At 39.3% G+C, this 72,089-nt stretch overlaps 3 protein-coding genes and 1 pseudogene across 3 annotated transcripts; 2 read left to right on the forward strand and 2 right to left on the reverse strand.

Annotated features, from left to right (window-relative positions):
* Positions 1-7,677: 7,677 nt before the first annotated feature.
* LOC136266621 (uncharacterized) lies at positions 7,678-11,127 on the forward strand (annotated as a pseudogene).
* Positions 11,128-16,132: 5,005 nt separating this feature from the next.
* LOC136266622 (caspase-7-like) lies at positions 16,133-16,975 on the forward strand. The gene has a single exon (XM_066061617.1). The coding sequence runs from the start codon at positions 16,133-16,135 to the stop codon at positions 16,973-16,975; it is 843 nt and encodes a 280-aa protein (XP_065917689.1).
* Positions 16,976-55,439: 38,464 nt separating this feature from the next.
* LOC136266624 (uncharacterized) lies at positions 55,440-56,237 on the reverse strand. Its single transcript, XM_066061618.1, has 2 exons — positions 55,787-56,237; positions 55,440-55,687 (listed from the first exon to the last, which is right to left on the reverse strand). Exons 1-2 carry the CDS (start codon positions 56,235-56,237, stop codon positions 55,440-55,442), a joined length of 699 nt encoding a protein of 232 aa, XP_065917690.1.
* A 12-nt stretch (positions 56,238-56,249) lies between these two features.
* Positions 56,250-59,837, reverse strand: LOC136266625 (uncharacterized). The gene has a single exon (XM_066061619.1). The coding sequence runs from the start codon at positions 59,835-59,837 to the stop codon at positions 56,250-56,252; it is 3,588 nt and encodes a 1,195-aa protein (XP_065917691.1).
* Between the last annotated feature and the right edge of the window lie 12,252 nt (positions 59,838-72,089).

Raw genomic sequence — 72,089 nt, forward strand, 5'->3', positions numbered from 1 at the left:
ATGTACAAGTTTCATATTGCCTTATGCAAGTTTCTACATGTATATACTGAAGCATTTACCTCGAGTTTACGTTTTTATCACTCTTCCAATTGAAACTATTATTGATTATTGGGTCTAATAAAGGTCATAGCATAAAATTTATGCCAGAATTGGAATCCTTGAGGTTTATCCTAAAAAGTGTCTTTGTGCACTATTGTATGCAGCATACCCTGATTTTAGGTTGCTAGCAGCAATTTTAAATTTCGTGCCATAGCTAAAAAAGCCAGGACTTTTGGGAGGGACCTGGGAGCTAAGTTTCAATAAATGACTCCAAGACGGGAAATCAATCATTAAACATGTTAACTGAAGTGTGGTCACAATCGTCAATTTTGACTGTACTATGTGTGAGTCACAAAGTTACCAGTACGGGATATCAGACAGTTTACTGGTTGTTTTGAGTGGTAACTGCTTAATAATCTGAAGTAATTTGTTAGAAATTTGACATGGAAAGATATGTGATTGCACGGTATTCCTGATGCTGTAACTTCATGATGCATTAACCAATTCACCAGTGGCTTTCTGTGATGGCTAAGCAGTACATGCTCCAGTATAAATGTTGTCAAATTTCTCAATCACTTTTATCAGTTATGATGTTTTTCTTAAGTAAACAACAACATGGACCCATTCTCTCCCAAGAGAATACAACATAATATTGACTTGCTCTGTTGTGAAAGCATTTTGAAGACCTACTGCCAGACTAAACTGCTTAATTCCTATAAAAACAATCATTTGTGCCCAGATCTGAAAAACCCAGCATAGTCTTGCAAGCCTAAATTTTCAGTATAAGCCATTGATTGCAATGGGTAAAATATTTGTGTTATTAAAAGATTCCATAAAAATATAAATGCTTCATTCTTTTTGAAGAAAGGCTCTATTGATGAAAACCTGGATATCATCATATTTACCTACTCAAATGAAATTCAAAAGTTTCCGTAGACTAAAGGATACATTGGCATTAGTTTACATCATGTACAAGCGAATGTATTCAATCAATCTTTAACACTGATTGGCAAACACCATGGTGCAAGTTGCAACTCTGTACTTTATTGTGTTCATAAGTTACAGCCATTTTATAAGCACCTGTAATTATTTTTCCAATACTTATTGTACAAATCAATATTTCTGTTGTTGCTACTTTATAGGGCTGTAACTCCAAAAGTTGTTAGATTGTCAGATTTTTACAGATCCGGTTACATTTTAATATTGAAAGAGTCAGGTTACAAATGGACGAATTACAAAAATACTATTACCATGTTTATATTATTAAAAACGTGTCAATTATACAATCACCCAAATTTCCCTATACCTAGTGTAGCTAAAGTCTTTGAGCAGGCTGTAGGACCAGGTGTCCTACAGACCTTCAGCACTTGTGCTGTAAAGCATTAATAAATAATAAGTGGTAGTATGAAAAATCAAATGAGTATGTGTGTAAGTGTTTAGTACTTTACATACCAGTTTATTTGCATGAAGGATTTTGTCCGTGCCATCTGCAGCCTCTGACCTGCAAAATTATGTAGAATGCTGGACAAACTGCATTAAACTCACAATATACTCTGTCCATCATTCTCATAGTTCGTCATCCCCGAGCGATAAACAGCAATGTAGCAGCCTTGGCTACCAAAATCAATCCCTAACATAGTTATAGTTAAAACAAAGACAAGTTGCTATTGTTCATTTAGTTAAAACTAAAGATACTGTGCATATGAGCTATAACTAGTGCAGGTATATTACTGGACCTGTTCTAGATTGCTAGATCTTCTTTATGCATGGAATAACATGCACCACACATGTCATTGTCTATCATCTCTATCACAATAATACTCTCCCCTACTGAATAGGTGGCAAGTACAAAAAGTGTGTGAGTGTTTCAGTACAATATTCATCTAAATCACATTTTCTTGAACATACAAGTAATTTTTAATGCACACTGTTAATGCAAAACTATCAATACACTTCATCATCCAAATTAGTTCACACACACGTATGAGAACGATTAGAGTTATGGAATAATTGTACTCATATCAGCCAAAATTGCACTCAAACCAAGTGTAATTTTGGATGCTAAGAGTACAATTATTCCTTAACATACACACGGTAGTGTGTCGTGCGGCCCAAGAAGCCGGCGCGCCACACCGTGAGTATATTTACAGGAAGAAAGTAAATACGATTTTCACACCTTTGTAGCTCTGTGATTCCTTATCCTATTAAAGCCAAAGTTGCTACAGAAATGTCGGCGAGGTAGGGGAGTCCACATACCAAATTGGAAGAAAATCGCTCCAGCCATTTCCGAGATACGAGCGGCCAAAGTTAGGGTTTTTTTTCTTTGTTTTTTTCTTCTTCTTTTCGCACACTTTGCAAAATCCGCAATAAAACACGAATTCGTGCTTGGATCGGGCTGAAATGTGGCACACTTAAAGGGCTCATTAAGGCGAATCCCAGTACCAAGTTTGGTAGGAATCCGATGAACATTCACGGAGTTATGACCGATTATTTGCGTAAAATAAGGTCGAAGGTCTGTCACGCCCACAGGGTGAACCGCTTGAAGGAATGAGCTGAAACTTGCTATGTAGATGGAGGAACTATCGTAGGAGTGCCTTTTTGTGGTTTGAAAGGAATCCAGTTAAAGGCCATCAAGATATGACACAAAACCCAACCTATGTCATAATTACGCGATCGACTTTTATGAATAAAAAAACTATTAGTTTTCACGCCTACCAGGCAAACCACTTAGAACAGTGAGATGAAAATCGGTGTGTAGCTGGAATAATTATCATAGAATGTCCTTGCAGTAGTACAGAAGAATCGGATTACAAACCACTAAGTTATGATTCCAAAGCCAACTACGTGTAGCATATGCGAGATCGAGATACTCTAATAGAACAGTCACCCTAATAAAGCATTCAGCTACGTTTATAACTTACTCCATTATAGAATTATATGGCATTGCAAGTTATTCTGTAGGGAGTTCAGCTACAAACAGTTAATCTTATAGACAATTCAGCTACAAGCAAGTCATCCTGTAGAGAGTTCAGCTACAAATATGTTGCTATAGAGATTCAGAACATTATAAGTCAGAATTCAACTATAAACAAGTCACCTTGTAGAGAGTTCAGCTACAACAAGTCACTCTGTAGAGAATTCAGCTACAAACAAGTCACTGCGTAAAGGGTTCAGCTACAAAAAAGCTACCTAGTAGAGAGTTCATCTAGATCAGCTACAAACAAGTTACTTTATGCAATGTTCAGCTACAAGTAAGTCACTCTGTAGAGAGTTCAGCTACAAACAAGTCACTCTGTAGTAGAAACAAGTCACCGTGGAGAGAGAGTTCAGCAACCAATCAAAAAACCACCATGTAAAAGAGTTCAGCTATACAAACAAGATATAACTCTATAGAGAGATCAGGTAGAAACTTAACAGATCACACTGTAGAGAGTTCAGCTAGAAACAAGTCATCCAGACTGAGTAGAGAGATCAACTAGAAAACATCACCTTGTAGAGAGTTCAAATCACCCTGCAGATAGTTCAGCTACAAACAAATCACCCTATAGAGAGATCAGCTAGAAGAAGTCACCTTGTAAAGAGTTTAGCTACAAAGAAACTACCATGTAGAGAATTCAGCTATGAACAGATCATCCTGTCGAGAGTTCAGCTAGAAACAAGTCATCCTGTAGAGAGATTAGCTAGAAGAAGTTACCTTGTAGAGAGTTCAGCTACAAAGAAACAACCATGTAGAAAGTTCAACTGCAAACAAATCAAACTATAGAGAGATCAGCTAGAAACAAGTCACCCTGTAGAGAAATCAACTAGAAGAAGTTACCTTGTAGAGAGTTCAGCTGCAAACAAACCATCATGTAGAGACTTCAGCTGCAAACAAATCACCCTGTAGAGAGTTCAGCTACGAAAGGATCACCCTGTAGAGAGTTCAGCTAGAAACGAGTCATCCTGTAGAGAGATCAGCTAGAAGAGGGAGAGTTCAGCTACAAAGAAACCACCATGTAGAGAGTTCAGCTGCAAACAAATCGAATTGTAGAGAGTTTAGCTATCAACAAATCACCATGTAGAGAGTTCAGCTAGAAACAAGTTATCCTGTACAGAGATCAGCTAGAAGAGGTTACCTTGTAGAGTGTTCAATTATGAACAAACCATCATGTAGAAAGTTCAGCTGCAAACAAATCACCCTGCAGAGAGTTCAGCTACGAGAAGATCACCCTATAGAGAGTTCAGCTAGAAGAAGTCACCTTGTAGAGAATTCAGCTGCAAAGAAACCACCATGTAGATAGTTCAGCTGTAAACAAATCATCTTGTAGAGAGTTCAGCTACGAACAGATCACCCGGTAGAGTTCAGCTAGAAACAAGTCACCCTGCAGAGAGAACAGCTAGAAACAAGTCATCCTGTAGAGAGACCAGCTAGAACAAGTCACTTTGTATGTAGAAAGTTCAACTACAAAAAAAATCACCCTGTAGAGAGGTCAGCTACAAACAAATCTCCCTGTAGAGAGATCAGCTAGAAGAAGTTACCTTGTAGAGAGTTCAGCTACAAAGAAACCATCATGTAGAGAGTTCAGCTGCAAACAAATCACCTGTAGAGAATTCAGCTACAAACAAATCACCCTCTAGAAAGATCAGCTAAAAGAAGTCACCCTGTAGAGAGTTCAGTTACAAAGAAACCACCATGTAAAGAGTTCAGCTACAAACTAGTGACCTTGTAGAGACATCAGTTACCTTGTAGAGAGTTCAGCTACAAAGAAACCATCATGTAGAGAGCTCAGCTGCAAACAAATCACCTGTAGAGAGTTCAGCTACAAACAAATCTCCCTGTAGAAAGGTCAGCTAGAAGAAGTCACCTTGTAGAGAGTTCAGCTACAAACAAATCTCCCTGTAGAAAGGTCAGCTAGAAGAAGTCACCTTGTAGAGAGTTCAGCTACAAAGAGCCATCATGTAGAGAGTTCAGCTGCAAACAAATCACCTGTAGAGAATTCAGCTACAAACAAATCTCCCTGTAGAGAGATCAGCTAGAAGACGTTTCGTTCAGCTAGAAGACGTTTCGTTCAGCTACAAACAAATCACCCTGTAGAAAGATCAGCTAGAAGAAGTTACCTTGTGGAGAGTTCAGCTACAAAGAAACCATCGTGTAGAGAGTTCAGCTTCAAACAAATCACCTGTAGAAAGGTCAGCTAGAAGAAGTCACCTTGTAGAGAGTTCACCTATAAAGAACCATCATGTAGAGAGTTCAGCTGCAAAGAAATCACCTGTAGAGAGTTCAGCTACAAACAAATCTCCCTGTAGAGAGATCAGCTAGAAGAAGTTACCTTATGGAGATTTCAGCTACAAAGAACCATCATGTAGAGAGTTCAGCTGCAAACAAATCACCTGTATAGAGTTCAGCTACAAGCAAATCTCCCTGTAGAGAGATCAGCTAGAAGAAGTTTCCTTGTAGAGAGTTCAGCTACCAACAAATCACCCTGTAGAAAGATCAGCTAGAAGAAGTTACCTTGTGGAGAGTTCAGTTACAAAGAAACCATCATGTAGAGAGTTCAGCTGGAAACAAATCACCTGTAGAGAGTTCAGCTACAAACAAATCTCCCTGTAGAGAGATTAGCTAGAAGAAGTTACCTTGTGGAGAGTTCAGCTACAAAGAAACCATCATGTATAGAGTTAAGGTGCAAACAAATCACCTGTAGAGAGTTCAGCTACAAACAAATCTCTCTGTACAGAGATCAGCTAGAAGAAGTTACCTTGTAGAGAGTTCAGCTACAAAGAAACCATCATGTAGAGAAAACAAATCACCTGTAGAGAGTTCAGCTACAAACAAATCTCCCTATAGAAAGGTCAGCTAGAAGAAGTCACCTTGTGGAGAGTTCAGCTACAAAGAAACCATCATGTAGAGAGTTCAGCTGCAAACAAATCATCTGTAGAGAGTTCAGCTACAAACAAATCTCCCTGTAGAGAGATCAGCTAGAAGAAATTACCTTGTAGAGAGTTCAGCTACAACAAATCATCCTGTAGAAAGATCAGCTAGAAGAAGTTACCTTGTGGAGAGTTCAGCTACAAAGAAGCCATCATGTAGAGAGTTCAGCTGCAAGCAAATCCCCTGTAGAAAGTTCAGCTACAAACAAATCTCCCTGTAGAGAGATCAGCTAGAAGAAATTACCTTGTAGAGAGTTCAGTTACAAAGAAACCACCATGTAGAGAGTTCAGCTGCAAAGAAATCACCCTGTAGAAAATTCAGCCACAAACAAATTGCCCTGTAGAAAGATCAGTTAGAAGAAGTTACCTTGTAGAGAGTTCAGCTACAAAGAACCATCATGTAGAGAGTTCAGCTGCAAACAAATCACCTGTAGAGAGTTCAGCTACAAACAAATCTCCCTGTAGAGAGATCAGCTAGAAGAAGTTACCTTGTGGAGAGTTCAGCTACAAAGAAACCATCATGTAGAGAGTTAATTATAAGGTGCAAACAAATCACCTGTAGAGAGTTCAGCTACAAACAAATCTCTCTGTAGAGAGATCAGCTAGAAGAAGTTACCTTGTAGAGAGTTCAGCTACAAAGAAACCGTCATGTAGAGAGTTCAGCTGCAAACAAATCACCTGTAGAGAGTTCAGCTACAAACAAATCTCCCTGTAGAAAGGTCAGCTAGAAGAAGTCACCTTGTAGAGAGTTCAGCTACAAAGAAGCCATCATGTAGAGAGTTCAGCTGCAAACAAATCACCTGTAGAAAGTTCAGCTACAAACAAATCTCCCTGTAGAGAGATCAGCTAGAAGAAATTACCTTGTAGAGAGTTCAGTTACAAAGAAACCACCATGTAGAGAGTTCAGCTGCAAAAAAATCACCCTGTAGAAAATTCAGCCACAAACAAATTGCCCTGTAGAAAGATCAGTTAGAAGAAGTTACCTTGTAGAGAGTTCAGCTACAAAGAAACCATTCTGTAAAGAGCTCAGCTGCAAAAAAATCACCTGCACAGAATTCAGCTACAAACAAACCACCCTGTAGAGAGATCAACTAGAAGAAGTTACTTGTATATTGTTCAGTTATACAAACAATTCACCCTGTAGAGAGAGCAGCAAGAAGAAGTCACTTTGTAGAGTGTTCAGTTACAAAGAAACCACCATGGAGAGTTCTGTAATAAATATATGTATTATATATATATATATAATTTGTACATTTACTGATAAAATCAGAAATATTTAAAGTGCATCTGCTTCATCTTTTCTTCTTCCTGTGGAAAAGAAAACAAGACAGGTTAAAAACGTCCCAAAGCCGGCCATATGGGGTATACAAATACAAAAAGAAGTGAAATCTAATCCAAAACAGCCAGCTGTAAAAAGTGTGCGACCCTCAAAAAGGCTATGGTGAAAAAAGATGTGAAATACAGAGACAGAATTGCAAGTGAAATATGCTAGCACAATATGTGAGTATGAGAAAAAGCTCCTAGAAGATCCTGAGTTTGCATGTTGCTCATGTGAGCGTTTACACTTGAAGAGAAATGTAACGACATTTAAATTTTATGATAAAAAGTTCAGCTCAGATATTTGGAATGATCTCAAAGATTATCTCATCCAGAATGATTCTACTGTTGTTTATAACCTATAAGTCATTGTATGTCTGTGAATATTGTCGCAAATCCCTAAACAGCCACAAAATGCCTTCTCGCTGTGTACTCAATGGGCTATACACTATTCCAGTTCCAGATGAATTAGCCAAGCTAAATAAACTGGAAACACAGTTAATTCAACGTGCTAAATGTTTCCAGACTGTGGTGAGGTTAGGGACTTATACTGGAAAAGTTCCCATTTACAATGCCCTCAAAGCTGCTAAAGGCACTATGTTTTTTCTGCCACTAGATTTACAAAATACTTTGGAAAGATTGGATGAAGCAGGTTATACAAGCGACTCCACTATTGATAAATTGGTTGGCTTACCTGATCCAGAATTGTACATCATCATTGATAGCCGTCCAACCAAAGACAAAATTGTCTAGCAGAGTTTAGTTGATCTACCACGTGTCAAACTTGCTGCACAAAAATTACAGGAAACTAACTGGCTATATGGATCAATTGACTTAGCATGTATTGATGATGCAGCAAAGAAAACTGTTGATGCAGCAAAGGTGGTGGATAGTGTTGATGCAGCTGAAAAGACTATGGGTATTGTCAATGATGCAACTAGTCATGTCATAGAAAAGGCTTCAGATGAAGATGTGGCTGGACTGCAAGCTTATACTGTACGATCAATGGACCAAGATCTACCTACAGGTAAAGACATTCAGCATTACAAGTTGCTTACAGTCCATGAACTTCCAATGGATAATCGTTTGCACTTTCTTGATGTACTGTGTTTTCCCACACTATTTCTTAATGGTCATTTTGGTGAAATTCACCCACGTGTTGAGAAACTAACATTTGCTGAATATGTGAAATCTAGGCTGTTGAATAAGGACTCAAGATACAGAAAAAATGCAGAATTCGTATTCTATTACCTCTGGCAAAAAGAGCTTCGAGAGCTTTCTGCTGGAATTTACAATGTCTTGAGTTCCTGTGGTAGAAGAGATCTAACTGTTAATTAATTAATTACTTTAATTAATTAACCCTTTGAGACCTGAAAAGTGTGTTTAAAATATTTGCAGTTTTGTGGTATTAATAGATTATTTGCTGTATGGTCTAATCTCTTCTTCCTAGACGCAAGGAAACTTTATGAAGGCGATCTATATACAATGGCTCACCTCTACAGCGACTATCAGGCGAATCATAGGAGTGGAACACGCCATACAACCCTTAGCCTTTCTTCCAGACGCTACATAGTGATTTTTGACAACGATTCGGCAAGCGTCCATATCTCGGTGATGGTAACTCCCATAATCAAAACCTCAGAACCATTTTATGCAGAATCACATGGCGAATCCCATGACGTTTATTCCAAATCCGTACACTGAAGTATGCGAAAGTTATGGCCGTGTTTATTTCGAAGAAGAAATTACGCGTGTTTATAAAACGGCGTCTTGTTATACACGATGTTCTTTACGACTTCCTCGTTGACTTTTGGCTTAAAACTATACATCACTGGAGTCCCCATTCATCAAGAAATCTGTTAAACATGACCCCATTGTAATAGCCTAAAGCACGCAGAAGTTACGGCACCGTGAAGTTTTCAAAATTTTCAAGGGTCGAATCGACCCCCCTACGGCCTCAAAGGGACAGTTTCTGGACAACATTAAAGGTGTGATGTTTCTACTGAAGCAAGCCTTTTAACTGTTTTCCAATCTGTTAGAGGTACGAAACAATTTTGGTACTTGAAGAAGTGATGTAATGGCAATGATTCGTGAATATGGGTCTCCAACTTTGTTTATGACTTTTTCATGTGCAGAGTATGATTCCCTGAAATTGCACGTTATCTGTACAAAGCAAATGAAGTTACACCTAAGTATCCAATACCAAAACTTTGCACTGAGGATCCGATTTCTGTATCACGAAAATTTAGCCAAAAGTTTCATGACTTCTTTTCAACCGTTATTGTGAAAGGGAAAGTACTAGGAAAGGTTTCACATTTCTTCTGGAAAAAGGAGTATCAAAGCAGAGGTGCTCCACACTACCATGTCATAGTGTGGATTGAAGATGCAAAGGTGATAGGCAGGGATGCACCTGAAGATGTGCTCAAATGGATTAAGAGCAGAATCTGTTGCAAGATTCCTGATGAAAAGGCAAACCCTGAACTTTATCGATTGGTGTCAAAATACCAGCTCCATAAATGCTCTGATTACTGCAAAAGGAAGCGTAAATATGGAACAGCTTACATCACTAAATGCAAGTTTGGTTTCCCACGAGAAGTTAGCGAGGAAGGAGAACTAAAATGTATAGATGATAGCTTGATATCAAAAAGCAAAATTTTTGTCCTCCCAAGATCTGAAAATGAAGTAAGGATAAATGATTATAATCCACTTCTGTTACTGTTGTGGAAGGCCAACATGGATATTCAGTTTATTTCAGAGTCATCTTTAGCTCTTGCACAATATGTGACTGGCTATATTACAAAGGCTGAGAAGAGTCACATGCAAGAAATATGGGAAGAAATTTCTGATGATGACTCGCTTTATAAAAGGTTGTACAAATTTGGTATTAAATCACTTCGTACTCGAGAATGTGGACTTTATGAAGCTTCTGATTTACTGCTAGGAGACCATTTATGTGAAAAGTCAGACACTGTTCAGTTTGTGTCTACTGACATGCCTCACAAAAGGAGAAGGAGAGTCAAAAAGCACAAAGAGCTTAAGGAGATGTTAGAGACAAATCCAGATAGTGATACACTTTTTGAACCAAACTTGCTGGATGACTTTTATCCTAAACGACCTGAAGCTCTCAAAGATGTGTGTCTGTATGACTTTGTAAAGTTCTATGTCAAAACTGATACAGATGCAAGTGGAAACAGGCAGTACAGAAAGTTAATGAAGCCAAAAATTGTAAATCACAAATTATTTGATCCAAACAAACCTGAGCAGCGAGAGGACTATTTCTATACTCTCTTGCTGTTGTTTGTCCCATTCACAGTTGAGTCTGATTTGATTGAAGAAGGCCAAACAGCTGAAGAGGCCTTTGATCAATTCTTAGAAACATGTGAAAGTTTGAAAGATCATCATGAAAGCCTGCAACAGATGCTAGAAGCACAATCAAAAATTAAGAAAATTGATGAAGCTAGAAAAGAACAAGAGGGTGAGCATGATGCTGAAGAAGGTGACAGTGAACATGAGGAAGGTGTGAAATTGGTTGGTAAAGCAGAAGCAGCTATGCATGATGTCCAGGATATGGAGAATAATTCTTCCAACCATTTACACTTGGAGCAACATATTGAAATGTTGAATGAAGACCAGAAACGTGTATTTGGCAAGATCTTAGAACACCTGAATCATCAACATGAGCAAGACACTGGAAAATGTATATGTGAGAAACTTAAACCATCGCAGATGTTTGTATCTGGTGTTGGTGGTACTGGTAAATCCTTTTTGATTGAAACTATCAGAAGCCAAGTTAAACAAATCTGGAAGGAAGATTTTGCCAATGATACAACTTCTGCCATGGCAGCTTCTACTGGCTTAAAATAATAGTGAGAAGAATCTATCTAGCATTTAAATGAAAGTTCACAATACCTCTCCCAACACAGCTCTCTGAAGTTACAGCAGCTAGCTAGCCCGGATTGCTTGAAACTGCACTAAGAAAATCTTCTTTCCAAGTGTTTGGAGAATCCACAAAGCATTTCTTACTTATTATTACTAGGCCCGGGGCAAATACAACCAAGTACAATTACCAACAGGATAACCTACTAATGGGGCAAGTACAAACAGTGCAAGGTGAACACAGTACGTGCAAGATGCACAGTAATACAATTCTAGAGGAATTGACTGGCACATATACATAAGGGATGTATTAACAGTTGGGATAAAAGCAGCAAGCACAACCATGCACATGGCAATTAACAGCCCCGGGGCACATTTTATGTATGTTGTTTGTTCTCTCCATCAGCATTCAGTATGTGGAATGCAATTTGGAAGTTTCTCAGTGCCCATAACAGTGATCAGTCTGGCACTAAAAAGCTTCAGGTGGAGAGCTATGCATCATCATACAAACTAACCAGCTGGAAACTGCACCTTCTTCGCACAATGGCCGGCCAGGTGAGGCCATCCCATATACGAGTGAAGGTAGCCTACTTACACGAGACTAAAGAAACAAGACTATCACAGTGTTTTAACCAATACAAACTAACCTCCAGTGATTAGTAGCAACTTTCAATCATGTTGTTCATTAAGCAAGAGTAGCAACCACTCGTCTTCCAATCGAAAGAGTCGCTGCCGCCCACTTCCAAACAAAAACAAACAGTTCGCTTGTCCAGAATCCACTTGATCTATTCATAGTGGGCGTCGCGTGCTAACTGTTTTGATCGGAATTAAATAGAATCATCGTACATTTCTATCAGCTCCATAATAACACCCGCCCATTATACGATTGTCTTCATACAACATGAATCCTATTCCTGGTGAGTGCGAAGCCTTAGGCCTTGTGGTTTTCTCAAACATAATTTATTTATTTATTAATTCATTATTCATTCATTATTAATGACATAATTTTAACCGCATTTCATATTATCTTTAGTACTTGGTTGTGTAATTAGCACTTTACAGTAATCAGCACTTCCTCATGGCGTGTATATAACAGCACAACAACTGGAAGGCATTCTGAATACACATTCACTTTTTGCCCTACAAAAATGGTGGACGTATAATTCACGTCATTTTGTAGGTTATGTTAGGTGGCCAGGCCTTCCTGATCAAGACACACGGTAGTGTGTTGTGCAGCCCAAGAAGTCAGCGTGCCATACCGTGAGTATATTAACAGGAAGAAAGAAAACGCAATTTTCACACCTATGTAGCTCTGTGATCCCTAATCCGATTGGAACCAAATTTGCTAGAGACGTATGCCCAGTTAGGGGAGTCTATGTGCCACATTTGAAGAAAATCGCTTCAGCCATTTCCGAGATACGAGCGAACAAAATTTCGTTTTAATTTCTTCGTTTTTTCTTCATCTTCGTTTCGCACACTTCGCAAAATTCGCCATAAAACACAAATGCGTCCTTGAATTGGGTTGAAAATTGGCACACTTAAAGGGCTCATTAAAGAAGATCTCCGTACCATCTTTGGTAGGAATCCGAAGAACATTCACAGAGTTAATACCGATTATTTGCGTAAAATAAGGTCAAAGGTCTGTCATGCCTACAGGGTAAACCCCATAGAGGAATCAGTTGAAAATTGATATGTAGATGGAGCAACCATCGTAGGAGTGCCTTTTTGTGGTTTGAAAGGAATCGGGATAAAAACCATGGAGATATGACACAAAACCCAACTTGTGTCAAAATTACGTGATCGATTTTTATGAAGAAACAAAACTATTAGTTTTCGTGTCTACCAGGAAAACTGCTTAGAGCAACGAGCTGAAAATCAGTATGTAGCTGGAATAATCATAATAGAAAGTCGTTGCAGTAGTACAGAAGAATCGGATTACAAACCACTGAGTTATGATTCGAAAGGTAACTACGTGTAGTAAATGCGAGATCGAGATACTCTAATAGAACAGTCACCCTAATAAAGCATTCAGCTGCGGTTATAATTTACTCAATTATATTACATTGCAAGTTATTCTGTAGGGAATTCAGTTACAAGCAAGTTACCCTGTAGTCAGATCAGCTAGAAGAAGGTACCTAATAGAGAGTTCAGCTACAAAGAAACCATCATGTAGAGAGTTCAGCTGCAAACAATCACCCTGTAGAGAATTCAGCTACAAACAAATTGCCCTGTAGAGAGATCAGCTAGAAGAAGTTACTTTGTAGAGAGTTCAGTTACAAAGAAGCCATCATCTAGAGAGTTCAGCTGCAAACAAATCACCCAGTAGAAAGTTCTGCTATGAACAGATCACCCTGTAGAGAGTTCAGTTAGAAACAAGTCATCCTGTAGAGAGATCAGCTAGAAGAAGTCACCTTGTAGAGAGTTCACCTACAAAGAAACCACCATGTAAGAGAGTTCAGCTGCAAACAAATCACCTGTAGAGAGTTTAGCTAGAAACAAGTCACCCTGTAGAGAGATCAGCTAGAAACAAGTCACTCTGTAGAGAGTTCAGCTAGAAGAAGCTACACTGTAGAGAGTTCAGCTACAAAGAAACTACCACGTAGAGAGTTCAGCTGCAAACAAATCACCCTGTAGAGAATTTAGCTACAAACAAATCGCACTGTAGAAAGATCAGCTAGAAGAAATTACCTTGTAGAGAGCTCAGCTACAAACAAATGACCCTGTAGAGAGTTCAGCTACAAACAAGTCATCCAGTAGAGAGATCAGCTAGAAGGATCACCTTGTAGACAGTTCAGCTACAAAGAAATCACCCTGCTTCATCTTTTCTCCTTCCTGTGGTAAAGAAATAAATGATAGGTTAAAAAGCCCTAAAGCCGGCCAATGGACGGCTTTGGGGTATACAAATACAAAAAGAAGTGAATTCTAATCCAAAACAGCCAAGCTGTAAAAAAAGAGTGCAGCCCTCAGAAAGGCTATGGTGAAAAAAGATGTGAAATCCAAGGTGGCGGCAAAGAAATGGCTGTGATGGTAGGTTAGTGGTAAAAATTTTAATAATGACGATTCACGTGAATTTTGTGAAAGACCAAGCAGCATCAAATTCACCCTGAATTGCTGTTATTAAAATTTTTACCATTAATCTACCATCACAGCCATTTCTTGGCCGCCACCTTGGATTTCACATCTTTTTTCACCATAGCCTTTCTCAGGACCGCACTCTTTTTTTACAGCTTGGCTACTTTGGATTAGATAAACCTGTCTATAGCTATATACATGGTTTATCACACATACCAGCGTTGCAAGTGGGTCAGTACCGTTGACCCATTTTACCCGAATAGTAATCCAGTTGGGACCCGGATCTGACCTAGTTTAATTAAAATAGAGACGTGCCCCAAGCGCTACATTAAAAGTCCACAAAGTTCCACTAGTCAGCCCCACATTTTTTATACTATAAAAATAATTGTTTGCAAGAAGTGAGTAGCTACATATTGTCAAGTGGGTGTGGCTCCACATAAGTTTACATGCAGCTACATAATTTCCAGAAGTTAGTACTTACATTTCAAGTAGCAACACGGATCTGTTGATGCATGCATGCCCACAGAGCACAGCTGGTACAATTCTGATAAGTGGGCATGGCTCTACATACCCCGCACAGGCAGCAAAGCATATTCCTGAATGGTGAGTATGACTTCACGTAAGTTTCTTGAGTGTTTACAACTACATTTCCATCAATACAATCGAGCTTGTTAACTTATAGTCACATGTGATCTCATCTGGGTCAGACCCAGATATTTAGTGAAGTGGACAAGACCCACTTGACCCGGACAAAATGTGACCCAAATGACCCAGCCCTCTTACAACACTGATACATACTGCATGATTATAGTAAACTTACCAACATCAATTTTTTCTCTGTTCTTGTTCTGCTGCGTTGCCCTAAACACATATTGGCTTTTTATTGCTTGTTCTTCATCCTTAAAGCATACAATTTCTCCAAGACCACGAGATGTAAAGAAGGGTGTTTTTAGGTTATCGTTGTCTGTTTCTTTAATCCGCTTATGTACTTCAGTAAAGGTATCATATATATCTTCGGTATCCTTCAATGTTTTAAGCACCTCAGTCAAGTGGAAAGTCCAAGAATCTTTATCAGTGTATGGTAGACTGGTAAAACCATAGGCCATAAAAATGTTTGCTTCGCGAGAAGCTTTTGTGGGCAAGGTCGCGGAAGCATCTTTTGAAGTTGCAAGACCACTCGAACCTTCGTCCTCCAGACACAGGTCAAAAAAAAACATGCGCACTGTACTTTGCAAATGATTTTTCCCCCCATCATCTGGCTTAAACAGCGATATAACCTTATCAATACTATAAGATTCACAGTCTAAGTTAGCATCTTGTAGCATCAAAGTTCTGGTTCCCGCTTCACCACTCTTGCCAGTAAAATACACGATAATTCTCTTCACAGTATCAGGATACTTGTGCGTGGCCACATCGTTGCATAAAGTTTCAAAATCTTTTAGCTTCACATCTGTCTTCACGTAAGCACGATAAGCAAGTCTCTCCAGCCTTTGTGCCAAATTTTTGGCATTTGCATGAGTGAAACTTAGCTTCTCCTTGTTGTATTTATTGGCTATCAAGAGAGCTACACCGACATGCCAGTTGCTTACTTCTATCTTGAGACTCATGATTCTGCCCTTCGCAATGACGCCAGTCATGTGACCAACTATATAGTAAGCATCTAGCTAGGCTATATATGGTATCTATATAGGCTATATATGGTATCTAATATAGACTATATATGGCATCTAGGCGCCACTTCCACGCTATCATAGCTAAGGATCCACCCCGGCAGTCATGTGACTTTTACTCAGCTAGCTGTTTGAGTGACATTATAACCTAACTCGCGACCTAGCTAACTAGCTAGTTGTAGCTATAGCACTAACCAATCTGTAGTCTGAGTATTTTAGCTTGCTATAGTCACCTTGATCGTAACTAAATGATGATTGTACATGTAAAGCCATATTATGTCGGCGTGGCTCTCTTGATCTCAAACGGATACGAAAACCATCCAGACCCCGAGAAACGGCTAACCGATAGTGCTTCTGCTGATTGTAGGGAGATGGACAAGTTGTTCACGAGCTTTGGTTACAAAGTCTATCCTAGGCGGAATCTATCCAAAGAGAAAATGATTAAGTGCTGTGAATGCCTAGCTGACCCTCAGTGTACCTATCCTGACAATTGCAAAAGGATGGTTGTGTACTTTTCTGGTCATGGCGTTTCAGGCGGGAACGTGGTGTCTGATATCAATTATGAAATCGTCGGTATAGATAAAATAATATCCCCAGTGGTGTCGTCTCGTAAAACTGCTGGCATGACGAAAATGTTCTTCATTGATGCGTGTAGAGGGAGCGGAAAAGAGTCTACAGAGGCTGTACGACTGAGGAATGACTATAACGAGCCGGGGCTGAATGCTAAGTCTCAGTCCGCGACCCGCATTGATTTGGAACTTTATGAAAACACGCTATTTGCATATGCTTCTCCACCTTCGTATTTAAGTTGGACGGTACAAGGTAAAAGTCACTGGACTGAGTGCTTATGTATCGAGTTTAAGAACTCAAGAGAAGAAGATAGCGTGTTCAAAGTTCTAACTAAAGCCAATAATTTATTGAAGGAGAAGGTCGCTAAAATTGGAGACGGTATAAAGGTGTTGCAGACTTCAGAATTTACAAGTTCCCTAACAGAAGCAGTTTACTTTAGACTAGATGAAAAGAAGTATATTACAGACAAAGGAAAATACGGTAAGTCAGTAAAGCATTTTGCTAGCTTTAGCAAGAGTTCATAACAGCTAGCTAGCTATTTGGGAGAGTGTACAGCAATGCAACAAGTTCACTTTTGAGCATATTTACACCTCTAGCTACCCTGCTTTTACTGATGATAGAGAAATGTTGATAGCTAACTTACAAGGTCAAGTGTTTGTTCTAAGAAGTCTGAGGTATTTACTTATAGCAGTGCTTTTGCTAAGTGCACTCCAGTTAGATACTCTCCCCCATGCAAATATTATGAACTCCTTTGTTGTAGCTAGCTAACAAGTTAATGTAAATGATGTGTTGTGATTCTAAAGAATGCTGGTGGAGTACTACACCAGTGTATAATTAACCTTTTGATACACTAATAATTATCCTTCTCCTGCCACAATTGTAGAGTGTATGAAGAAGTTTATGGACATTTTATACTTTGTTCAGTGGAAAAAATGCCAGCAGGAATGGACATGTCCAGTACATTCCATTGAAAAACTACTAAAATGAAATGTACTGCCTACCTCATGTCCGTTTAGCAACTTTCTAGGGGTATGATGTGTAGAGGAACTCTCTGCAAGCACAATGATCCTAGAAGAAGCCTAATTCGCTGACTTTTGGTGTGTATGTAAAATTTACAGTGCTTCCGTGTGATTAAGCAGAAGAATGTCTGTTTTTGTAACAAACTTCTTCATCCATGGTTCCAATCTACTACTTTTAAACTGCTATATCTTATAAACCATACTATTATTACACTGTTGCTTATATGTGACTGAATTTGACAAAACAAGGCTTTGACGCACAAAACTTTGTTAGGAGATATGGCGATTTAAGTAACCATTGTGTAATAACTTCCCAGTCCCCACAGCTGTGCAAACAAAATTTGTACCAATTATTCATCTATTTAATAGCTATCAATGAGTGGGTGTATAAATTTCTGATACCCAACATTTGCCCTGTTTTGGGCAGCTTTTTTCAAGCGGGTACTAATATCACAGGTGATAGTAATAGGGTGGGGGGTGGTGGTGGGCTTAATATATATAATATATAGGGGTATAAAATGAAGTAAGAAGACGAATGGAATCCAGAGGCCAAGTTTGGGCCCTCCATGGCCCTCAAATCTCTCCAAATTGGCTGAGAACACTAATGGCGAGCTCTCTGTGAAGTCCCAGCTCACCACACACCATTATCACAAAGCCATGGCCATTTAATGGTGCCAATCGCCCACTCATGGCTTTGTCAGGGTCAGAAGAAAGCTGCCACAGAAACCAGACTTGCCAGTCCTGAAGGAAGTACAGTGTGGAATATGATAGTGTGTTAGACCAACAATCCATTTCTGGTAAAAATGTAAGTTTGATTTTGTGTGTGTGGAACAGCGTTGAAACCGGCTCGGGTCATCCGGGTCTGACCCGGTTTACAAATTATCCGGGTCTGACCCGGATTGGATCACGTGAGAAACAAAATTGTTCATTTGACAACGTGGAAACTTATAAACGCTATCGCGTAGCTCTTTTGTGAGCCACGCCGTTACCAACATATGCTCAGCCGCACCCATTTATTAGTAAGTGCAGTATGTAGCACGAAACTGAGGGTATCTATGATGAGGGGTAGCTATTGTCAGTAGGTGATGACCTTTATTTTATTGTTTGGTCTTCAACCTACAGCTAGGCTGAAGTAGCAATATTTACTCAACACGAATCGAACGCTCAAAACGTATTCTCGTTCACTCGCTCAAGACTAGCCAAATCATAGCTCTTATCGCATGCCTCGGCTTTAATTAATCCGGGTCAGTGGGTCATCCGGGTCAGCAGTAGTGACCTGGTTTCAATGCTGGTGTGGAAGCCTTGTTATATGAAATCTGGTCACATATAATGGTAGCTAATCACAAATTCATTATATAATTTAAAATGAATGAATGGAAATGTCCTGGGGGTATCATGGAAATTGATTGTGACTTGTGTGCAAGTACAATTGCCCACAATATTCAACACTACTAGATTTGACACTGTAGAGTTCCCATAGGCTGCCAAACTATGGTGAAACATGGGGAAATGCGTTATGTAATTTGTTATTACCTTTTGTGGCAACTAAATAATATAACAAAATACACTAACTTACAAATGTAAGTAATCTAAGTAATGAAATTACTGTAATGATTTGAACATTAAGATTATGGATGAAACTTAGCTAATTGGAAGCCATATGAAGAGAAGCCATATGGTCACCACAAAATTCATTTTGTTGCATCACACGATTACATTTCGATTACATTTTACGTTATAATAATATGGCTACACTGTGTGTTACAATGAGTGACTTTGTAATAAAAAGCAAATAGTTGTTGTTTAGTAAGTAGCAGTAAAGAAGACAGTTAAGCCACTATCGCAGCACTGTATATGCTACTATGAGGTACTAGTTAGTAACCGGTAACAAAGAAAGCTAGATAGCTTGTAACATGACGGCGCTATTAACTATTAAAATTTGCAAGGTGTCGCCAAGTTGTAAAACATTGTGTGTGCTATTTGCTACAGCAACAGAAGGCGTTTCTTTACACCACTGGTTAATATGCCTACACATATTACAGAAGCCAGCACAAATACAGAGGTCTTACTCACTAGTATACTAAAGAATACTGAAACAGAAGTGCTCTACTCACCAGTTAGGATACCATACTAAAACCACAAAATAATTATCCTTGCCACGGAATTTTTGCACGAATGACACGGACCCTCTTATCTACTCACTTGTGGTTAACTCAAGTTCCCTTTATCACTATCTGACCCCAAATCATTATTTTGAAGCCGCAATTATCCCGCGGCATAACTAGACAAATAAAGACCCCAAATACCTGAATTTATAGCTGCAAATAGAGGACGCTTTGCACTTCTAAGTTTAGTGTGTAACTTGTTGGGTCTTTATGCCAAAACTGTAGTTTGTAGAGAATGGGTATAATATATGTGACCGGGCCTGTGATAATAGGGCATGTGGGCACTGATTTTTACCTACTTTTTCACACTTTCATCACTCATAACGTTTTGTACCATTATACTATGACATTGCAATTTTCAGTTCATAGTAAAAATTTAATTGGCATCATGATGCAAGTTACAGAATGGAAATATACTTTTCCAGCACTGGGATATGACCTTTGGAAAGATGGGGTGTAGTTTGTTCCCACATGCCCTGTTTTCGCAGGTCCGGTCACATATGTTTTATACAAGTACACAAAAAAATTTGGAATTTTCAACTAGAGTAGGGACCATACACATCGATAAAAAGTACTGAAACAAGTTGGAGTAGTCCATGATATGTGACTGGATTTTGGAAAAATGATCCAAATCGCACATTAGAAGTTTCGAGATAAACGGTTTTAAAGAATTCAAGCCAGTATAACTCTCCAAGGATAGCAAACACGCGTATGAAATTTACACTCAAGATGCATCAATCTGTTATCTTTCAGACCACTTCCAGTACTTGTAGCTGCTTGTAGAGTTTCCCACCAAATAAGATAGAAAATCTGAGCTGTTGGACGAGCGAAACAGTATTACAAGTGCTCACAAAGGGGTGGAGGGTGGTGGGGTGGGCAAGGGTTAGACCTCAAAATGGAGACGGACCATGATTGGAGCCCAGAGACAAGATTGCAGGGCTGTGCTGGCTCCTTAGTGATTGATATTAGCAAAATCCACAGAAAACAAGTCTGGCCTACATTATCAGGCTGTCCACCAGTAAACCACTGATTCTTACCAAGCCAGGTCCTTCACAAGGCCTAAAACCGCCATTCGAGCTCTACACACACCCCCAGAAAAGACGTCTGTTGAAACCAGCCTCGAGTAGCTTGAGTGGTACTGAGTGTCAAAACTACTAGTAGGATGGTGTAGCTATCCACTGGTAGTGTTGGTTTGATTTTGCCTGGTGTGCGATTTGGATCGGTTTTGTAAAATCTGGTCACATACTAAATCACAGTTAAACAATAAGAAGTGTTATATCCCTATTGTGCATTTCTATTACATTGTCTTGAACACAGTAGGAATATAACACTTCTTATTGTTTAACTGTGATCTAATATCATGGACTACTCCAACTTGTTTCAGTACTTTTTATCGATGTGCTATGGTCCCTACTCTAGTTGAAAATTCCAAATTTTTTTTTAGAGGTGTACCGATATACCGATACATATCATATCGGTGGCCAATATAGACGTTTCTACTATATCGGTGGGAGCCGATATTGCCGTTAAAAACCGATACGATACACCGATATACAACTGAACTATCTTGAGGACACTGTCCAATGATCAAGCCACATTATAAACTCTATTATTTAGCTAACAAGGGCGGGAAACAGTAGTTATCTTCCTTGTCTAAAAGCAGTACACTACGCAAAGCCATCTAAGTGCATGAATACTTACTGATTTGTTGTCACAAAGCTTACCAATCATACAACAAACACTCATAGTGGTGGGCCTGGGGAAACAGCAATAAGATGAACCAAGAGAACAGCATAAAACAACCAGCCATCTCTACAAGCCATTAAGATGCGGAGTAATTCGGACTAATCTTGGCAGGGGCATTTATTAAAATATTTGTGGTTGCCTTATAGTCTGAGCTATCAATAGAGGCCATACCACCATGGGTAACCAAGCATAGCCAATAATCTTAAAATATAGTTAAACATATATGGCATATGTGGTTCCTCAAATCAAGACACACGATAGTGTGTCGTGCGGCCCAAGAAGCCGGCGCGCCACACCGTGAGTATATTGACAGGAAGAACGAAAATGTCATTTTCACACCTTTGTATCTCGGTGATCACTTATCTGATTGGAACCAAATTTGCTACACAGTTGCCCGCCAGCCAAGGGAGTCTACATTCCAAATTTGAAGGAAATCGCTCCAGCCATTTCCGAGATACGAGCTGCCAAAGTTTCTTTGTTTTTTCTTCGTTTTTTTTCTTCTTCGTCTTTTCGCACACTTGCAAAAATTGCTATAACATGCAAACGCGTACTCCGATCGCCTTGAAATTTGGCACACAGAAAGGGAGTCCAAAGGCGAATCCTAGCATCAAATTTGGTACAAATCCGATGAATGGTTCAGGAGTTATGACCGATTATTCGCGTAAAACAAGATCGATTTGTTGTCACGCCTACAGGGTAAACCGCTTCATGGAATAAGTTGACAATTGCTATGTAGATGGAGTAACCATCGTAGGAGTGCCTTTTGGTGGTTTGAAAGGAATCGAGATAAAGACCACGGAGATATGACACAAAACCCAACCTGTATCACAATTACGCGATCGATTTTTATGAATAAAAAAGTATTAGTTTTCACGCCTACTAGGCAAACCGCTTAGAGTAATGAGCTGAAAATCGGTGTATAGCTGGAATAATCTTCATAGAAAGTCCTTGCAGTAGTACAGAAGAATCGGATTACAAACCACTGAGTTATGATTCGAAAGCCAACTCCGTGTAGCAAATGCGAGATCGAGATACTCTAATAGAACAGTCACCCTAATAGAGCATTCGGCTAATTTATTTACTCCATTATAGAATTTTATTACATCACAAGTTATTCTGTAGGGAGTTCAGCTGCAAACAGTTAATCTTATAGACAGTTCAGCAAGAAGACAGTCACCATGTGGAGAGTTAAGCAAATATATCACTATAGAGATTCATAACATTACAAGTTACCCTGAAGAAAGTTCAGCTATAAACAAGTCATGCACTGTGTAGAGAATTCAGCTACAATTAAGTCACTCTCTAGAGAATTCAGTTACACAGAATTCAGCTACACACAAGTCACTGTGGAGAGAGTTCAGCTACAAACAAATTACCCTTTAGAGTGATCAGCTACAAACAAAACACTTTGCAGGGTGTTCAGCTGTAACAAATCAACCTTTAGAGCAATCAGCAATGAACAAATCAACACAAATCTACCTGTAGAGAGATCAGCTAGAAACAAATCACCCTGAAGAGAGTTCAACTACAAAAAATCACCCTGTAGAGACATCAGCTAGAAACTAGACACAATGTAAGGAGTTCAGCTACAAGCAATCACCCTGTAGAGAGTTCAGCTAAAACAAATCAACCTACAGAGAGATCAGCTACAAACAAATCACCTTATAGAGAGTTCAGCTACAAACAGATTACCTGTAGAGAGATCGGCTTCAAACAAATCAACCTGCAGAGAGATCAGCTACACACAAATCAACTTGCAGAGAGATCAGCTACAAACAAATCACCCTGTAGAGAGATCAGCTAGAAACTACACACAATGTAAGGAGTTCAGCTACAAACAAATCACCCTGTAGAGAGATCAGCTACAAACTAAACACAAAGTAAGGAGTTCAGCTACAAGTAAAATACCCTGTAGAGAGTTCATCTACAAACAAATCAACCTGTAGAGCAATCAGCTAGAAACAAATCACCCTGAAGAGAGGTCAGCTACAAAAAGTAACCCTGTAGAGAGATCAGTTAGAAACAAATCACCCTGAAGAGAGGTCAGCTACAAAAAAATCACCCTGTAGAGAGATCAGCTACAAACAAATTGCCCTGTAGAGAGATCAGCTACAAGCAAAACACCCTGTAGAGAGTTCAGCAACAAAGAAACCACCATGTAGAGAGTTCAGCTACAAACAAATTACTCTGTAGAGAGATCGGCTACAAACAAATCAGCCTGTAGAGAGTTCAGCTAAAACAAATCAACCTGCAGAGAGATCAACTACAAACAAATCACCTTATAGAGAGTTCAGCTACAAACAAATTACCCTATAGAGAGATCGGCTACAAACAAATCAACCTGCAGAGAGATCAGCTACACACAAATCAACTTGCAGAGAGATCAACTACAAACAAATCACCCTGTAGAGAGATCAGCTAGAAACTACACACAATGTAAGGAGTTCAGCTACAAATAAATCACCCTGTAGAGAGTTCAGCTAAAACAAATCAACCTGCAGAGAGATCAGCTACAAACAAATCACCTTTTAGACAGTTCAGCTACAAATAAATTACCTTGTAGAGAGATCAGCTACAAACAAATCAACCTGCAGAGAGATCAGCTACACACAATTCAACTTGTAGAGAGATCAGCTACAAACAAATCACCCTGTAGAGAGATCAGCTAGAAACTAGACACAATGTAAGGAGTTCAGCTACAAGCAAATCACCGTGTAGAGAGTTCAGCTACAAACAAACCAACCTGTAGAGCGATCAGCTAGAAACAAATCACCCTGAAGTGAGGTCAGCTACAAAAAATCACCCTGTAGAGATATCAGCTAGATACAAATCACCCTGAAGAGAGGTCAGCTACAAAAAATCACCCTGTAGAGATATCAGCTAGAAACAAATCACCCTGAAGAGAGGTCAGCTACAAAAAAATCACCCCATAGAGAGATCAGCTAGATACAAATCACCCTGAAGAGAGGTCAGCTACAAACAAAGCACTTTGCAGAGAATTCAGCTACAAACAAATCAGCTTGTAGAGAGATCAGTTACACACAAATCAACCTGTAGAGAGATAAACTAGAAACAAATCACCCCGTAGAGAGTAGCTACAAGCAAAACACCCTGTAGAGAGTTCAGCAACAAAGAAACCACCATGTAGAGAGTTCAGCTGCAAACAAATCACCTTATAGAGAGTTCAGCTACAAACAAATCACCCTGTAGAGAGATCAGCTAGAAACTAGACACAATGTAAGGAGTTCAGCTACAAGCAAATCACCCTTTAGTGAGTTCAGCTACAAACAAATCAACCTGCAGTGAGATCACCTACAAAAAAGCACCTTGTACAGAGTTCAGCTACAAACAAATTACCCTGTAGAGAGATCGGCTACAAACAAATCAACCAGGAGAAAGATCAGCTACACACAAATCAACTTGTAGAGAGATCAGCTACAAACAAATCACCCTTTAGAGAGATCAGCTAGAAACTAGACACAATGTAAGGAGTTCAGCTACAAGTAAATCACCCTGTAGAGAGTTCAGCTAAAACAAATCAACCTGCAGAGAGATCAGCTACAAATAAATCACTTTACAGACAGTTCAGCTACAAACAAATTACCTTGTAGAGAGATCAGCTGCAAATTAATCAACCTGCAGAGAGATCAGCTACACACAAATCAACTTGTAGAGAGATCAGCTACAAACAAATCACCCTGTAGAGAGATCAGCTAGAAACTAGATACAATGCAAGGAGTTCAGCTACAAGCAAAATCACCCTTTAGTGAGTTCAACTACAAACAAATCAACCTGCAGTGAGATCACCCACAAAAACGCACTTGTACAGACTTCAGTTACAAACAAATCACCCTGTAGAGAGATCAGGTAGAAGAATTCACCTTGTAGAGAGTTCAGCAACAAAGAAACCACCATGTAGAGAGTTCAGCTGCAAAGAAATCACCCAGTAGAAAGATCAGCTAGAAGAAGTTACCTTGTAGAGAGTTCAGTTACAAAGAAACCATCGTATAGAGAGTTCAGCTACAAAGAAATTACCCCGTAGAGAGTTCAGCTAGAAGAAGTCACCTTGTAAAGAGTTCAGCTACAAAGAAACCATCATGTACAGAGTTCAGCTACAAAGAAACCACCTGTACAGAATTCAACTACAAACAAATTACCCTGTATAGAGATCAGCTAGAAGAAGTTACCTTGTAGATAGTTCAGCTACAACAATTCACCCTGTAGAAAGATCAGCTAGAAGAAGTCACCTTGTAGAGTGTTCAGTTACAAAGAAACCATCATGTAGAGAGTTCAGCTGCAAACAAATCACTCTGTAGAGAGTTCAGCTACAAAGAAACTGCCATGTAGAGAGTTCAGCCTCATACAAACCACCTTGTAGAGAATTCAACTACAACAAATCACCCTGTAGAGAAGAAGTTACCTTGTAGAGAGTTCAGCTACAAAGAAACCATCATGTAGGGAGTTCAGCTACAAGAAACCACCATGTAGAGAGTTTAGCTGCAAACAAATTACCTGTAGATAGTTCAGCTAGAAACAAATCACACCGTAGAGAGATCAGCTGGACGAAGTCACCTTGTAGAGAGTTCAGCTACAAAGAAACCATCATGTAGAGAGTTCAGCTGCAAACTAATCACCCTGCAGAGAGTTCAGCTACAAAAAAATCACCCTGTAGAGAGTTCAGCTAGATGAAGTCACCTTATAGAGAGTTCAGCTACAAAGAAACCATCATGTAGAGAGTTTGGCTACAAAGACACCACCATGTAGAGAGTTTAGCTGCAAACAAATCACCTGTAGAGAGTTCAGCTAGAAACAAAATGCCCTGTAGAGAGACCAGCTAGAAGAGGTTACCTTGTAGAGAGTTCAGCTACAAAGAAACCATCTTGTATATAGTTCAGCTACATTTCAAGTCCCCCAGTAGAGAGATCAGCTGCAAAAAAATATCCTGTGGGGAATAATGGGCATGTAATAAATATATGTATATAATTTGTATAATTACTAATAAAATCAAAAATAATTGAAGTACTAAAATTCTTCTTTAAGTTCTTTTCTTCTTCCTGTAGTAAAGAAAAAAACACATGGGTTAAAAAAGCCCCAAAGTCAGCCATAGGCCGGCTTTGCAGTATACAAATACAAAAAGAAGTGATATCTAATCAAAAACAGCCAAGCTGTAAAAAAAGGTGCGGCCCCCAAAAAGGCCATGGTGAAAAAAGATGTGAAATCCAAGGTGGCGGCCAAGAAATGGCTGTGATGGTAGGTTAATGGTTACATTTTAATAACGACAATTCAGGTGAATTTTGTGCCGCTTGGCCTTGGCACCAAATTCACCTGAATTGTTGTTATTAAAATGTAACCATTAACCTACCATCACAGCCATTTCTTGGCCGCCACCTTGGATTTCACATCTTTTTTCACCATGGCCTTTTTGGGGGCCGCACCTTTTTTTACAGCTTGGCTGTTTTTGATTAGATATAAATAGCTACACTTAGTTATATTGGTATATCGGATCAGCATCGGTGTTCAGACTCAGTATGTCGGTTTATATCGGATCGGTTCAAAATTTCCCTATCGGTACACCTTTAATTGTTTTGTTAACTTTTTTTGTAAATAATTTTATTATGACTGGTGAACCAACGCATACCGCATCTGAAATGGTGCCGTGTGCCCCAGCTATATCAATTATTGTCTGAAAACTGAAGTATCCATTACGCTTCATTGTCAGTTATGTTCAACTCGTTACATAGCATTCTGAATCAAGAAAAGCACCTCTACAATCCATGCATACCAAGAGAAGGAAATAGTGCCGTGTGCCCCAATTATATTAATTATCGTCTGAAAAGTATCCATTACGCTTCGCTGTGGGCTATGTTCAACCCATTACACAGCAGTAGGGATCAAGAAGTGTTTGAAAAGCATCTCTGCAATCAAAATAGCCACTATGAAAAATACGGACGATTTCCGTTTTGAAGGGAAGCCATTACGTGCTCATGCCAAATCGACACCTTTCCCTGTCAGCAAAGATGAATGGCACACAAAGGAGGAGACTGGTAGGTCCATGAAGAATACATTGTATGTACAGCAGTATGCGAAAAGGCACCTGTCGGGCAGAAGCAACGTCGAACAGTGAAAAATCAAGCTCGTAGCCTTAGCTGTTATCAAGTTACGCTTGTCTGAAGGCGTCAGTCAGTCAGTCAGTCACTAGAAAATTCCATTGAATAAAATATTTTAAAATTCTGTAGCAACTTGTTGAAAGCGTTTCGAGTCAATCTGAAAGCTTTTTTGGGCTTAGATTTATCTAACTAATAGTGCCTTATGGTCATCTGGGGAAATTGAGGCTGCATGGTTTTTGGGTGATGTTATTTCAAAGGCCACGCCTACTCCTTTGTGGCCCTACTATACAGTTACTATCGTACTGTATGATTATACACATTCTCCACAAACTACAGTTTTGACACAAAGACCCTATACACACTTCCCATTGTTTAGCTTCATCTGATTTGAATGACATCTGGTATACCGTAACCTTAAGTGGTTTTACAAGAAGTTATAAATCTTGGTACTGATGCAATAGGTAATTCCCAGCCACAACAAAGTCCTAATGAATGAACCTTACAGACCAGTTACTTTCTCTTGTATACAACATTTACAAACTGTCCAATAACATAATAATGTCACAGGATAAGGTGGCAGTTGTGCACATGACAGCTTAAGGCTGTATACACGAAGTAATATGTGTAATAGTTACTTATTATGAGTAATACATAACTGTAACCAAACAATTTTTGTTGCAAGTAATAGTAGTAAGTAACAAGTTCTGTTTAAAAAGCTAGTACCCCCAACACTGACTGTAAGTTACACACGTACTGTAAATTTCATGCTTATGTATAGCATATAGCTTACAATGTGTGTGTCAGGTGTGGTTTTAAGGGGGTTTCACTGGTTTCTGGAAACCAGTCAGCTTTTTTAGATCAAAAAAATTAAAGCACTCAACGAATTTTAAACCTAAAATAACATAATAATTATATATATATATTATCAGGAGCTCATGGGAGTCTGTAGGACGAGGGAGCATGTGACTCTGTAAACGGCAAAATTCAAACATGGCATCGCAATTTATTAATAGTAATTTAAACAGTAACCGTATTAAGATAAACACATACCGCGCATGCTCGCTAAACCCATTACTACTGGCACAATACTGTAGTCCTCTTGCTCCAGCAGTGAGCGGTGAAACTCGATTCCTTCACTATTTACTGCAGATACTCTGTGCTGCCGCCGTGGACTGATAGCCGGCCCACTTACATTATGCGGTAAGCAAGAATGATTCCTAGCAATCTCCAAAACATCTTGTCACTATTTCACTCCGTTAGTTAAGCCCTTTTCTCAACATTTCCTTCCTTGCCATTTCTTTCTTTAACGAATTAATCCAGGCGCTGCATATTTGTGGCATGATTATTACATAATTCTTTACCCTACAATACAACTTTTACTATATAAGGAATATACTATGTTAAGAAATGTCCGCCATGTTTAAATTTTGCTGTTTACGTTGTGAGTATGTGGAGTTACATGCTCCCTCGTCCTACGGACTCAATGAGCTCCTGATATTATTTAACTAGCCTACTTGGATAGTTTAGTAACTATTCACTAGTAACTTTTTTAGCCATGAAATCACCATGAATAATCTATGAATTTTATGAATTACACATGAATTTATCCTGAAAAGTGTTCACGATAGAGAGGGGCGATATTAAAATTTTCACAAGACGATTGATAGTAATGAATATATCATGGTAACGATATATATCACGATAGTATCTAAATGACAGATCAGTAGTTAGCTGATAGTACAATTGAGAATTTTGTGAGCAAACTTGCTAATTTATACATTTTTTACACCTAATCATTACTCCTTTCTTGTGAAAAGGCAAGAATATGGTTCATGAATAGAACTATTTAGTAGTCATTTAGAAGTGTTACATCCATCACGATAGTGTAGAGGCTAAATATCACGATACGATTTGAAAATTAATATCACGATACTCGATTTTTTTTTTCATATTGTTACCCAGCTTTAGTTCACGGTATATTCATATAGTGTCGGGAAATTCCCTAGTATGACAATACTCTGGATTTACACACATGGGAGACATCAGTGATCCTGCGTTCCTTATGAAAAGTGCATAAATTCCTTTGTTACCTATGAAAATATTTTTCCATTTCACATGGTCATGGAAACCCTATGAAAACAAATTTATCAATTCTTGGCACTTTATGAATTGCACATGAACTTTACAAGTGGATAATTTACATCACATTGATGATTTGCCATGCCATGAAATCCTGTACAACCTACGTATGAAATAACCGTGAATATAACTTGTCTGGAATACAGTCTATGAAAACCCCATGAACTGTTAGTAACTCTAATTAATGCACACCATGTGGTATTGCTTAGTAACTAGTCAGTCATAGCAACAGTGAAAGTTGAGGTGAAAGTACTAATAGTTTTAGTTAGGTAATTAATGTAGTTTACATGTGGTTTATAGTAAGGAATCTATATGACTCTTGAGGCTGGTTTTGTTTTGTCTGGTGGCTGTTCATCTGAAGGCTCACCCGAAATGCTAATTACCGTGCGATGTTTTGTTACGCAACTGGCGTGTGGAACAAGCCACGCTTGTTTATCAATTAGTGTTCTACTAGCAAACAAGGAGGAGAAATGATAATACAGTTTATAAAGATGGGAGCCTCGCGAAAGGCGAAGCTTAATTTGAAGTGAAGGAGGCCATGCTAGGTATTCATATCGCAACTTTCACCTGCCTTCTCTAGTAAGTTGTACATGAAGTTATAGTAGGTGTTTGCCCATTTCTGAATGTTATGGTACTGAACATGTATAGTTACATTATATCAGTGTTTTCAGCTGCTTAACTGCTAGGGCTGCAACTGTTATCTACTTAAGTTAGCACCCTGAATAATTACAAGGAATTGTGTTTAAACATTATTAAAATACACTAGGCTACAAACTTTCAAAGGTTACCACTAAGGAATGGGACAGACCAGATCGAATGAGCTACATAGAACACTTTAAAAGTGCTACATTGCTTTATTACATGTTGCTGCGCTATATAGTGCAGCAACATCGGTGAGACCAAGGGAGAGAATAGGAAAAGTAAATGTGTTCACTTATTGTTGTTGCCGTACTTCCAACACTTGAATCAAGGACTAATTTAATTACACATGTGTCTTGTGAGTAGTGCCGAGTGTTTGGTGAATCAATACAAATCGTTTCATTCTGTATTTGATGGCTCCAATTAGCAAAAAGTATCCATAGGGAATGACAAGATACAAATTCAAATCTATTTGATGTATCGGTACAGTGGTCACTGCAGCATTTACATACATCTTTTTAAAGTTAACCTATAGTTTATGAAATCACTTAATCACCTGACATGTTAACTTAGTCACTTACACATGTTCTCTTAGTCGCCCATGTGCCCTCAAGAAATTTTGTTTGTGATATTCTTTAAATTAGAGGAACTGGCTAATGTCCGCTGTCATGAATTGTTGAGTAGTGTTTTGGGAGCAGAGTTGGACTTTATTTCATCTTTAATGCTTATTGCTAATACTGCAGTACTCTTTTCTCTGTTTTTATTTTGGATAAATGGTAGACTAAGCACATCTAGCTGTATCCATTACTCTGGTTACAGGTACCTGCTCCTAAAAAAATTATTTTTGTGGGTGCTATAGAAACTTCAGGATGAGTGTTCAGCTGTTTTATATTTTTGCTTTTTCACCCATGCACACTTAGATATTATAGTAACGTTAGATTATATAGAATGACTCTACACTCAATTGAATAGCACACACTTATCATCATAATAATTATTATCATAATACAATACAATTTCAACACGTACAATAGGGGAATTTATTATAAGTGTCTAGGAATGCAATTAGCCTTAATTGAATATTGCACAACCACTGGATGCTCTGGATGGCCATATAAATGTATTGAAGCCATTGGGAAAACGATGATAACTGACAATAAAACCTCCGTTGCTTACAAAGTATATGGTATGTTCCAATTTTCTGTACAAAGATAGGAATTACATTGATTTCCCTTTTGTTTGCTGCTAATAGGATAAAGGGTTAGCGAGTTATGGAGTCGTAAAGTTAAAAGATTTTACAAAACAACGCTTTTCAAGGCTGATACTTCTGAGTTTCCACTGGAAAACCACTCAGAACTGCTAGGCAAATCTTGGTAATAAATAATGTCATTGATTCCATGGAATGTGAACTCTACAATCGACCAGACGGGCCGACAACCAAGCAAACGTGAAGTTTAGCGCACCTGTAAACACTATCCAGGTGATCCTAATGTTTGTTCTTGTGTTGTTTTTCAATCACAACATAGAAACAAGCATCTGTTTGCTTTCCTTGATACCAGAACCAGGCGTTTTCAACTTCAGCAGCTTGTAACTAGCTAACCACATACCCTATGATGAGCAGACAACCACCAACAGAAATCAATGTAGTTTCAGGTGCTGTGTACAAGACTAACCTATCTCATTTTGTTTCCAAATAACAAAGGTTTTAGCACCTGTGGTCATACTTTTCCCAATGGTTTCTGTACATTTTTATGGCTAACCACGGCATCCAGTGATTGTGCAACAGCAATTAACAGACCAATTAAAATATTTCCGCTTATGCTAAACTTCTCTATCAAACGGTACAGTCGTACCGTTTAAGTAGGAATCCATGCGAAATTTTCACGCACCACCCAAAATTGTGCCTTTAAAAATCATCTTAGAGATATCTTACGAGACGAAAATCACCTTTACGGAATAGTACTAGTCCATATAATACATAAAACAGCATTAAATACAACAAAACTCTTACAGGTGGCCGGATACAGAATTTTAAAAATCGCCAAAACTTTGAATTTTAGACTGACTGCCTGACTGATCACAGTCGCAAGCTTAGAGGCCAAACGAAGCAGTGCACGGCCACCATTTTACGCAACAATAGCAAACTCACCAGTGGGATGTGCCTTTTGGGGTTCCGATGAGTGTGTGCCCTCTGCGCCTTGTCTTTTCTTTTTTCTTCAATCAGGCTGCTTGTCTTCTTCTTCATCCAACGAAACCATATCGAGGTGTAAATTTTCCATATCAACACTTTCTTTAAGCAGCATAATAGACGCCACAAGATTATTTAAGGCGCATAGACTACGCTACTGTACAGAGGAATAGATTATATTGCTTACTGATATCTATGACGGAGGGTACTGTGCAGAGGTACTGGTACTAGCTAGATAGCTTCACGATAGGTCACAAGATCACGCCCATTCTTCATTGTACGCATTATCGATCTATCGATTGAAACCATGATGACACACCCCTTTTTGCGCTAGCTGTAATTCAGTGACCACATACCTTCAATTTGGAAGGCTGATTTTACATACTCTATAATCGATCAAAACCACGCCCCTTTTAGGCAAGCGCACATCTTACGGGCTGCCTCGAGATACTCTAACACAGCAGTCACCCTAATAGAACAGTCACATGTTTATAGCTAGCTGTATGCCTTAACAAAAAAACTAAACAAACTAGTATATTAAAATTATAAATTTAAAAATAAAGTAGGAATCCAAGCGATAAAAAGTATTGAAACAAGAGAAGAACGATGGTAGCTATTACAGCATAGCTTGGTGGGAATTCCTATTTTGGCATTGAACACAAAATAATGGCTATACCATGCCAAAGTAGGAATTTTCCACCGAGCTATGCTGTAATAGTTACCATCGTTCTCTTATTTCACTACTTTTTATCGCTTGGATTCCTACTTTATTTTTAAATTTATAATTTTTAATATATTACAATAGTGCATGCGTACAACTATTATTACATCATGACACTCTTCCTTCCTTACATGATACTTACAATTACTAAAAGGGTTACAGTAGCAATTGATAACTAAATGTCAGTCTTAAAAATGTCAGTCGTTCAGATGGTTGATATTTCTCCTACGCCATCCTGTAACTAGCTCACTGGAAGGTTCACCTGGATCAGTAAAGGGTACAGGTGATAACTGAAGTGAGTCATCTTTGTGAGTAGCAACACTGTCGGAGTTGTTTGGAGCATTGTTTCAAAATTGTCTGTAACCGTTTCAGGATAAAATCGACGAATGTCGTCTTGATGTCTACGCCACATTTGATTAGTAGAGTCTACTGATACTTTGTAAGACACTGGACCAGATTGTTCAATAACACGAGCCTGTACCCAAGGATCACCCTGAGAATAGTTACGAACCATCACTCTATCGTCCAAAGGAAATTGTTGATCTCTAGCCTTACTATCATGATAGGTCTTTTGTTGTTCTTGAGCTTTTGCCACCTGGGTACTAATATCAGGAATCAACTGATCTAAATGAGAATGTAGCTTGCGTATCATCAATAATTCTGCTGGAGAAATTCCAGTGGCACCTCGGGGTGTAATTCTGTAATTACTGTGACATTCTGGTTTGAATAGATCCAGAGTCCATACGTTTAAATGCAGCTTTAAAAGTCTGGACAGCACATTCAACAAGACTATTAGTAGCTGGATGGTATGGCGATGAGGTTATGTGGCGGATACCATTGTTCTGCCAAAATTTCTTCATCTCAGTACTAACAAAAACTGAAGCATTGTCTGTAACTACAGAAGTAGGAATACCATGAGTAGCAAACAGAATTGGAAGTTTATCCATTGTCACGTCACCTCTGAGGTTGCTGATGATACTGGAAATACATCTAGCCATTTGGAGTGTGCATCTATGACAACTATTATTTTCCAGAAGACCTGCATAATCAAGATGCAAACTCGACCAAGGTTTATCTGGCCATGACCATGGTTGTAGGGGAGCTGAAGGAGGAGCAGGCCTACTAACTTGACATGGCATACAAGATTTCACTTTATGCTCAATGTCCTTATCAATGTTAGGCCACCACATCGGGTGCATGCTCTACTCTTCATTCGAGATGTGCCTTGATGCGCTTCATGTAGTTCCTCCAGCAGTGGCTTCCTCCCAGGGGGTGGAATACCCAATCAGCTTCCCCACAACAAGCATTGATCAGTTATAGATAATTCATCTCTTTTGACAAAGTAAGGTTGTAGCTCAGCTGGAATACCTTTTGGCCAACCAAACTGAACAAAGCAGTAGACCTTTGAAAACAATGGGCCTCTGCGTGTCCAAGTATGAATCTGGGAAACTGTAATTGGTGTAGAGTCTATCTTTTCTAGCATCAAAACTACCTCATCTGGAACTGGTGTGCTGTCAGGACAGTCAGGTAGAGGTAAACGGCTTAATGCATCAGCATTACAGTGAGCTTTACCTGGACAGTGCTTTACACTATATGTGTACATAGACAATGTCAATGCTCATCTTTGAATGCGTTGTGAGACCATAGTTGAAATTGACTTGTTAGTATTGAACAATGTTTGTAAGGGCTTGTGATCTGTGTACATGGCAAACCGTCTACCGTACAAGTAGGAATGGAACTTTTTAACATCAAACACTAAAGAAAGTCCTTCTTGCTCTATCTGTGAATAATTCTGCTCTGGTTTGGATAGCGTGTGGGAGGAATATGCAATCAGCCTCTCTTCACCATTGGGAAAATGGTGAGACAAAACTGCCCCTAATCCATACTGGGATGCATCACATACCAGAGTCAATTCTAAGGTTGGATTGTAGTGAACTAAGACAGATGAGGAGGTTAATATATTTTTTGATTGCTGAAATGCCTGTTTTTGTGCATTAGTCCATGATCAAGCTTTGTTCTTTTGAAGCAGGGAATAAAGGGGTGCCAGTAATGTTGAAAGATTAGGTAAAAATGTACCATAATATGTTAGGATTCCAAGTTAAGCTTTCAATTCAGACACATTTTTTGATGTACGGGCTTCCTTAAAGGCTCTAACTTTAGCTTCTGTTGGGTGAATACCATGAGCATCAATTTGATAACTAAGAAATTGCACTGATGTCGTCATGAAAGTACATTTATCTTTCTTTAATCTTAAGTCAGCTTTAAGCAATCTAGACAGAACTTCAGTTAGGATACAGCAATGTTCTTCGGGAGTTTCGCCTGCCACCAAGATGCCATCGAGGTAGATCAACACATTGGAAATATCTTGAAGCAAACTCTCAATTGTTTGCTGGAAAATGCCGGGGGCCAAAGAAACCCAAAAAGGCAAGCAATTGTAAGCAAACAGACCTTTGTAAGTGTTGATCACCACTAACTTCTTAGATTCATCATCTAATGGCAATTGTTGATATGCCTGGCTCATATCTAGAGAACTGAAATATTTTCTGCCAGACAGTTTAGCTAAGAAGTCCTCAATTTTTGGAATGGGAAACTGATCCAACTGTACAGCTTGGTTGACAGTTAAACGGTAGTCACCACATAAGCAGATGCTTTGTTAGTCACGTTTCAGTACTGGTACCACAGGTGCAGCCCATTCAGAAAATGAGATTGGTTCTATAATGCCTACTGCTTGTAAGTTTTTTAATTCCTGTTCCACTTTATCACGCATTGCATATGGCAAAGATCGAGCTTTGAATTTGGGTGGTACTTGTGGATCTATAGCTAGTTTGACTTTGGGGCCTGTAAAGGTGCCTAGCTCATTGTGAAAAACTTATTGGAACTGATTCAAGACAGGGCTTAGAGTTTTGTCCTGTAGCGATTAGGGCTGCACCGATTCCACATTTTACTGATACCTCAAATACCAAGTATTCAGCTGGGAAGTATCTGCAAGCACAAGCACCAATACCAAGTACCTCAAAGTAGCTACTTCATAGTGCACGTAATTATTATATAGTGCATTTTATGGTATTCTTGTACACATTTTCAGTATGGTTCATCTTTATAATGAAGTAGCCAATCAAGATTCACAATAAAAGAAGTCACTGAAATGCAAACCAGTAGATATTCCAGTATTCTTCTGGAGAAGTGTAGATAATATCATAATGGTGCTTACAAAAACAAATATTCTAATACTGAAACGGTCACTTCTACCTGATTACTCTATTAGAATTATTGACTGTTCTATTAGAGTATATCGATCTTTTTCTCAGTAAAGCGTTTTCACACATATAGGTTTCAGCATAGATCAGTAATTTTGTTGGTAGTTAGCTATTAGTGTTATACTTCAGTGATGCTTTTAGGCATCCACTGTGCTAGTAAAATAAGCAAGTAGCTAAACAAATGTTATTCTCCTTGCACTTGATAAGAATCGGTATTTGCAACAATATAATGGCCGATTCCAATACTTCATGAAAACAGCAGTATTGGCCCGATACCGATACTAGAATTGGTGCAGCCCTAGTAGCGATAGTACTTGCTTACTTATTGCTGGCCAGTCAAGTTGAATTTGTGAGAGCCAGTTTCGCCCTAATAAGGTAGGCCCTGGTGTATCAACAATGACCAATGGCAGCTGGCATTGTTGGTTTTGGTATTCAACATTACATGTGATTATGCCAACTGTCTTCAAAACATCCCCTTAGTATTGGTAGGTTTCAGGGTAGGGCCATTTCCTTGTGGCCACAGCTGTTCATAAGTGACCACTGACATAACTGAAACAGCTGCCCCAGTGTCAATTTGCATGCCAACTGAGTTACCATTAATTGTCATAGTAACAGTGAAAAAATTATTTAATTCATTGGTGTTGTTGCAGGTATTAACAGCAAACATTGGATTGTACTCACTTGGTTGCTCTTGTTCATCTATATCATGGTCAACAAAATGAGAAGGTTTAGCTGGTTGCTTTCCTGAAGTATGAGCTGACTTCATTGGTAGCTTGCTTCGACAGATCTTGGCTATGTGTCCCTTTCTTCTTACAGTTATTACAAATAGCTTCTTTATAATAGCATGAAGTAGCCTTGTGATTGGGTTTCCCACAGTGATAACAAGGTTTACTGGTTCCTGTTGTTCCAGAAGGTCGTGATCGCTGCGGGTTGAAAATCGGATTAACTGGTTGTGGTGTGCCGTTACCATCTTGTATGGCCTTAGAGTCCTTTATGGCCGTCTCATGAGCTACAGCAATCTCTGTAGCTTTCTTAAGGTTCAACCGTGGCTCAGATAATAGCCGTCGTTACAATGCGGCATCATTAATTCCAACTACAAGCCTGTCGCGAAGCATATCATCCAGCAAAGCACCAAAATTGCAATGTTCTGCTATGCCACATAGCTCCACTAAGTGGGTTGCCACTTTTTCATTGGACTTTCACACTCTTGAGTGGAAATGAAACCTCTGCTTGATTTCTGAAGGCTGTGGGTTGTAGTGGTCCTTTAAGACTTCCACGATCTGAGCAATGATAAGTTGTAATTACATTGAACTTCAATTTATAGATTTTTTTGAGGTTGCTGCTTTGTGATTCTTACTAACATAGCATTTTCTGTCCAACATAGGCATTATCTCATAATGTCAGACCCAGAACACTTTTATGGTATCACATAGGATGTTCATGTAAATTTCATTGATAAGTTCATGAGATACTCATGTAAGTTTCATTGCTAAACTCATGTAAATTTCATTAATAAATTTATGAGACATTCATATAAATTTCATAATGCACTTCATTGAGTATTCATGTCACATTCATCCATTGTACAGTAATAGTTTCATGGTCAATTCATATGGGTTTCATGGGATAATAATTCATATTAAAGTCATGGTGCTTTCATGTGATGATTCATGTGTAATTCATAGGGTGCATAAAATGTGACTAGATCTGCGAAAACCCGACATAATGGCGCAAGCCTAAATTTTCAGTATAAGCCATTGATTTTCAATGGGTAAAATATTTGCATAATTGGAAAAAAATTTGTTAAATTTTTAAACGTTTTGTTCTTTGTGAAGGAAGGGTCTTATGATAAACACCTGGATATCATCTTATTCGCCTACACAAGAGGAGTCCAACTATCTTTGTTTCGTTTCAGTAGACCAAAGGATACGTAAGTTATGGGCGTTTGTTTACGTCACGTCGGAACGATCGTACGCGTTCAATTTTTCTTCACTGATTTTGTCTCTGTATGCAGTGAAGAATGGTAATAGAAGAAACAACTTACCCAGTAATGAACTCCCCTATTCATGGCAAACACAATGGTGCAAGTTACAACTCTGAACTGCATTGTATTTGTAAGTTACAGCCATTTTTGTAAGCAAATGTAATTTATTTTCCCAATACTTGCTGTACAAATCGATCTTTCTGTTGTTGTTACTTTGTAGGGCTGTAACTCCAAAAGTTGTTGACATATGAGGCTGAACCTTGGCCAGAGCATACACTTGGCTAAGTAGATTATAAATAGTCAACAATAAAGAATTTGAAAAATGCGTCATTATGTCGGGTTTTCGCAGATCCGGTCACAAATTCATAGCCTATGAAACAGAAAGTATTCATAGGGTCATAAATATGAATAACCCATGAATCTGGGTTCATAGGAAAACCATGAGTTTGAGTTAGTATTGATTAAATTAGTGATCAATTTACTTTCTCAACCACAAAACGATCTAAAATCCTTATTTTGCACTTCGAGCAAATTAAGCACCTCTAAAAATAATTATCATTCTTAATTTTCAAAACTTTTAAACTGCTGGAAAAGATATTAAATCTCTCTGTAGAGGCTTAGAATGACCAGATTCTACATTTTAAGGTGATTTTCCCTTGTAGCCAACTAATAATTTATTATATAGTAGGTTCTAATTGTATGGATCCCTACCCTACCTTATAGTTGGACACCAGTCAGCAACTTCTCTAGAACTGCCCCTGGTGTGCATTATAACTCATGGTAATTCTGTTTTAGATTAGCTACTCCATCTGCTGCCCTGTAATTTTTATAACACAAGCATAAGGAATTTTAAGTTCAATTAGGGATTATAGAAAAAAATAGGAAAACAAGGGAGGCCACCTACACCTGTAGACAGGGCTGCCCAGAGAAATTAAGGGGCCCAGGGCAAAGAGTTAAAGTGGGGCCCCAGAGGCAAGGAGGTTCCATTCTGAATCACAACATCACCCAAGTTGTAAGTTGAAGACCAAAAAAAAAAAAAAAGGTCATGACTTGATGACAATTGCAATAGCTACCCCTCACCAACCATATCTCCTTATCTATAAGCTTGCTACACTGAAGAATATTGTGACTGCTCTATTAGAGTATATCGATCTTTTAAACAGGTATTCATAGGGCCTCCTTGGGCCCTTTTTAGGCTGGGGCCCGGGGCAAACTGCCCCAGTTGCCCCCCTGTGGGCGGCCCTACCTGCAGATATGCTAGTGAACATTTAATCCCTAATTCAGTCATGGGCATAGCACAGGCATAGCCTACGCTGGGCATGAGTGGACATTTGCACAAGCATCAGGCAATTGTTCCCAACCATCACTCACATTTGTCCAACCAGTTCAAATGAGCAAATAGTAGAACATTTGCGAATGTTTTCTTCTGTGAATCATTCCCATTATATGGTATACAACTGTAGCTACTAAATAATAAAAGAAGAGTACTATACTACACACTTAGAATGGTCGAATCAATACAGTTTATGACAGCGTTATCTGTCTATTTTTGTCCTCTGTGGCAAACTTGTCGACTACTTCATACAGACAAGGTTTTTGTGAAAGTTCTTTATCAATGGAAAGTACAGCCAGATTAACCAATCACTGCTCAGACATGGAGCATTGCAGATATGACTTTGTCAGCTTCAAGCATGAAAAAAGATCTTTTGGATTCAGCTGTAGCCACAGCCACTGTGAGGGAAAATTGCAGTAGACTGATGAGTACTGGGAATGCTTCCTTTAGTGGAAAGACTTCTGACAAAACATTATTGATAGGTGCAGTTTCCTTGTTCTCAAGCATCCTCTCAGCAATGGTACATTCCATTGCTAAAGACTCTTGTGTTTAGCTGATATAAACCAACCACAGGCAGCAATTGGTCTATGTTCAAGAAATGTGTCGAGTCAGGCACACAACAGTGGAACGCTTCCATTAGCGTCAGAGTTTTGTTGTCAAAACTGCACTGCACCTCAGCTATGACAGCATCCAAGATTGGAAAATAAAGATTGACTTTCATTGATTGACTGCTATCAGTACCTTTTCTTGACCCAGTTATTTCTAACACTATGCCAACATCGTAACGTTTTCGCATTCACTTTTTACACTGAGGCCTTGGTGGTTTTTCAGTGATACTATGCAAAGCTGCCACATCTTTCACATATTGATGCAGTTTTTCCAACTCTCATCTGATTGAAAACTCTGGAGTGTTTCAAGAGTTTATATAACTAATTCAGCAGCTTTAGCCATGTAAACATGTGTACTCTGCAGCTGGTTATATGGGCCTTTTGTACACATCAGGATTCGTCTAAAAAGTGATAAAGTTGGTAAACCTTTAATGATGTTATTTGTGAATAAATTCCCAATTACTTTCACTATATCCTTGCCATGCATGATAATCTGAAGAGAACTTAAAGAAATATTACATCAAAAGTGCTACAAATTGCACCTACTGCATCAAATCTGCATGCCCAGCGTGTAACAGAAAGCTGCTGCAATTGTTGTAATGGAGAATTGGGTAGCTGTATCGCTTGTTAGTTGATGTAAATTGCATGTGCCTTACAGGTGGACATAGACATAAAGTAATTCTAGCAGTGTAAAAATTCTGAAGCTTCAGAAACTAACTTCATGCTATCAACCAAAACAAAATTAAGGCAATGTGCATAGTAGTGGATGTAAACAGCCATGGTGCATATACTTTAATACATTGTTGTACACCAGAAATAATGCCACTCATTATTGAGGCTCCATTGTACCCTTGTGAAATAATTTTACTTATGGTAATGTAATGTACTTATGATCTAATCCAAAACAGCCAAGCTGTAAAAAAAGTGTGCGGCCCTTAAAAAGGCAATGGTGAAAAAAGATGTGAAATCCAAGGTGGCGGCCAAGAAATGGCTGTGATGGTAGGTTATTGGTAAAAATTTTAATAACGAAAATTCAGGTGAATTTGGTGCTGCTTGGTCTTGGCACAAAATTCACCTAAATTGCGTTATTAAAATTTTTACCATTAACCTACCATCACATCCATTTCTTGGCCGCCACCTTGGATTTCACATCTTTTTTCACCATTGCCTTTTTAAGGGCCGCACACATTTTTTACAGCTTGGCTGTTTTGGATTAGATTTCATTTCTTTTTGTATTTGTATACCCCAACTATGGCCGGCTTTGAGACTTTATAACCTATCTTCTTTTCTTTATCACAGGAAGAAGAAAAGATGAAGAAGATGTACTTTAAATATTATTATATCAGTAAATGTACAAATTATATATATATAATACATGATTATATTGATTACAGAAATCTCCATGGTGGTTTCTTTGTAACTGAACACTCTACAAGGTGACTTCTTCTAGCTAATCTCTCTACAGGGTGATTTGTTTGTAGCTGAACGATCTACAAGGTAACTTCTTATAGCTGATCTCTGTACAGGATGATTTGTTTGTAGCTGAATTCTGTACAGGTGATTTGTTTGTGGCTGAGCTCTTTACAGAATGGTTTCTTTGTAGCTGAACTCTCTACAAGATAACTTCTTCTAAATGGTCTTTCTACAGGGCTATTTGTTTGTGGCTGAATTTTCTACAGGGTGATTTCTTTGCAGCTGAACTCTCTACATGGTGATTTCTTTGTAGCTGACCTCTCTGCAAGGTGATCCTTCTAGCTGATCTCTCTACCAGATGACTTGTTTGTAGCTGAACTCTCTAGAGGGTGATTTATTTGTAGCTGAACTCTCTACAAGGTAACTTCTTCTAGCTGATCTTTCTACAGGGCGATTTGTTTGTAGCTGAATTCTCTACAGGGAGATTTATTTGCAGCTAAACTGCTGAACTCTCTACAATGTAACTTCTTCTAGCTGAACTCTCTACGGGTGGCTTGTTTCTAACTGATGTCTCTACAGGGTGACTTGTTTCTAGCTGAACTCTCCACAGGGTGATTTGTTTGTAGCTGAACTCTCTACAAGGTAACTTCTTCTAGCTGATCTTTCTACAGGGCGATTTGTTTGTAGCTGAATTCTCTACAGGGAGATTTATTTGCAGCTAAACTGCTGAACTCTCTACAATGTAACTTCTTCTAGCTGAACTCTCTACGGGTGGCTTGTTTCTAACTGATGTCTCTACAGGGTGACTTGTTTCTAGCTGAACTCTCCACAGGGTGATTTGTTTGTAGCTGAACTCTCTACAAGGTAACTTCTTCTAGCTGATCTTTCTACAGGGCGATTTGTTTGTAGCTGAATTCTCTACAGGGAGATTTATTTGCAGCTAAACTGCTGAACTCTCTACAATGTAACTTCTTATAGCTGAACTCTCTACGGGTGGCTTGTTTCTAACTAATGTCTCTACAGGGTGACTTGTTTCTAGCTGAACTCTCCACAGGGTGATTTGTTTGTAGCTGAACTCTCTACAAGGTAACTTCTTCTAGCTGATCTTTGTACAGGATGATTTGTTTGTAGCTGAATTCTCTACAGGGCAATTTGTTTGCAGCTGAACTCTCTACATGGTAGTTTCTTTGTAGCTGAACTCTCTACAATGTAACTTCTTCTAGCTGAACTCTCTACAAGGTGACTCGTTTGTAGCTGAACTCTCTACAGGGTGATTTGTTTGTAGTTGAACTCTCTACAAGGTAATTTCTTCTTGCTGAACTCTCTACGGGTGGCTTGTTTCTAGCTGATCTCTCTATATAGTGACTTGTTTCTAGCTGAACTCTCTACATGGTGACTTATTTGTAACTGAAGTCTCTACAAGGTAACTTCTTCTAGCTGATCTTTCTACAGGGTGATTTGTTTGTAGCTGAATTCTCTACAGGGCGATTTGTTTGCAGCTGAACTCTCTATGTGGTAGTTTCTTTGTAGCTGAACTCTCTACAATGTAACTTCTTCTAGCTGGACTCTCTACGGGTGGCCTGTTTCTAGCTGATCTCTCTACAGGGTGACTTGTTTCTAGCTGAACTCTCTACAAGGTAACTTCTTCTAGCTGATCTTTCTACAGGGTGATTTGTGTGTAGCTAAATTCTCTACAGGGCGATTTGTTTGCAGCTGAACTCTCTACATGGTAGTTTCTTTGTAGCTGAACTCTCTACAGTGTAACTTCTTCTAGCTGAACTCTCTACAGGTGGCTTGTTTCTAGCTGATCTCTCTACAGGTGACTTGTTTCTAGCTGAAGTCTCTACAGGGTGATTTATTTGTAGCTGAACTCTCTACAAGGTAACTTCTTCTAGCTGATCTTTCTACAGGGTAATTTGTTTGTAGCTGAATTCTCTACAGGGCGATTTGTTTGCAGCTGAACTCTCTATGTGGTAGTTTCTTTGTAGCTGAACTTTCTACAATGTAATGTCTTCTAGCTGATCTCTGTACAGGGTGACTTGTTCCTAGCTGAACTCTCTACAGGTGCTTTGTTTGCAGCTGAACTCTCTTACATGGTGGTTTCTTTGTAGCTGAACTCTCTACAAAGTGACTTCTTCTAGCTGATCTATCTACAAGATGACTTGTTTCTAACTGAACTCTCTACAGTGTGATCTGTTCATAGCGGAACTTTCTACTGGGTGATTTGTTTGCAGCTAAACTCTTTACATGACTGTTTCTTTGTAACTGAACTCTCTACAAGGTAACTTCTTCTAGCTGATCTCTCTACAGGGTAATTTGTTTCTGGCTGAATTCTCTACAGGGTGATTTATTTGAGCTGAACTCTCTACATGATGGCTTCTTTGTAGCTGAACCATCTATAAGGTATCTTCTTCTAGCTGATCTGACTACAGGGTGACTTGTTTGTAGCTGAATTCTCTACAGAATAACTTGCAATGTAATATTACTGAGTAAATTATAAATGCAGCTGAATGCTGTATTAGGGTGACTGTTTTATTAGAGTATCTCGATCTCGCATTTGCTGCACGTAGTTGCCTTTCGAATCATAACTCAGTGATTTGTAATCCGATTCTTCTGTACTACTGCAAAGACTTTCTATGATGATTATTCCAGCTACACACTGATTTTCAGCTCGTTGATCTAAGCGGTTTTCCTGGTAGACACGAAAACTAATAGTTTTTTTTATTCATAAATATCGATCACGTAATTTTGACACAGGTTGGGTTTTGTGTCTTATCTCCATGGTCTTTATCCCAATTCCTTTCAAACCACAAAAAGGCACTCCTACGATGGTTGCTCCATCTACATATCAATTTTCAACTGATTCCTCCAAGGGGTTTACCCTGTAGGCGTGACAGACCTTCAACCTTATTTTATGCAAATAATCAGTCATAACTCCATGAATGTTCATCAGATTCCTACCAAAGGTGGTACGGAGATCCGCCTTAATGAGCCCTATAAGTGTGCCGAATTTCAGCCTAATCCGAGTATGCATTCGTGTTTAATGGTGAATTTTGCGAAGTGTGCGAAATGAAGAAGGAAAAAAAACAAAGAAATTAAAACGAAATTTTGTTCGCTCGTATCTCGAAAATGGCTGGAGCGATTTTCTTCAAATTTGGTATGTAGACTCCCCTAACTGGGCGGCACGTCTTTACAAAATTTGGTTCCAATTGGATAAGGGATCACAGAGCTACATAGGTGTGAAAATTGCATTTTCTTTCTTCCTGTTAATATACTCACAGTGTGGCGTGCCGACTTCTTGGGCCGCACGACACACTACCGTGTGTCTTGATTTATGTTGACAAACTTGCAGCATCTTGCACTTCAGCTTCAACGTAAATCAAAAAGTGCTCACGCAGTATATACATCAACATACTTGAGAACAACAGCTAATTATTCAACTTTAATTTACTGCAGTTCTTGGTCTCATCAGCTAGAATTGAATAAACACCAGCTTTTCTAACTTCATACCCAGCCATTCCACCCAACATATCATTTGAATATCAGGTGATGTGTATGTGACATTCCTTGGGCCATGATCTACTCTATGCATCATGTTTGTGCCACAAGGTGAACAATCCATAAAAAGTTACCCCGGTTAACAGACTCACTAACTTCTCTGTGGCCACGCAAGCCTAGTTCCTGCCTACTACAAAGTAACAATACCTCTGCAACTGCTTTGATCCTTAAATCCACAATGAACTTTTGGGGAACGCGTGTTTACACAATATTGGCACTCGTGGTGACACTAGGTAGGGCAACTGGATTCTTACAGCCTACAACTACACATCTATTAAAAGTATGTTCACTGGGCTACTTGGAATGGGTTAAATGAACACTGTAACTACAGTGGCTTACTTGTTATGAAGCAATGTACAACAAGAAGTTATCTCTGTGTTTTAAAATTTTGTCACTTGTTTAATTTCGATTGTGGATTTACTCACATGAGTCATATATGGCCTGATAAAAAGTTTAATGGCAAATCGAATGAAGTTGTTGCAAGGTGATAGGAGCAACCACCATCGCGTTATCAACCATTTTATAAAGGTATGTAAAGGGTTTGCATGTTTCCTTAGCGAAGTTATTTTCATGGCCAGTTTTAGCCTCACCATTTAGTGTTAGGGTAAAACCCTAGGTATCATTTTAATCCTTGTTACATCACAAGTAGAATTATGAAACTTGCGTAGCCATAAGATGAACGCTTCAAAAGTTACAGTGTTTAGTGCAAGGCATGCGTAATTAGTAAGTTAATTTTCTGGACTATGTGGGTTTAAGGGTAAATGAGGTACTGATTGTTTGAAATTGTCACAGGCCTATCACTATTCATCCTGCCAGAAATTGTAGAGCTTTGTTTAGAATTTACCTTGTACTTCCCCCATGTTATTTGAGCCTGTGTATGCGAATGGTAGTTGGTATGATGGTATAGTACTCTAGTCTTACCTGTTGCGTACTTCCAGCTTTGGAAACCTTTTGACACAAATTCTGGTCTTGTGCTACCACTAGAACTGGCACCTAACATCCGGCATAGATAACAAAAGCAGGAATCTTCTTTAATTGACCAGCTATGTTTGTTGTACCGAGTGGGATGAAAACACCTAGTAATATTGCCAAACTTAGTTAAGGGAAACCTTACATTTGTAGGCTGTGCGAGAGGAAATGCAGGAATTTGTACAATATCTCTTGGGCCATTGTTAGCTTGATATCTAGATATAGTTGATATAACAGCAGCAGTGGTAGTGGAAACTAGAACTGCAGCAGTGGTGGACAAATCAGTTGAATGGTATAACTTGCATACTATCACTGTGGCTGTGGTGCCTACTGTTAGCATCAACCTCATCACTGGAGCTTAACTCAGCTATAAGCGATTCCTCCTCTGGTACATACATGCATAAATGAGCACTCAGTTGGGTTGTTAGACAGGACTATGATTTCTGTTTATGTTCCAGTTAACATATGTACCATTGTTAGGGAATGTTATTAAAGCTGAATAATTTTCTATTAGAGAAACCCAAAGCACATAAATACTGCATACTCATGCTTACACGTTGATACACAGCTTCAGTAACACTGAAGTCATATCTCTTATTTACAGCTTTGCTGCGCTTCAGAGATAGTTATAATAGCTATAACAAGGTAGTCAATATGTCACATTTCATTATGCCGTAAACACATTAACAGGGAAAAGGTTTAAACAGCAGTGATTCCAGTATGAGGTTACACCGAATCTACAATATGTAAGAGCTACAGACATTATACAGAATAATTACACTTTTACAAACAAGCTGGCAATATCCAAATGTTCAGCTTTCTTTGTAAGTCCTGGACCCGTTATATGATGTATGTAGCATCATAAATTGGTCCTATGTTATGTCACAAATGCATGTCCAACTTCTCCTACCTTTTATTTCTTAATGGCTGAACTGGTCTATGTTACGAGTTGCAGATATTCCATTTAGGTGTACACAACAGCTTACTGTAACATTACTTGTTCTAAAGTAAAATATATTCTCATTGTACATAGTTGTTCATGAAATACACATTTTGTTTGTCACTAGTGTAGCAGTCTAGCTTGGAGTATATATAGGCAGGAGTCTATTATGCTTTTTATTCTTCCGATTATTCTTTCTGGCAATTCTTTTTAAATTGACCTATTATTCCCAAAATTATTCCTGGAATTTGTGCAAAGGAAAGCATACTAGTTAGAGTTTTACATAAATGACTGCTATATTAGAATTATGGACTCGAAGCTGACTGCTCTATTAGAGTATAAGTGACTGCTCTATTATAGTATCTCGATCTTTTCAACCGTTTTTATGCTTGCACTGCTTCAGTGGTGTATTCAAAAGATTTTTGTATAACACTACAAGAAAAACTTATAACTTTGTACTAATTATTTCTAGAACTCATCCGATTATTCCGGAATATTCCCTAATTCTTTTCACTACCTATTATTCCCGAAATTATTCTGGCATAATAGACGTGTCCCTAAGTATATAGTTGAGGAACAATGCCTATGCCCTATCCCACTTCCTTTAGCTTTAGAAGGGGTACAGACATTATGTTCCCTGTGTTCCTTTCCTAGACCCTAGAGATTTATGAATTTTTGAGATAATCTAATGGTGAAATCAAGTACTTTGTAAAACAGTCATTGCATAATTGTATGCCAACCAAGACACATTTAAATATTAACACTGGCGCTAACCTCATCACTTTATAAGACCTCTTAGCCATGATTACTTTAAAACTGTATTGAGTTACCATCGTCCTATATGTTATAGTTATCTAATCCAAAACAGTCAAGCTGTAAAAAAGTGTGTGGCCCTCAAAAAGGCAATGGTGAAAAAAGATGTGAAATCCAAGGTGGCGGCCAAGAAATGGCTGTGATGGTAGGTTAATGGTAATAATTTTAATAATGACAATTCAGATGAATTTTGTGAAGCGGCACAAACTGAATTTTCTACAGGGTGATATCTTTGCAGCTGAACTCTCTACGTGGTGGTTTCTTTGTAGCTGAACTCTCTACAAGGTAATTTCTTCTAGCTGACCTCTTTTTTGTTTGTAGCTGAACTATCTACGAGGTAACATCTTCTAGCTGATCTCTCTACAGGGTGATTTGTTTGTAGCTGATCATGAATTCTGTACAGGTGATTTGTTTGCAGCTGAGCTCTTTACAGAATGGTTTCTTTGTAGCTGAACTCTCTACAAGGTAACTTCTTCTAACTGATCTTTCTACAGGGCAATCTGTTTGTAGCTGAATTTTCTACAGGGTGATTTCTTTGCAGCTGAACTCTCTACATGGTGGTTTCTGTGTAGCTGAACTCTCTACAAGGAAATTTCTTCTAGCTGATCTCTCTACAGGGAGATTTGTTTGTAGCTGAACTCTCTACAAGGTAACTTCTTCTAACTGATCTTTCTACAGGGTGATTTGTTTGTAGCTGAACTATCTACAACATAATTTCTTCTAGCTGATCTCTCTACAGGGTGATTTGTTTGTAGCTGAATTCTGTACAGGTGATTTGTTTGCAGCTGAGCTCTTTACAAAATGGTTTTTCTGTAGCTGAACCCTCTACAAGGTAACTTTTCTAACTGATGTCTCTAAAAGGTGACTAGTTCGTAGCTGAACTCTCTACATGGTGGTTTCTTTGTAACTGAACTTTCTACAAGGAAACTTCTTCTAGCTGATCTTTCTACAGGATAATTTGTTCGTAGCTGAACTCTCTACAAGGTAACTTCTTCTAGCTGATCTCTCTACAGGGTGGTTTATTTGTAGCTGAACTCTCTACAAGATAACTTCTTCTAGATTATCTCTCTACAGGGTGATTTGTTTGTAGCTGAATTCTGTATAGGTGATTTGTTTACAGCTGAGCTCTTTGTAGCTGAATTCTCTACAAGGCATCTTCTTCTAGCTGATGTCTCTACAAGGTCCCTAGTTTGTAGCTGAGCTCTCTACATGGTGGTTTTCTTTGTAACTGAACTCTCTACAAGGTGACTTCTTTTAGCTGATCTTTCTACAGGGTGATTTGTTTGAAGCTGAACTCTCTACAAGGAAACTTCTTTTAGCTGATATCTCTACAGGGAGATTTGTTTGCAGCTGAACTCTCTACATGATGGTTTCTTTGTAGCTGAACTCTCTACAAGGTAACTTATTCTAGCTGATCTCTCTACAGGGAGATCTGTTTGTAGCTGAACTCTCTACATGATGGTTTCTTTGTAGCTGAACTCTCTGCAAGGTAACTTCTTCTGTTGATCTCTCTACAGGGCGATTTGTTTGTAGCTGAACTCTCTACATGGTGGTTTCTTTGTAGCTGAACTCTACAAGGTGATTTCTTCTAGCTGAACTATCTCTTTCCATTGTTGCATGAACCCCCTACAAGGTAACTTCTTCTAGCTGATCTCTCTACAGGGTGAATTGTTTGTAGCTGATCTCTCTACAGGGTGACTTGTTTGTAGCTGATCTCTATAAAGGTTACTTGTTTCTAGATGATCTCTTGAATTCTCTTTGGGGTGACTGCTCTATTAGGATGACTGCTCTATTAGAGTATCTCAATCTCGCACTTGCTGCACCAAGTTGGATTTCGTGTTATAACTCCGTGGCTTTAAGTCTGATTCTTTTACACCATTGATGAGCCTTTCTAAGATGATTACTCCATCTGTACAATGATTTTCAAAGTATTACCCCAAGCGATTTATCTGGTAGGCGTGGCAAGCAGTTGTTTTTTTATTAGCTAATCTCGATTGCGTAATTGTTACACACTGTTGGTTTTTTTGTTGTATCTTCCTGGTTTTTAACTCGATTTCTTTCAAACCACAAAAGGTTTGAGGTTCAGTAGTTAACCTATTCATCCACCGATTTTCAGCTTCTTCCCATACGCGGTTTACCCTGTAGGCGTGACAACATATTGGTGTTATTTTTCGTGAATAATCGCTCATAACTCTTTGCCTGTTTATCGTATTCCAGCCAAAGTTGGTACCAAGATGCGCCTTTATACCCCCCCTTCTGTGTGCCAAATTTCAAGGCAATCGGATATGGCATTCACGTTTTATAGCAGTTTTTGTAAGTGTGCGACAAGAGGAAGAAAAATAAGAAGAAAACGAAGAAACTAAGCCAATTTTTGAAGTCGCATAGCTCGGGAACGCGTGAAGCGATTGCGCTCAAATTTGGAATTTGGAGTACTGAAGTTGGAGGGAGTCTCCACAGCAAATATCGTCTTGTTTCGTCAAGGCAGCACAGAACTACGGAGGTGCGAAAATTGCATTTTCTTTCTTCCTGTCAATATACTCACGGGTGTTACTCGTCGGCTTCTTAGGCCGCACGACACACTACTGTGTGTCTTGATATCCCGGCACGAGGGTGATATCATTGTTATTACACGAGTCCGAGGCGGAGCCGAGGACGAGTGTAATAACAATGATATTATCCAAGTATACGGGATATAACTATTTTATATCCCAGTGCGCGGGAGTGCGCAGAAGTTTACGGATAGTAAATTAAGTTCCGGTTTGAATTCCTGTAACTGTGCTCAAGATTTCGTCCAAATTGTGTGGAGATTCTACTTCGTAGCTACAAGAGAGACCTTACATACTGCCAACAAACTGTAGCAAAGGGCGGTGTTATGAAGCAGCGGTTCCAGGTACGATTCACCTTCGTCAGAAGTTGGTATGGTGGTGTCGCGTGGTGTGCAAGAGAAAAATAAAGACCACCAAGTGGCTACCATAGTCCGAGATAGAATGATGAAGCTAGAGGAAGTTAGTTCTTCACCATAGTGACCGTTGGGAGTGATTGCTGGAGCGAAAATCGTCACAGACTATTCTTGACATTTGTTAAACTATCGTATTGGTAACTTGTAGTGTTATTGTGTAAAGGATTAACAGTTTTCTTGTAAGATTTAGCTATAGTTTTAAGTGCTGTATTGGTGTGTTTTGTATCAATATTTTCTTTTTTGGCTCTTTGTTCCATTGGTAAACACTGCCATTCGCGGTTAATATGATGTCACGATAGAGACTGAGTGGCTCCGCAACAGGGTGATAAGTTAGTTATCACTGGGTGATAACTAATATATCGTACAGTAGCAGCGCCGCTCTGTCTAGCTGTATGGTAGTTATAACCCAGCGCGGCGCTTTGATACTCCCACGCACTGGGATGTAATTTAACATACAATACCACTCAAATATAACATGCGTGGTGCAACAAAGTGTGGTACTAAACACAACAAGCGTGTTCAAACATTCACACATCTGAAAAATGCATAGCTACGTACGTGCATAGATGCAAGACTTCAACTCGCATGTACATCTGTGTATACAAGATTGGAACTCATGTGTAGCTACACACATCTAGGCTGGTGAGCTGTGTAGTTACAGGTTGTCCAATAACCAACTTGCATTAATATAAGTGTACTTAGCTAAACTATATTTTGGCCAGCTCCTTGGGTTGTAATGCTTGTAAATAGCAACGAGTACACAGTGTTTAGTTAGCCAGAGAAACATTTCCCAATGCACACACTATCAGGTACATGCTATTAATTATGAACTTATCATATACCAACCACTAAACTAGAATACAGTTAGCTGTATATACCTCTAAAATTCAAGACAAGACACTGAGAACCCTGGGTGTGTGGTATACAAAGTAATGATCATATGCACACACACACACACTTTAGTCCAGTAATCCAGTCCAAAAATCCGGTCCAGTCCAGTACACCTCTTGGCTGTATAGCTAATAATCTGGATCTCAAGAGTAGAATCTCTGGACTTCTAATTCAACACACTGCATTCAAACATTTTACGATCTCCACTGTTACTAAAAGCCTTAGACAATGGCATGTAAAGAATGCTTTGATATTTGCAAAGTATGCAGGATTTTTATTCTAGTAAGACACCTGTAAACATGTGGAACCTAGTAAGACACCTAGTCACAAACTTCAACAAACAAATTGCATACTTTGTGGGTTCATAACAAAATTCCAGTCACCACAGGCCATTGTCTAAATTACTAAGACATGCATTGCTAGGATTCTTCAGTGGATAAACAGCCCTCAGGAATGATGTAATAATCACCTTGGCTCCGCCTACATCATTCCTTCAGGTTGTTTATACCACTGAAGACTCCTAGCAATGCATATCTTACCTATACTTGTTAACAAGCAGTCAGCGTGGTATAATTATGCTAATTGCTTGTTTATATCTATGTTTGAATGTTCTAACATATGGTAGAATCTATACAGTTTATCATTGAATATCCTAATCCTGCTACTTAAGGTGAGTTGGCAGTCATCATTAACTTCATGACACTGTTTTCAAGTGTTACAGCTCTACTGTACATTGTAACAGTTGTACATGTGATCCACCCATGGTTTAATGGTGGCTAGGGCTGGTATCCACAGGTTACTCCAGCTATGGAAGAACACAACACACATGAATTATGAGCTCGGTAGCTATTTCCTGTGGTACAACAATGTTTCATTTTGGCATTTATGCATAATTTTAATATTGTAGCAGCTAGCTACATTTCGAGCCATGCACGTATTCTTCAGCTACCTACATGTGTACTGTAGCTACTGTAATTTTGCTCAGCTCATAAAGTACACTACACACATGCTACAGGCATCACGTGTGTGGTGGTGCTGCCTTCACATGTGTGTCAGTGCTGCCTGCCTTCATGCGTGTAGTTGCATGTAGTCAAGACCAAACTGTTTAGTTCAGGTGTGTCTGTTATGCTTTGTATATGTGACCAGATTTTAGAAAACCGATCCAAATTGCACATCAGGCAAAATCAAACTAACACCACCAGTGGATAGCTACACTATCGTACTACTAGTTTTGACCCTCAATACTACTCAAACTACCCGAGGCTGGTTTTAACAGACGTCCTTTCTGCATGGTGTGGAGTGCTCAAATGGCGGTTTCAGGCCTTGTGAAGGACCTGGCTTGGCAAGAATCAGTGGTTTGCTGGTGGACAGCCCTATAATGTTGGCCAGGCATTTTCTCTGTCGATTTTGCTACATATCAGCCACTAAGGAGCCAGCACAGCCCTGTAATCTCGTGTCTGGACTCCAATCGTGGTCTGCCTCCATTTTGAAGTCTATCTCTTGCCCTCCCCGCCACCTCCCACCCTCCACCCCTTTGTGAGCACTCGTGATACTACTTTGCTCGTCCAACTGCTCAGATTTTCTATCTTATTTGGCGGGAAACTCTACAAGCAGCTACAAGTACTGGAAGTGGTCTGAAAGGTAAAAGATTGATGCATCTTTTGTGTAAATTTCATACACGTGCTTGCTATCCTTGGATAGTTATGCTGGCTTCAATTCTTTAAAACCGTTTATCTCGAAACTTCCAATGTGCGATTTGGATCATTTTTCCAAAATCCAGTCACATATGTGACTGGATCTACGAAAACCGTTCTTATCGCCCAAGACAGGAAGTTTGATTTTTTCACACAAACACAAGGCTTAATGAATCCACTATCAAATTTCACTGCCACAGTCAACCAGAGTAAAGTGGTCTACTTTTGCTGGCTGCTTTTTTAGAGCACAGTCGCCAGCCGTACGAGTGGTCTGGGGTCTTGATGAAGCCCTGGCCAACCTGGTGATGGCTGTGTGTGGCTGTACAGCTCCATGGTGTTGGACAATGGCCTGTGGTGTAAGTTTCCTTTCATTTTAGCCAGTTCTGAACCCTGAATGGCCTATAACTTGGCCTAATTCATCCCAGCACGTTTCTTTTCAATTTTTGAACAACATCTTTCCCACCTTCCAGGGCCCCCCCCCCCCCGCCTTGCACCATTCTGGAGCTCGCCAGATACAGACAACCTCGGTTTAAAAACTATCTAAAATGGCGGGAAACTTAGCTGTTGACTACTTCTTCAGTGGATGATCAGGAAGGTAAGAAATTATTGTGAAACGTGTGAAAATTTGGTATGCGTAGCTACCACCATTGGCCAGCTACAACACACTGAATCTTTAAAACCGACGTTTCTCGATACTTGTAAATGGGCGATAAGACTGGTTTTCCCAGAGACAGTCACATATGTTGTTATACTGTAATCTACAACACTTGGTAGCAGTCTCTTGTATCCCTGCCAAATAGACAATGGAATGTATTACTACCTGAATCTGCGATGTACACACATTCATCAATCGGATTTCTTTTTTATTGCTTCTCTGTTTTCTATGGCAATGTAAGTTAATCTGGGGAGATTCTTGTGCGTCCTCGTATTCGTTCCGTCTCAACCCAGTACCTGACTCGGTATACCCAACTACAACATGTTCGGTCTCATGATACTACTCTTTTTTTTCACACGTGAGTATACAACACTCCCCCCGTTGACCAGGTTACAAGCTGGTCAACTGAAGATAAATCAAGCCTTAATCTACAAAGTCTTACATACACATATACATAAGTATCAAGTATAAGTGTTATTCAACTGGCTGACCACGGTTTTCATCCATTCTCTTGCTTTCTGAGCTGCTGCTCTTCTGGGCCGGTTACTGATAGGTACATCTTCTACTGGCGTCTCCCAGGTTTCAGTACCCTTCTCTTCATCTGTTTTGGGATTGCTCACTTCTTGGCATGTAATCTCCAACGGATAAAGACACTTCAGGGGTCTCCTCAATATGGTACTTGAAGATCTTGAAGGAACCCGAATTTCAGCACCTCTGATCTGCTTGTCTGACCCTCTCAGGAGCTTCTCAATCCTAGCCGAACTTCCAGAAACCTCTGGAATTCCTCTCATCATGTAACAATACAATATATCCTTGATTCAGTTCTTGCTGTGAAGCTGAATGAGTACCTCCATTGTGACGATGACATTCTCGTAGTTTGAGCAGATATTCAGACTTCCATCACTTCCAGAAATGAGCTATTATGCGATCAAGGTACCTTACTCTCTTGCTCAATGCGTCCTGTGACACCTCAGGAGGCCTCTCCTCGCTTGCTGCTGGCAAACTCAATAAACGGCGTCCAACTAGAAGGTGTGACGGTGTCAGTGGTTCCTCGATGTCTTCAGTGGACACGTAAGAAAGAGGACGTGAATTCAGGATCATCTCTGTTTCAGTGACAATTGTTGTCAACTCATCATAAGTTATATTGGCTCGGCCGATCGTTTTCTTAAGACATCTCTTCATAGCTCTTATCATCCTTTCAAATATCCCTCCCCACCAGGGGCCTTCTCTAAATTGAATGACCATTCCACGCCAATATTGGAGCTGTATCCCTGCACAACTTCATGACTGCTCAACTTATGAATGGCCTTAGCTGCTGCCTTGAAGGTCTTGCCATTGTCTGAAATCATTCTGCAAAGAATGCCTCGTCTAGCAACAAATCGCTTAAAGCAGCGGAGGAAGCTAACAGTGGTCAGGTCAGGGACAAGTTCTAAATGAACTGCTCAGACAATACAGCATGTATATAAGCAGATCCACACCTTCCTAGTTTTAACCAGTCCTTGTGTCTTGACATACAACGGGCCTGCAAAATCAACACCCGTGTATGAAAATGGAGGTAGCTCCTTGATTCTAAACCCATGAAGAGGGGGTGGTGGTGGCAGGGCATAAGGGAGTCCCTCTAGTTTTCGACAGATGAATATTGATGAATAACCTTTCTGACAAATTGTCGGCCCTTGATGATCCAATACTTGGACCATCTCAGTTAATGTTTCCTTAACCCCATTGTGCATAACCCTTCTGTGGGCATCTTCGACAATCAAAGTGGTGTACGGATGTTCCTTAGTCAGTAGTGCAGGGTACCTGGAGTCATAAAAAATGTCTGCATTCCCCAACCTACCCTTGCAATGCCACACTCCCTTCTCAAGATAGAGTCCGAATTGGTGCTCCCTCATATTGAATGTGTCACTCTCCCTCAAGCAAGACTGTGCCTCCTTGACCCAGAGGGTTTCAGCTGCCTGTATCTCTGATGCTTCCAGTGTGGTTGACATCTGGAATTCCTGTCACTGGACCCTGGCCTTCAGTAATCTACAAAACCTCATAACATACGCCGTAACTCGCAACAGCTTGCCTAGGAAGCTAAAATGTGTACAGGTTATGATTCTTCCAACACCATGAGAATCAGCTGACACAACCATGACATGTTGAGAGCTGACCTTCATCTCCTTCATGTATTCCTCAGGCATGATCAATTCCTCTTCAACTTCTGGTTCCACTTGAACCAACCAGGGAAGACCATGTCGCCACAGAACACTCCCAACCAAATCTGTAGGTGATACACCTCTAGAAGGTAGATCGGCTGGATTGTCCTCTCCAGCACAAAATTTCCATTGATTGTGTGGGACTAACCTTCTTGTAGTGTTGACTCGGTTCTGAACAAATGGTTTCCACTCCTTCGTGAGTCCCTTGATCCAACATAAGGCAACCTTAGAGTCAGTGTAGCAAGTAATTGAAGCAGTTGGCATATCATCTTTCAATACATCCGTGACTGTGTTTATCAAATTGGCAAGCAAGAGAGCTGACAAGAGCTCCAGACGTAGTATCGTCTGCTTACTCAATGGCGCAACCCTTGTCTTAGACGCAGCAAAGCTTGTTGAAGTCCCACAAGAGGTCTCAATCTTCACATACACTACAGCTGCGTATGCACCAAGTGATGCATCGCAAAATCCATGAAAGCTGCACTTGCTTGCTGCCTCAGTAACACTCCAGAAGTAACACCTTGGTATAGATGTCACAATTCCCTTGAACCCAGAGAGCAAGGTATTCCACTTGTTCAGTAATTGGCCAGTAAAGGGCTCATCCCACTCTACTTTACTTGCACACAACTCTTGGAAGAACATCTTAATCTGTATAATCACTGGTGACATAAAGCCAAGGGAGTCATAGAGTCTGGCTGTTATGCCTACTATCTCTCGCTTGGTGGCCTTCAATCCCTTCATTACATTAGCCAGTTCATTGAGGTCAAATATTAAGGTATCTTGAATGAAGTTCCATCTTAGCCCCAGTATCTTCTGTTCACCATCTGAATGTTGCTTATTACCAAGGACATCCTTAGTATAGCTCTTGTCTTCTTCAACAGTATTGGGGTCATCATGAATCAGGCCCTCATTGTCCTGCTCCATCAGTTCTACACGACGGCTTAGTGATATTGAGTTTGTAACAAACTTATGCAGGTTGAAGCCTCCCTTAGCCAAAATCTTCTTGGACCTTGTATAAAACTGGAATGCAGAGTCATCATCATCTGCACCAGCACTGATATCATCAACGTAGATTGACCTCATAAACAAACTGGTTAAGTCTGGATCATGTACACTAAATTGTTCCATATGGTGCTTAATGGTTGCATTCAGAAGGAAAGGGCTAGAAGATACCCCAAAGACCACCCTGGTAAATCTCTCAACATCTGATACATCATTGTTCACATCCTTCACCCATAGGAACCGTAACACATCACGATCTTCATTCTTTACGGCTACCATCAAGAAGGCCTTTTCTATGTCAGCTGCTATTGCCATTCTGTGAACTCTAAAACGTAGTAATATGTCCATAATTCTTTGTCCTGACTTAGGTCCTGTATACAGACAGTCATTCAAGGATGGACCAAGGGTTCGAGAAGATGCATCATATACAATCCTAAGTTTCGTAGTGGTTTTATCTTCCAGAAGGACAGCATGGTGTGGCAAATAATGTACTAAATTGCAAGTGGGCATCTTTGGCTCTACAGGTTCGACAATTCCTCTTCTGATCTGCTCACGTATCACAGCATCATACTGATGCAGGATCTCGGGACTATGTCTAAGTCGCCTGAGTAGTCCAACTAGTCTTTTCAGGGAGAGATCATAATTATTGGACAGTGGAGCATGTGACTCCTTCCATGGAAGAGAAACCTCGTATCTTTCACTGTTAAAACGAATAGTACTCTCAAACTCATTGTATACTGTGACTTTATTGGGCTGGATACCAAATGACTCTAAGTCCCAAAACATTTTCAACTTCTTGTCTAACTCTTGGTCTGTGTCTTGGGAAATGTGTGCATCAATTACCATAGTATGTGTCACAACAAGATTGGTGCAGATGTGGCATGAGATTCCTTCCACTGGACCAGCTAGAACCCATCCTAGCCTCGTTCGAATTGCCGTAGGACCAATATCTGCATTGATAATATCGCCAGTCACCAACTTCCAGTAATTATCTGATCCAACCAGGACATCAACACTGAGTGTGTCTTCTTCAGTAGCATAGTCTGCCAATTCTAAGCCGGCTAGATGGGGATAGCTCTCTGAAGCATACATTGTGGGTTGGCTGGTTAACGGCTCACAGATAAGTGGTACTGTTAAGAAGGAGAACTGCATACTCCTCCCATCCTTCAACACCATGCCAAGTGATACCACATCACAAACTTGTTTTGCTTCCAACTGGGATCCAAAAGTCCTTATTAACATCGTCTCCGAGCATTTTGGAGTCAGGGATAAGGAATTGGCTACTTGTTTTGTGACATAGGATCGTTGGATACCGCAGTCAAACAATATTCGGGCCTCTATTCTCTTCTGAGGGTCATTAACCTTAAATACTATGGCTCTAGCAGTCTGTAGTAACACAGGTGCCCTAACAGATCCACAATTCAATGCTGATGTAGTGGATATAACTTCATTGGTTTGATCATTCACTCTGTTCTGATTGAACAAGTCTCCTTGGCGACAACTCGATGGTAAATCTTGTGTACCTGGTGCTCTGGGAATACTTCCATGGGACTCACCACAGATACTGACATGATGCTTACCCCCACAACTGCCACACCTTACACTCGCACGGCATTCCCAACTCATGTGATTCTTTCGTAAGCAATTGAAACATCGCCCCGACTTTCTCAGTATTTGTTTTCGGGCTGTAACATCAACTATTGTCTTACGTGAGGTCGACGAATGATTGTGGCGGCAATACGCGCACTTGGGCTGAACTGCACCACTTGCTAGCAGCATAGCAGCTGTGGGTGGTTCTGTGCGGGTCTTTCTCGGCATGTAGTTGCCAATGGAAGCCCTCTCCCTAGCATCAATCTCTCTGTCAATTAACTGCATCAGTCTGTCTAGGTTCCACTCCTCGTCTGGCACTTCACGATTCACTAGTAGTCTAAACTCCTGGGGTAACTTAGTCATTAGTACTGAAGACATTAGACTGCCATAGGATGTTGCAGGGATTCCCAAGGATCTGAGACCCCTAATATGAGATTCTACTGTATCATGAAGGTGCCTGAGACCTTTCAAGTTGTGTTGTGAAGTGATAGTATCAACACTTAATAAATTCTCCATATGTTTGTCAATGATCTGTTGTTTATTCCCAAAGCGTTTCTTTAAGATTGATACTGCTTCAACATAGTTAGGTGCTGTCAACTTTAGTCCTGACACAGCTTCAGATGCAGGACCTTCTAGCAATGACTTAAGATAGTTAAATTTGTCAATGTTCGACAATCCAGGATTACTATCAATAGACGACTTAAAGGTGTCCCAAAAGGTAGACCATTGAGTAATATCTCCATTGAATCTTTTCAGAGACAACTTTGGCAGCTTCACCTTAGTAATGTGTTTCAGGGACATAGTTGGTATATGGCTAGCAAGTGAGACTGTGGGTGGACGGAGAGTTGAGTCACTGAATAGTGTTCCATGATCGGTTGAAACTACTGAGGTACTTATTGGTCAGAGTGAGGGAACACTAAAGATAGGAGTGGGCAGTCATGGTAGTTCTATTGAAACCGTGTTAGTTGTCAATGCACTAGAGGTCATACTGGTGACTGCAACTGATATAGAAGTGGTGTGTGACCCACCAGCAGAATCAACAGTAGTAGAGGGTGATGGTGACGGAATGTCATCAAGTAGGGTAGAGATGCTTGTAGTGGTTGTGGCAGATTCGGTGGCAGCCTGGTAGAGGTGCTTGTAGTGGTTGTGGTAGATTCCGTGACATCACTCGTAGATACTGCACCACTGTTAACCTCATCTGATTCAGCTCTAGAAACTTCAGCTGGTGGATTTTGTTTAGACTTTCTACCCTCAATAGCTGCAGTAGCATCAATGATGGCCACTTGAATCCTCTCTCGGAAAATATCCGCCTGCTCAATTTTGTCTTCAACCTCCTCATCATCTAAAAGTACTAGGATCTCCTCATCCAGCTGTTTTAAGGTATCAAGCTTCTCTTTCAGAGTAATTGTACACTGTTCTAACTTGGAGTCAGGGTTTTCTGTAGATTCTATGGTTTCATACAAGGCAGCAATTGTATGCTTGGCAGGCGACTTATGTCCCCCTCTGACTTTCTTCTTTCTACTCAAGCCTTCTGACATGATGTTTTAGTCTGTCTACTCTTAGTTACTTCTATAATAAATACTACTCACGTACTCCATGATTCGGTGTATCCTGTGGTAGCAATCGGCTCACCAGGATTCCCGCCACTCTTCACTCTCCAATTGGAGAGCACTAACTAAATACGAAAGAAAACAAGAACATACTACTCCTTAATACACTTTGAGACTCGCCTCTTAGGGTACCATTGATCCGGTACCAAGGATTTCTCGTTTGTGGTAATGCGAGCCTCTGTCAACGTAGGCATGCTCGTGGGTCGGTGTAGTAATTGAGCAGTGAATCGGTAGAACGCTGCTCCGGCTCGAAGGACCATGTAAGTTAATCTGGAGAGGTTCTTGTGCGTCCTCGTATTCGTTCCGTCTCAACCCAGTACCTGACTCAGTATACCCCAACTACAACGTGTTCAGTCTCGTGATACTACTTTTTTTTCACACGTGAGTATACAACAGGCAATAAGGAGTGGACTGCTAATTTATTTAGCAACTTATGTTGAATAGTCTTTGAGTTATAGCACCATATACCGTATTTGACTAGTTAATAGCCGCAGTTATTATAATCTTCAGCAAGGAAAACCCTATGCTACTATGCAAAGGCAACTACCATCCAAGGGTGGGTACTATAGGCTTGTGTGGCAGCAGCCCACAGCATTTAAATTGATTCACAAGTGACTGACCTTGGTTAATCATCCAGTAATACTATCCTTCCTTTAAACTTCTTTCAAAAATGTTATTTCCTGGCTTAAAACAACATTAATTATAGTACTTTCCTTACATCTCTCCATGCACACAAAAAGAGGGCTGTCCAATAAAAATGCCATTACAGCAAACATCAAGACACACGATAGTGTGTCATGCGGCCAAGTACAGCCAGTGCAGGAGTGCAACAGACAAGTGTGTATTTTACAGAAACCAAGAAAACGCCGTTTTCACGTATTCATAGCTCGATAATGGCAGAACAGAAATTAACTAATTTGCTGTGGTAATTCCCTCGGGTTAGGGCACTTCCCATTCCAAGTTTGAAGTGAATCCACCCATCCATTACTGAGATATGTGCCTTCAAAGTTTGTCTTATTTTCTTCGTATTTATCTTCTCAATTTTTTCTTCCTTGCACACTTTAGAAAAATCATGATAACTCACGCATGCTTTGGTCGCTTTACTTAAAAGTTGGGTGGCAGTACGAGTGTAATACTGTACATTTACAGCCCAATTTTGGTACAAATCAGACAAAGAACAAAGGAGTTATGCGCGATTTTTCAAAATTCCAAAGGCGATTTGTTGTCACACCTCCAGGGTAAACTACTTGGTAGAATAACTTGAACATCGGTCTGTACATGGAGTAGCTATCGTAGTGCAAACCTTTTGTGGTTAGAAAGAAATTGCACTAACAGTCATGGAGTTTTAACAAAATTTTCGATCATGTGTAAAATTTTGGGATCAAAATATTCTAATAGAGCAGTCACCTCCTTCTTTTTTGTCTCGCACACTTTAGAAAATCGTAATAACTCACGCATGTTTTGGTCAATTTACTTAAAATTTGGATGGTAGTAAGCGTGTAATACTGTAAAGTTACAGTCCAATTTTGGTACAAATTAGACAGAGGCCAAAGGAGTTATGCACGATTTTTCAAAATTTCTAAGGCGATTTGTTGTCATACCTCCAGAGTAAACCACTCGGCAGAATAACTTGCAAATCGGTCTGTACATGGAGTAACTATTGTAGTGCAAACCTTTTGTGGTTTAAAAGAAATCACACTAACAGTCATGGAGTTATAACAAATTTCCAACTATGTCCAATATTGCGGGATCGAGATATTCTAATAGAGTATTCACCGCAGGTAAAAAGGTGCACAAAAAATGTCAAAAAAAATTACCAGAGTTTGAACCAGGGACCTCCATACGTATCTAACACCCGCATCCTTAACCACTGAACCACTGCTATCTTGGCTGCTCACCTTCATTTATTTCTGCTTTATAAATGAAAGCTCATCAACATTTGTAATTCATAGAACGGAAATTCTAGAACATTCTACATGCATTGTATTGAAGCGCTCAGAAAAAAAATGTGTGCTCTATTAGAGTAGCTACTACAAAAAATTATGAAAAAAGCCTTTACTAAGTGTGTTATGTGGCCAAGTACAGCTGGTGCAGGCAGGTGGGCGACATACTCATTTTACGGAACTAAAAATTGCCGTTTTATGTATCTGTTGCTCCATAGTCTTGATTGGTGTTAATCGATAACTATTTCTGTTATGGAAGCTTTCATTCCTAATTTGAGTCGAACCTGTCCAGCTATCATTGGGATATACATGCCTTCGTGAAATGGGTGAGAATGGAGCTTGTCTAGACGTTTCTGCTTCAGGATTCTGGGGAGGCGCGTAAACCACAGAAGGCATTTTTGATGTCAAAGTGTTTAATGCTAATGCACCTTCATATTGTGGTACCCAAGTATCCTCACTTTATCGATGTTTTGAATGTGAGAAACAACGCAACTATGAACAGGGTAGTACTATTGAAATGAGATGGGTTGTTTTACCTCACTTGTATTTCAACCGTGATTTGGTGGTATTGATCGTGCTGCTGCTGTATTATACAGAAGACTTTCATTCCTTGTCTCTTCAGAAGGAGTCCTGTGATGTTATGGCTGTGTTGCAGGATTAGTTATTCTTTGTTACGCTGCACTCTATGTGTTTGAGAGGAGCTAGATTACACATCAGGGCTGTGCACCACTTTCACTAGGAGCACCGGTTTGTCTATATAGCACTTCTAACATATTTAGTGCTATAGTTGTAGGGGTAGTGGAAAAGGGTGCTGGTATATAGCCCTACAAATAAAAGTAAAATTTAAAAGATATACATGCCTTCACCAATTTATCTTATTTCAGTTCTTCATTTACCACGTAGTCTTTGATGATTCCTTTATATTAAAGGGGGAAAAGATCAAAAGGAATTATCAAGGCCAACCATATATGCTGGCTTTGGTACTTGCAATTACAAAGACAAGTGATATCCACACAAAAACAGCCAAGCTGTGAATAAGGGTGCGGCGTTAAAATTCCTGGGTGAAAAAAGTTGTGAAATCAAGGGTGGCGGCCAACAAATGGCTGCATGCAATGATGCTATGCTAATAAATTTTAATAATGGCTATGTGCATTGTTAAAACTTATTAGCATTAACATCATTGCAGCCATTTGTTGGCTGCCACCTTTGATTTCACAACTTTATTCACCCAGGATTTTTAAGGCCGCACCTTTTTTCACTGTTTTTGTGTGGATTGTATCTACTGCACCATAAATAAGTATCCTTTAGTGACTGGAGACACAGAAGCAAAGACAGTAATACACTTCATGAACAAGAGAATCCAAAGGTCCAATTGCAAATCCAATGGTATTTGTTCCTGATTTAATGGTACTTGATCCTGGTTTGATGGTATTTGATCCTGGTTTAATTCTACCTTTGTTTTTTGTATGCTTTTAGCCGATCATACTGCATGTAAATTTACTCACGAATTTTATTCCTATTATTTCAGAATTACTCCTTATTCTTCTAACCACCTTATCAGCAGATTTCTAGTCAAGGACAGAATCCTTGCATACAATTTAAAGGCCAAGCTATTATCTCAGTTTTATCTGGCTATACGTATATACTATGAGCACCAGCCTAGTAAGCCTTTAACTGATTAGCTGGTTATTATACTCTATATTTGTGCCTAAGTCATTACATTATCTAATAAATTTGCATATAACTGACTGTCTACAATACCTTTCTAGCTTGTGAATAACTGTTTTAAAGTATCATTAATTAATTTGCTCTAATAAAACAGTCATGTTAAAAGTTATCTAATAATTTATTGCTAATTCAGTTGTATTAGAGTATGCGAATCTCAAGCAATTACAAGCAAGAAGCTATAGTGTATCATTATCCCTCATTTGTGACTGGATCTGCAAAAACCTGACATATTGACACTAGCCTACATTTTACTGTATAAAGCTTTGATTAGAGTAGTTTGAAGATTTTTGTTTTGTTGCAGTGAACGAATACGTGAGTTATGGGTGTTTGTTTACGTCATGTCAAAGCAATAGTAAGCAGTCAATATTGTATTTGAATGTAGTGAAGAAAGGTAATACAAAGGTAATGCAAAGAAAACTTCACCCAGCAATGGACTCCCCTATTCATGAGTCTGTGTATGTCATTGCGTTCGTACGTTGCAATTGTTTTTGTAAACGCCTGTAATTTAATACTTGGTGTACAAATTGATCTTTCTGCTGTAGTTACTTTGTAGGATTGTAACTCTAAAAGTTATTTGCATATGAGGCTGAAACTTTGCCAGAGGCACACACTTCGCTAAGTAGATCATAAATATTTAACAGTAAAGAATTCAAACATGCACCATTATGTTAGGTTTTGCAGATCTGGTCACATTTTATGATAGCATTATGCTTGATGCTTCAGGCACCTGTTGCTTAAAATAAGACCGTATAATTGTCTAGTACATTTCTGTACTGCTACTGTCTCTATAAACAAAAATTGTGGAAATAAGAGCCTGGTAATCCATGTTATAGCAGTCAAGATACTCTAATAGAGCAGTCAGGTTTGAACTTGTATTTGTGACTGGCTTAGCAAAAGCAGGTCATTCCTTAAATTGCTTCTCTGCTATCTATGGTAATGAAGGAGTGGACAGCCAAAGTTTCAGCCTTTAACGTTGAATAGACGTGGAGTTAAAGTGCTAGACAGTTGGAACAGTAATAAATTTGATTTGTACAGAAACAATATATGTGACCGAATTTTGGAAAACCGTCGATATATGCACAACAGTTCTTTAGAAATAAAACGCATTTAAAAACTATGGGTAAAAAACGCAAGCTCCAGAAAAAAATTATGCAAGTTTTTATCGCCTTGCTGGTGAGCAAATTAAGCTGCCAATGGATAAATCCTGGACATCATTGTGTTCGCCTATTCATCGGGAGTACAAAACTCTTTGTTTCATCTCCATACACAAAAAGATTCCAAAGTTACAGACGTTTGTTTACGTTGCGGTGACGAAAGAATTTACCGACAATCGTTTTTCTGTGAATTTGCTTTCCTTCTCGAACACAGAAGCATGCCTGGTGAACAAAACTATACCTTGATGGATGCACGAATTCATGGTGAACACAATGAGCCAAGATTCAAGTCCGTACGTCATTATGTCAGTAAGTTATGATGGTTTATGTAAGCACCTGTAGATTCTTTTCTCGATAGCTTCTGTACATGTCAGATTATTTGCTCGTCTGGCTGTCTAGTACTGTATTTCCAACGCTGCCTAACTTAGGAAACTGAAACTTGGCTAGTCCATTCCTCTGCCCCTGTAGAAAACAAAGAACAAATAAAATGCATTTTGAATTTTGTGCAGATATTGATGGTTTTCTAAAATTAGGTCACGTATTACCCGCTGAGCAGAAACCGACTGTTTTCGCACATTCTTCAATTTCCATTTTATTACTTCTCTGTTATCTATAGTAACAAAGGAGTAGACAGCCAAAGTTTCAGCCTTTTGTGATGAATAGTCTTGGAGTTATAGTGATAGAAAGTTGGAACAGGAATACACTCAATTTGGGTGGTGGCAAAGGGTGCTGGTAATTATTATGTGTATTATTATAAGTATTATTATGAGTGCTACCTTTAAAAGTTCAACCATTTTTCTTGGTCACCACATTTGATTTCATAATTTTATTTACCCAGGCTTTTTTGAAAGCTGCACCCTTGTTCACAGCTTGGCTGTTTTTGTGTGGATATAATTATACATAACATGCAGTAAATAGTTTTTTTTGGGTTTTTTTTTTGCTTTGCATTTATGTTACCTTCATCAGCACCTTGTAATAACAATGATGATGATGATGATTATGACCTTGTCATACCCAGATTGATAATTATAATAGTGGTATTCTAAATATTTACCTAGCAATTGCTTAGACAATTGTAGGAGATTGAATGATGTTAAGTGTTTACTGTTAAACAAACAGTTGATCTAATAATAGAAAGAATGATAAAATACATGTTTTTCCCACCAAAAAGTATGCTACAAATGCAACTAAGGTAGCCAACATACAAGTAATGATGTAAAATACTACAACAACTTAGCCTGAGTACACACGAACATTTATTCACATACAAAGCAATGACAAACTAAAATCCAATCACTGCATATGCAAAAAACGTTCGTGATTTATAACATAAAGTAATTTAATAATATTATTGGGCAGGCGCCCACAACAGATTAATCATGGATAGGGAATGCTCGATTGTATGGTTCAACTCTGACATGTTACGTACTACACGTACTAGTAGCCATGCATGATCACTACTTTGCTGGAGAAGTATACATTCATGATTATGAGTGCAGACAATACTGACATGCCTAACCTTGGGGGTGACACTAAAACCGTGGCTAAGACATGCCGTTCTGGCACAGTAAATTGCTGGGCTGCAATCATATTTGCTCCGTTTCTCTTGCATGAGTAGCACAGATTTTTTTTTTCACTTTCACTGAAATTTGTATCCCTGTTCAGGTGGTCTTGTGCATCACTGGCTATACCGTCACGCATATAATATAGCAGTTTAGTGAGTAGCAAGGTGAATAGCTACCCACTTATGCACTCGTTATATGAGTCCTGCATCAACTGATCCATGAAAAAGTTTTTTAATTGTTGGAAAATTGCTGGAAAACATTTGTGAATGCATCTAAAATTGTGAAATTCACGAATATTTTCTTCCGTGAATCATTCCCATTGTACGGTACTTGCAATGCACAGGTACTGATTAATGTAGTATTATAATTGATTCACATAGCCAAAATTGCAAGGTAATAATATTATCTAATCCAAAACAGCCAAGCTGTAAAAAAGTGTGCGGCCCTCAAAAAGGCTATGGTGAAAAAAGATGTGAAATCCAAGGTGGCGGCCTGTGATGGTAGGTTAATGGTAAAAATTTTAATAACGACAATTCAGGTGAATTTGGTGCCGCTTGACCACATCTTTTTTCACCATAGCCTTTTTGAGGGCCGCACACTTTATTTACAGCTTGGCTGTTTTGGATTAGATTTCACTTCTTTTTGTATTTGTATACCCCAAAGCCGGCCTATGGCCTGCTTTGGGACTTTTTTAACCTATCTCTTTTCTTTACCACAGGGAGAAGAAAAGATGAAGCAGATGTACCTTAAATATTTCTAATTTTATCAGTAAATGTACAAATTATGTATATAATACATATATTTATTACAGAACTGTCCATGGTGGTTTCTTTGTAACTGAACACTCTTCAAGGTAACTTCTTCTAGCTGTTCTCTCTACAGGGTGATTTATTTGTAGCTGGATTCTGTACAGGTGATTTTTTTGGTGCTGAGCTCTTTACAGAATGGTTTCTTTGTAGCTGAACTCTCTACAAGGTAACTTCTTCTAACTGATCTCTCTACAGGGAAATTTGTTTGTAGCTGAACTCTCTATATGGTGGTTTCTTTGTAGCTGAACTCTCTACAAGGTGACTTCTTCTAGCTGATCTCTCTACAGAGTGATTTGTTTGTAGCTGAACTCTCTTCATGATGGTTTCTTTGTAGCTGAACCCTCTACAAGGTAACTTCTTCTAACTAAACTCTCTACAAGGAGATTTGTTTGCAGCTGAACTCTCTTCATGATGGTTTCTTTGTAGCTGAACTCTCTACAAGGTAACTTCTTCTAGCTGAACTCCCTACATGGTGGTTTCTTTGTAGCTGAACTCTCTACAAGGTGACTTCTTCTAGCTGATCTTTCTACAGGGTGATTTGTTTGTAGCTGATTTTTCTACAGGGTGATTTGTTTGCAGCTGAACTCTCTATATGGTGGTTTCTTTGTAGCTGAACTCTCTAAAAGGTGGCTTCTTCTAGCTGATCTCTCTACAGGTTGATTTGTTTGTAGCTGAACTCTCTTCATGATGGTTTCTTTAAATTTGTAGCTGAACTCTCAACAAGGTAACTTCTTCTAGCTGATCTCTCTACAGGGTGATTTGTTTGTAGCTGAACTATCTACAAGATAATTTCTTCTAGCTGATCTCTCTACAGGGTGATTTGTTTGTAGCTGAATTCTGTACAGGTGATTTGTTTGCAGCTGAGCTCTTTACACAATGCTTTCTTTGTAGCTGAACTCTCTACAAGGTAACTTCTTCTAACTAAACTCTCTACAGGGAGATTTGTTTGCAGCTGAACTCTCTTCATGATGGTTTCTTTGTAGCCGAACTCTCTACAAGGTAACTTCTTCTAGCTGAACTCCCTACATGGCGGTTTCTTTGTAGCTGAACTCTCTACAAGGTGACTTCTTCTAGCTGATCTTTCTACAGGATGATTTGTTTGTAGCTGAACTCTCTACAGGTGATTTGTTTGTAGCTGAATTCTGTACCGGTGATTTGTTTGCAGCTGAGCTCTTTACAGAATGGTTTCTATGTAGCTGAACTCTTTACAAGGTAATTTCTTCTAGCTGATGTCTCTACAGGGTCACTAGTTTGTAAATGAATTCTCTACATGGTGGTTTCCTTGTAACTGAACTCTCTACAAGGAAACTTCTCCTAGCTGATCTCTCTACAGGGAGATTTGTTTGTAGCTGAACTCTCTACAGGTGATTTGTTTGCAGCTGAACTCTCCACATGATAGTTTCTTTGTAGCTGAACTCTCTACAAGGTAACTTCTTCTAGCTGATCTCTCTACAGGGTGATTTGCTTGTAGCTGAACTATCAACAAGGTAACTTCTTCTAGCTGATCTCTCTACAGGGTGATTTGTTTGTAGCTGAATTCTGTACAGGTGATTTGTTTACAGCTGAGCTCTTTACAGAATGGTTTCTATGTAGCTGAACTCTTTACAAGGTAACTTCTTCTAGCTGATGTCTCTACAGGGTCACTAGTTTGTAATTGAATTCTCTACATGGTGGTTTCTTTGTAACTGAACTCTCTACGAGGTAACTTCTTCTAGCTGATCTTTCTATAGTGTGATTTGTTTGTAGTGGAATTCTGTACAGGTGATTTTTTTGCAGCTGAGATCTTTACAGAATGGTTTCTTTGTAGTTGAACTCTTTACAAGGTAACTTCTTCTAGCTGATGTCTCTACAGGGTTACTAGTTTGTAAACGAATTCTCTACATGGTGGTTTCTTTGTATCTGAACTCTCTAAAAGGAAACTTCTCCTAGCTGATCTCTCTACAGGGAGATTTCTTTGTAGCTGAACTCTCTACAGGTGATTTGTTCGTACAAGTTAACTTCTTCTAGCTGATCTCTCTACAGGGTGATTTGTTTGTAGCTGAACTCTCTACATTGTGGTTTCTTTGTAGCTGAACTCTACAAGGTGATTTCTTCTAGCTGAATTATCTCTTTCCATAGTTGCATGAATTCCCTACAAGATAACTTCTTCTAGCTGATCTCTCTACAGGGTGAATTGTTTGTGGCTGATCTCTCTACAGGGTGACTTGTTTGTAGCTGATCTCTATACAGGTTACTTGTTTCTAGCTGATCTCTTCGGGTGACTGCTCTATTAGGATGACTGCTCTATTAGGATGACTGCTCTATTAGAGTATCTCCATCTCGCACTTGCTACACCAAGTTGGATTTCGTATTATAACTCTGTGGCTTTAAGTCTGATTCTTCTACACCATATGAAAGCCTTTCTAAGATGATAACTCCATATGTACAGCGATTTTCAATGCATTACCCCAAGCGGTTTACCTGGTAGGCGTGGCAAGCAGTCGTTTTTTATTAGCTAATCTTGATTGCATAATTGTTACACACTGTTGGGTTTTTCGTTGTATCTTCCTGGTTTATAACTCGATTTCTTTCAAACCACAAAAGGTTTGAGGTTCAATAGTTAACCTATTCACCCACCAATTTTCAGCTTCTTCCCATATGCGGTTTACCCTGTAGGCGTGACAACATATTGGTGTTATTTTTCGTGAATAATCGCTCATAACTCTTTGCCTGTTTATTGTATTCCAGCCAAAGTTGGTACAGAGCTGCGCCTTTATACCCCCTTTCTGTGTGCCAAATTTCAAGGCGATCGGATATGGCGTTCGCGTTTTATAGCAGTTTTTGTAAGTGTGCGAAAAGAGGAAGAAAAATAATAATAATAATAAGAAAAAAAACACGAAGAAACTAAGCCAATTTTTGAAGTCGCATATCTCGGGAATGCTTGAAGCGATTTTGCTCAAATTTGGAATGTGGAGTGCTGAAGGTCGAGGGAGTGTCCATAGCAAAAATCGTCTTGTTTCATCAAGGCAGCACAGAGCTACGGAGGTGCGAAAATTGCATTTTCTTTCTTCCTGTCAATATACTCACGGGTGTTACGCGCCGGCTTCTTGGGCCGCACGACACACTACCGTGTGTCTTGATAAAGCTGGTTACTTGTTTTTATCTTGCATTACTTGCACATGGTAATAAACTTAATTAAAAGGTGGGTGAGTCCTTTGACATAAATTATGTGACCACAAGCATGACTATGAGTCAATTGAGTGAGCATTGCAAGGGTATACTTGTAGCAGTACAACAAATAGTCTTGGATGGCCAGACCACTGGTCATTCGATAAAGTGAAAAAAGGGTCTGGAACAGCATTGAAACTGGGTGGGGTCACATTTTCTCCTGGGTCATCCGGGTCCGACCCGGTTAACAGATTATCCTGGTCTGACCTGGATTGGATCACGTGGGAAACGAAATTGTTAACTTGACGACGTGGAAGCTTATTAACGCTAGTCGCACAACTCTTTTCGTTGGTGAGCCACACCCATTTATTGCATTACAAACAGATGCTCAGCCACGCCCATTTACTTGTAAGTGCAGTCTGTAGCACAAAACCGTGTCCATTGTTATCTGCAAGCTTACGTGGAACCACACCTACTAATCGATTATTGTACAAGTTGTACATAGTCTAGTCTGGCAGCAGGATAAGTACTTTTTGTGAATCACACCCACTTTAATACATTGGGAAATTGTAATACTAGGTATGCACGAACCCACACCCAATTACTGTCTGTAAACTCACAGTAGCTACGTGGAACAAACCACCCACTGACTGATTTTAAATTTTAAACTTACCAGCTAAGTTATCACATAGCTACTTGTTTAGTCAACAGGAATCGAACGCTCAAAACGTAGTCTCACTCGCTCAAGACTACCCGAAACATAGCTCTTATCGCACGCCTCAGTTTTAATTAATCCAGATCATACCTGGGTCAAATCCAGGTCTGACCCAGAATGCTATCTGGGTCAGTGGGTCATCCGGGTCAGCAATAGTGACCCGGTTTCAATACTGGTCTGGAACAGTTTGAATCCCGCACTTGTCTCTACACGTCACGAAGTTACATCACAAGTATGCACTTCATGTGCTTTAACTCCATTGTAACAGCACAACAATAATTAATAGTGACTTACTAAACAACCAACAGTCAATTTGATGTATGGTAACAGTGACAACTAGTGCAAGTTGATTACATTATGATGGACAGGATAATAGTCAGTT

The sequence above is a fragment of the Dysidea avara genome, chromosome 9 (assembly GCF_963678975.1).
Source record: "Dysidea avara chromosome 9, odDysAvar1.4, whole genome shotgun sequence".
NCBI lineage: Eukaryota > Metazoa > Porifera > Demospongiae > Dictyoceratida > Dysideidae > Dysidea > Dysidea avara.

Excerpts from the sequence above, each read along its gene's own strand:
- LOC136266624 (XM_066061618.1), bottom strand. The coding sequence starts at position 56,237 with ATGTCAACCACACTGGAAGCATCAGAGATACAGGCAGCTGAAACCCTC. Across the intron at positions 55,688-55,786 it reads ACCTCCATTTTCATACACGG|TTCATTTAGAACTTGTCCCT; the intron begins GTGTTGATTTTG and ends TTGTCTGAGCAG.
- LOC136266622 (XM_066061617.1), top strand. The coding sequence starts at position 16,133 with ATGATTGTACATGTAAAGCCATATTATGTCGGCGTGGCTCTCTTGATC.
- LOC136266625 (XM_066061619.1), bottom strand. The coding sequence starts at position 59,837 with ATGTCCCTGAAACACATTACTAAGGTGAAGCTGCCAAAGTTGTCTCTG.